This window comes from Phalangium opilio, unplaced genomic scaffold (genome assembly GCF_054372755.1).
Source record: "Phalangium opilio isolate 3A_F unplaced genomic scaffold, DU_Popi_V2 ptg000031l_1, whole genome shotgun sequence".
In the NCBI taxonomy this organism is placed as follows: Eukaryota; Metazoa; Arthropoda; class Arachnida; order Opiliones; family Phalangiidae; genus Phalangium; species Phalangium opilio.
In genome coordinates this window covers 2,140,510-2,204,420 of record NW_028324158.1, presented here as the reverse complement: position 1 = coordinate 2,204,420, position 63,911 = coordinate 2,140,510, and the positions used below count along the sequence as shown (strand labels likewise).

At 36.6% G+C, this 63,911-nt stretch overlaps 2 protein-coding genes and 2 long non-coding RNA genes across 7 annotated transcripts; 2 read left to right on the top strand and 2 right to left on the bottom strand.

The window, feature by feature from the left end:
- Positions 1–23,506: 23,506 nt before the first annotated feature.
- LOC149687479 (uncharacterized) lies at positions 23,507–24,793 on the top strand. Its single transcript, XM_089869564.1, has 3 exons — positions 23,507–23,845; positions 23,913–24,082; positions 24,156–24,793. Exons 1-3 carry the CDS (start codon positions 23,579–23,581, stop codon positions 24,538–24,540), a joined length of 822 nt encoding a protein of 273 aa, XP_089725690.1. The 5' UTR covers positions 23,507–23,578; the 3' UTR covers positions 24,541–24,793.
- LOC149687478 (uncharacterized) lies at positions 24,758–32,897 on the bottom strand. 3 transcript variants are annotated; one of them, XM_089869563.1, is made up of 3 exons: positions 32,507–32,897; positions 32,326–32,451; positions 24,758–32,235 (listed from the first exon to the last, which is right to left on the bottom strand). In XM_089869563.1, the coding sequence occupies exon 3, from the start codon at positions 31,558–31,560 to the stop codon at positions 28,258–28,260; it is 3,303 nt and encodes a 1,100-aa protein (XP_089725689.1). In that variant the 5' UTR covers positions 31,561–32,235; positions 32,326–32,451; positions 32,507–32,897; the 3' UTR covers positions 24,758–28,257. The 3 variants fall into 3 exon arrangements, 2 of the variants coding, with proteins under 2 accessions (XP_089725689.1, XP_089725688.1); XR_016383609.1 differs by having other exon boundaries at positions 24,758–25,282; positions 25,355–32,897; XM_089869562.1 differs by having other exon boundaries at positions 32,326–32,897.
- A 9,174-nt stretch (positions 32,898–42,071) lies between these two features.
- On the top strand, positions 42,072–43,061 carry LOC149687476 (uncharacterized). Of its 2 annotated transcripts, XR_016383851.1 has the most exons (3): positions 42,076–42,197; positions 42,331–42,389; positions 42,719–43,061. It is a non-coding gene; the product is annotated as an uncharacterized LOC149687476 (long non-coding RNA). The 2 variants fall into 2 exon arrangements; XR_016383852.1 differs by lacking the exons at positions 42,331–42,389; positions 42,719–43,061 and adding an exon at positions 42,256–42,318 and having other exon boundaries at positions 42,072–42,197.
- On the bottom strand, positions 42,272–42,835 carry LOC149687477 (uncharacterized). The gene is made up of 3 exons (XR_016383853.1): positions 42,725–42,835; positions 42,500–42,632; positions 42,272–42,406 (listed from the first exon to the last, which is right to left on the bottom strand). It is a non-coding gene; the product is annotated as an uncharacterized LOC149687477 (long non-coding RNA).
- Positions 43,062–63,911: the final 20,850 nt, after the last annotated feature.

The window sequence follows — 63,911 nt, the reverse complement described above, 5'->3', positions numbered from 1 at the left end:
CGTTACACTGTCTTAACGAAATCTTCACAATGTAGTTTGTTAATAGTGGCAAAGTCGAGATTACCATAGACGCTATACTCCACGTACCACTTTGATTTTAAGACGCGACTGAGTCAAGTAGTCTCGCGATGAGAGGCACACTGTGAGTAGCCCTATTTTTCAAAGAAACTGTTCTCTACGGCACCTCGGTTACCATGGTTACCTTACCCTCTCATACTCAGTCTTGAGGAAAAATCCGCTCTTAATACAAGCCGGGATGACCGCTGGCAATTTATATTGTGCTTCAAATCAAGAGGTCCGGTGTTTGAATCTCCGTGGCGTCTTTCGTTAAAAATATATCTTTGAATTAAAACATGCAGCCTCAAAAACGAGTAGCTTGGTATAATGAAATACCAAGGATTATATCAGAGCAATATATTTTCAAGCGCAGCTATGAGCAGTAAAATACCTGTTAAGTGGTATTAGTTGCCTGTTTAGCAAATTACACCTGCTCAATTAAATTTAATTTTCTTAAGTTTTATAGTTAACGAAAAACAAAAATCCGAAGGATTCTAATGAAGTAGAAAAACTATTTATGTTTATTTGATTAAGTTTGTAAAAATATGCAAAACAAACATTAAAATATCTCACCAAAACTTTCTTGATAATTTGTAATCATTTTTCAAAGTTGTGATTTTAGCTCGCTTAGCCTAACTCCATTTGTCCAAACATTTTAAAGATGAAAATGTTACTTTTTTAAAAAAAGAACTTTTCAGGGCTAAGCAAGAGCCATTAAAAATGACACCTACTCATTGATGTTTCTGGTCAAGGATTAACCCGCTTCAACGCTCAGTAAACTGAATTTCGGTGTTATAATTGAAATTTATTTAAAAAATTGGACTAAATCGTGCTTCAAACGTGTTTCTTGTCGATATCCAACACTCTAAAGGTAAAAACATCGTTTATGGCGGTTTTAAAGCTTCTGATGTAACCTTACTCGCTAAGCCTTGGCATTCTCAAATTTCAAACTCTGAATAACAAGAACTGTATATACTTTTAATGGACGAAAAACGTTTGCTGAAATTCCTTATTTTGAGCACGACATTTATAACCTTTAATATATTAAGACCTAACTCTTGCTAAGATAAATTTCACTGATTCTTTTGCAACGCAAGCTTGGTGTTCAAAATACAAACAGCTCGCGCCTTGATTTATTTAGTGCCAATGGAAAAAAAGTGACCACTATAAAAGTCCTCAGTAGTATACTCTCTACGTGGTCTTTTCTCGTGTCAGAGAGCTACAAACAAACACGTCACAAATAACAAACATCTGCTACGTCCTTGTTATTACATAGCAAATCTCGTAGCTAAAAATATCCAAGGAGTGTCCCTTACAATACTAAGTATAATTCAACCACACCACTCATAGAGCCTTTTCTGTGTTGTATTTTTGCTTTCTTACGACAATAAACACCTGGGTTATTAGAACAGAGCAAAAAAGTAAAATTAATATATTTTTCCATTGGGCTGATCCAAGCGCTCCCGGAGTGCTCCGATGTAAAATTCGTCTTTCATTTGGAAGAACAAGCGGCTCTGAGACTGAGAAGCGTCTTCCATTTCACCAGTCGCTCCCTCCCGGTTTGCTCCCGGATTGATCCCAACCGCCCCAAAATTGAGCGTCTGATGACGTCACAGAATCGCTTTGAAAAAACTTTTGTCTTTCATTTGGAGCAATAACATCAGGTCCTCCGAGCTAGAGTGATGACGTATCAACAAAATACGAGCGCTCGAAGGCGACCCCAACAAAAAAGCTATATATTGAAGCAGAAATCTGAAGTAAAATACATTTAAATATATTTAAATACTTTACATCATACTAAACTTTATTCAAATAATTCTGGCAAAGGATACAAATCTTGACATTCCTAACAACCAAACATACGACCAGTTCCATTTCACAAAATATACTTTTAATTGTAGGAGTGATTATCATGTTTTCAAGCTTTTTGCTATAGCTTTAAATACTTTATATGGCGACCCCTGGTGGCAGGCAGGCAGGCTGGCTTGCTTGCTTGTTGGTTGGACGGCGGACTATTTAGTGATTTTTCTCGAAAATGAAAGAAAAACGTTATTTCAAATAGCGTGGCAAGATTTTGGTTTAATGATTTTCAAGAGCAATTGCGACATCTGTGCTAAAACCAACGAATGATTTACACTTCAATGACGAGATGTGAAGTAAGCGACGCTCAAACCGAGGTTGACGGTGCTGTAGGCTGTTTTTATAAGTTCGTCAAAACTGCTTTAGGATGTTTCGTGTATGATATTTTGGGTAGTAGTGCCAGTTCGAGAACTATATTGAGGGTGAAGCGGTAAGAGAAGTAGGGCGATTTTATCTCAATTAAACTTTCTTTAATATGGCATTATTGGTAAAGATAGTGGAGCATAATTTCAATTACTATCGCAAAAAGTCAATAATTAAATAAATAAAATTAACAAATAATGGGGACTCCCTGGATGGTTCCGACAGTTGCCTTACAAAATACAACGCAGTTGAAGTTTAAATTGGTCAGCATCAGTTACAGTGCTGGAGAGGTAATGTCACTACTTCATTCGTGTTGTTGGCAATAGACTTAATGAAGTCCTTTGTTTTACTATATCACACTGCAAAAAAGGTTTATTAAGCCTTGGAGCATCTTGTTTTACTGGTTTAACCACTATTAATACAATTCTACCATTTATATTTCTTTACACAAACATTCCTTCTTAAAATAATAATTTACACGATTAAGGCATTAAAGAGCAAATAAAATGACCAGACAATTTTTTAATGGTTAATATCGATAAACCAAGTTGAAAATCAATTCAAGACTTACGAAAAATACTTACACTAGCAAAACCACGTGAAATTTCAGCAGGAAACATGTGCAAAAGTATGATCTCAATGACATTCAAGATGGCTATTGATACGTTTTCAGGTCTTATGGACAAACTAGCCGTTACCCGCGGCGTCGCTCGCGTGTAATAAGAACTTCCATCTAAAATGATATAAAGAATGTGTAGATTTTACTGATGGCTAATTTTTTTATAGCACCCTAGGAGCGAAGGCACTCGGCGTTGCCCGTCAGCCCGTCGGGACATTTTTATTACTTTTCACGCGGACATTATTCCATAAAAAAGGTTTTTAAGTTTTTGGCCACCATTTAAAAAGATGGGAACAAATCGAACCCAAAATACCATTCAGCCCGTCTAAAGGTTAAAGCAAACCAGTGTACTAAATATTTGTGAAATCGGTTGAAACGCGCGTACTTAATTGCATAGAGAATATTTTTTACATTTCTGGGCGCCATTTTTTAAGATGGCGGCGGATTGGAAAAATCTTTCTTAGTACGCGCCTACTACTTATGAGCAACCTTCCTGCACATTTTCAGCCTTCTAGGGCAAGCGGTTTGGGCTGGGCGTTAATTATCAGTCAGTCTGTCAGTCAGTCAGGACTTTGATTTATATAGATACTAGCTGTTACCCGCGGCGTCGCTCGCGTATAATAAGAACTTCCATCAAAATGATACTAAGAATGGGCAGATTTTACTGATGACCAATTTTTTTGTAGCACCCTAAGAGCGAAGGCACTCGGCGTTGCCCGTCAGCCCGCCGGAACATTTTTTTATTACTTTTCACGCGGATATTATTCCATAAAGAAGGGTTTTTAAATTTCTGGCCGCCATTTTAAAAGATGGCAACAAATCGAGCCCAAAAGAGCATTCAACCCGTCTATAGGTTAAAGGAAAGGAGTGTACTAAATATTTGCGAAATCGGTTGAAACTGGCGGACGTTGTTGCATAGAAAAGATTTTTTACATTTCTGGGCGCCATTTTTTAAGATGGCGGCGGATTGGAAAAACCTTTCTTAGTACGCGCCTACTACTTATGAGTAACGTTCCTGCAAATTTTCAGCCTTCTAGGGCAAGCGGTTTGGGCTGGGCGTTGATTATCAGTCAGTCTGTCAGTCAGTCAGTCAATCAGTCAGTCAGGACTTTGATTTATATAGATATAGATAGATAGATTGTTTTGGTGTATTTTTAATTAAATTCTTATCTCATTGTGAGTATAAATGAATATTTTTCGCTGTTTAGAGGGTTATGTCCTTCCTTTGCCTTCAATCAGTAAACAAAATTTAAATAAGTTAACAATTTAAACTTTAGTGAAATACTGAAATGTTAAATCATTTGTATTAAATAGCCAAATATAATCAAGAAATAGACAGATAATTTTTGGATTGATGAGAGGTTCTGGTGACTGAATTACTCTCGAACAAATCGCAGGTCTAATTACTCACTCGCTCAATCAAATTTAGGGAAAAAGAAGTCTCAAAAATGTTTAAAAATATAAACCAAAAGTGACTTAAAATTACCAAATTAAGCTATTTAAAAGGGAAATGTTTTTCAGTGATAACCGATTTTCAAAATTTTATTTTAAAATTAACATAATTAGATTTCAGGTCAAAGGTTTGATATATCAATTAAAAAAAATTGGCTGTCTGAACAAATGTTATCTAGCTAATTCTGCATTTTAAACGACATTCTCATTGGCCAGATATGGTGTTCTAATATTGGATAGAATCCTATTCGACCGCATTTATCAGAAATATGATTTTGAATCCCTCCTTTTTTGCGGTTTCTGCTTATTAGGATTTCTTTTCTATCAGGAATGTTATTGCTCATAGTACCATATAATAGTTCGTCAAAAGTTAATTTAGCAATACGATCTTTCATGTCATAGTGGAAAAGTATCGGGCTACCGTTCAAAAAACCATGGATCGAATCCCCGAAAGTGAAAGTAATTTGCTTAATATTGGTTTCATGTTATTGATTATTAATGTCATTTGAACTTAATTGCAGCTACGTTGGACAGTGTGGGAAACAAGAAAGTAATCACAATATGCATCTATTTGCAATAAAGACTTTTGAGAGTTTGATACATTTTGACTGCTTTTTTTTTTAAATTATGGTAATATTTTTGTAGGGATAAGGTTAGGTTTCATTATTTTTGTTTTGGTTATGTAAGGTTTGGTTAATTTAGGGTTAGGTTAGGTTTCGTTTCGTTAGGTTAGGTTAGGTTACGTTACAATAAAGACTTTCTTTTAAACTTGTGATTTGAGCATTGTAATATTTGTATTTATATAGGACAGTGATAGACACGAATGTAGGACATAATCCCCCCTGGACATAATCCCCCGGACATAATCCCCCCATTTGAGAAGAAAAGGACATAATCCCCTCAGGTAGGAGACAAAATCCCCCGGACAATTTCCCCCCGAATGAATGCCGAAGACAAATTCCCCCCAGCCCCGGGACAAATTCCCCCCAAACTGTGCTCTTCGGAAGAAAATAAATGTAAAAAATAATATTTTGGAAAAGGCGTACCATTGTTACAATATTTCCAAAATATTACGAACCGAACCCAACCCAACCCAACCCAACCCAACCCAACCCAACCTAACCTAACCTAACCTAACCAAACCAAACCAAACCAAACCAAACCAAACCAAACCAAACCTAACCAAACCTAACCAAACCTAACCTAACCTAACCTAACCTAACCTAACCTAACCTAACCTAACCTAACCGGGGATTATGACCAGGGAATTTTGTCTAGAGCGTAGGGGGATTTTGTCTTGATAGTGGGGGGATTTTGTCTTGATAGTGGGGGGGGGGGTTTGTACTCTTAACTTGGATGGGGGGAAAATGACCGGGGGATTTTGTCTTGAGAGAGGGGGGATTTTGTACGTTTTTAAAAATGGGGGGATTATGACCGGGGGTCTTTTGTCTTGGGGGTATTTAGTCCGTATACCGATAGACACAAGCATTAAAAAAGTTAAAAAAACTACAATAGGCAATTTTTAATTACTTTCGCAAAAAGTGCATTAAAAATATAACAATCGTTTATATTGAAAATTTTATGATAATAAAACCGCACATTTTTGCTACATTCGGTCCAATGGGTGAGCAACAAATATATTAGGTTTTTAGCAATGGTAGAAAATCAGAAACAGTGACAAATAACAACAAATTTTCAGAAAAGTGGCTTTTAGTGACACAATTTATAAAAAATAGGTTAATTTTCCGGTAAATAGATCGCGATAATTTTGCGCATGTCGAAAAAATTAGAAAAAAATTGAATCATTGAATTAAATTTTTTTTATTGACAGAAAACGTTTTTTCGTTATTGATTCAATTCAATAGCTGTACGACCCCTCCTCCTCTCGCGTTTAAGTGATTTTAATTGGGCCTGACCCTAAAGGAAGTAACTAGCGTGAAGACTTCACAAAACACAAAATAAATTTGGAATAAAATTAGTTTAAATTGAAAAAGCGGTAGCGGAAAAATACGGATTTCAAATTTTGCGACTTACAACCCTGGGAAAAAAATAATTATTTCTAATAGAAAACTTAAGTCAGTAGCAGCCCTCAAATTTAATTATGTAATTTAAAATTTGGACCGTGTCGGTAAAATCTGACACTGTTTTTATTTTTCCCCTTAGTAGGAACTAAATAGAGGTGTGCGGTTAACCGTTTCAATCGAATAACTCGATCGAATACCGAACCGAATAATTCGATCCGGTATTCGACAAGCCCATTTTCACTATTCGATTCGAATATCGAATACCGAACCGACTATTCGGTTAAAGTTCGACTTCCATAAATTTAGGTCCTTGGCACTAGAGAGACCTTCCGTATTTAAAAAATATCATCCCAATTTTTTTGTCTCCCATCAAAAACTACCAGCAAGTGCGTAGGAAAATTTAAAGAAATACTTGACCACCAATGAGGAAAGGTATTTGGAAATTTAGGAGCTTCTAAATGTTCTTCTCCTTGCTTTGTAATTTTATTGGCGAATATTAGGGTTAATACCCGATAAACCGCGAATAGTTGGCCTAGTATTCGCGAATATTAGGGTTAAATATTCGCGGTTACTAGGCTTAACTATTCGCGATTAATCGGGAAGGAAAAAAATTACCAAGGCCCAACTATTCGGTATTCGATTCGAAATAAACTATTCGATTCGGTATTTGACAATGAAAATTTTTGGGTATTCGATAACCGGTTCGATATCCAAAAAGTGGTATTCGCACACCCCTAGAACTAAACTTTAAAAATATTATTGGTTTTTTTTTTTTGATGAAATTATAATTCTCCAAGGAATTTTGCTTTTTATTGCAGGAATTAACATTTTTTTGTCAGTAAAATGTTACATAGAATCAAAAACAGTCGAGCATAGTTTATTATAATGGGGAAAGAGCGTGGTCAATGCCACTCAAAGTAATTACAAAAGATATGGGTCCATGACAAATGAAGGCTGTAGAATTAAGGCAATAATGATATATTAGGTTTCATCCTGCAGTAGCACACTATTGATAAATAATCCTCCTTTATCTGTAAGACGATCCTGATACTGCGACCCTACTCTGGAGATCGAGCTCGGCTATAGTCATCGGAATTGTATATAGATAGCTCCATCAGTTCTTTGATAAAAACTAGACACTCCTTCATCATTCCTCTAAAGAAAACCTAGCGATATCTTCCTTAGACTTTTACAATTTTGGAAAGACCAGGCAGTCCGATAAGGAAAACAATTTCTAGAACTAACCAAGAATATTCTCAGTTTAAGGAGTTCCCTTTTAACATCTCAATACTAGCCAGGAAAAAATATCATAAAAGAGCATTGCTTAAATTACTTTTCAAGAGAGTATTTGTCAATTGACTTTTCAAAATAAGTAAATTTTTATAATGATAAATTTAACCAGCACACATGAAATACCTAAAAAATGAAGGCTAATAAGTCAATTATAGTTTCTGAGCATTATAAAACGCATGCAAAGTACTAATGGAATTTAACATTGTCTTTTACAACCAATTCAAGACTGTATTCCAAATATAGTCCTCAAAATGAAATCTCTCTTGTTTCCATTCTTAGACGGCTTCCGAAAAACAATCTAGCTATGAATTTCCCTGGGCTGCTTTCTATATTCTCCCTTGCAGCCTTAGTATGAGTCATAACGTTCTTTGATTTGGGTAGAATTTGTATGGTGAGTTCAAGACAATTGAAGGCTGAATCATAGTATAACTGTTAAGCTTTTTTAGGGCCGTTTCGGGTTCGTGATAAATGTTTTAACTCTGGTTCGAGAATATTGGACTTGTCTGAAAAAAGTAAGCTATATATGGTAGCCTTTGCGAAACTTGGTTAGAATTTAATGCGAGATTCTAAAAGATTTATTTGATATTTCTTCCTACCAACTACTAGAAAGGGCAGGTTATTAGATTTTATGGTTTGTGAAAAAGTAAAGCTTATATTAATTAATTGTCACTAATAGCCTTGTGAAATTCTCGTACGAAAAATGCAGTCCAATTCTGCCGTAGAATCTTTGGGTTACGACACAGTCTTTTCCCTTTGTTTAGTTATCCTAGCAGTAACCAAAGTACGAACAAGAATACTAGTTAACGAACCATATTTTCAAATAACTTTGCTAACCTTGCATGGCTAAATGTATCGTTTCTTTTTACAGAACTATCCAGTATGCCTTTGAACCATTTTAAAATGTAAACCTCGTGCTACGTAGAAGAGATGGATAGCTTCACGTTTTCGAGTGGAAATGTGCACCATATTTTTACGTTAAAACAGGGTTTTTACCACTGGAGAATTAAGAGATATATCCCGCCGAAAGAATAGTACAATAACTTGAAGTATTACATTTTATTCCGTTATTTGAGTTTAAATGTAAAATTAAAAGCCTATGTTTTTAATCAATGAGCTTGTTTAATTCTCCAGCACCCAGGGTTGTGGAATCAAGCATGGCTTCAAAAGAGTACAGAAAATTAAAGTAGATCGAAAACTTTAAGAAGTTCATAAAGTTGTAGTAAATAATACCAAAAGCGGATTATGCTTCACACATAAAGTACGTAAGTCCCACTTTTCCATAGCTTTGACCATGGATTTCATGATACTCCCGAAGTAAAAAAACTAAGCAGACGAACAAGAAAGCTTTTAACCAATCATGAGCCCCCTAACCATAGATAACCTCTTTAATGCCAGACCAATAGGCGACGGCTATTACTATTTTCTTGCATGGGACCTCGACTCGACCTCGCCGTCGACATAACCGGGAGGCCCGGAAGGCGAATTTGCGGTACTGTTCCGTAGTCGTTATAAAATATTCAACGTTTTAAAGCTCAAGTTTCGAAATGTTTTGAGACATTTACTTAGTCTTCAACTAAATAGATAAGATTTTCTTTAAATTTCAACAGAAAAATAGCTCTGCGAATAAAATTAGACACGAAAACTACACTAAGCCTTGGCTAGATATCAGCGGCTGAGGCCGAGCGGCGCATCTCGAGCTGCCGGCGGCCGGGCTTGCCGTAACGGCGAGAACAGAAAAATACCTCGTTAAAAAACAGATGCACGGCGTCTTAAATAGGCCAAGCAAAAGCTACCCAGATTGATAGGATCTTCGTGCCTTACTCCCAAATAATCTTTCGTATTGTGAATAGTTTTAACTAAAGAATATTTCAGACACTCTACTCAATATTTATACCAGTTCCCTAATTTCAACAGAAAAATAGCTCTGCGAATAATAATAGACTCTAAAACTACACTAGGCCTTGTCTAGGTAACAGTGGTATCCCGATTCCCGAGCCGCCGGCGGCTGAGCTCGCCGTAACCGCGAGAACAGAAAACATTCCTCGTAAAAAACAGATGCACGGCGTCTTAAATAGTCCAAGCAAAAGCTACCCAGATTAGAGTCCGACGCCGCCGATAGTACGCCGGCGCGCCGCCACATTTCTAGTTTTTAACCCCGCCGCCGCCGTATGTACTTTTAAACAGCGCGCCGCCGCGCCGCGACGCCGAAATATCACCGGCGTACGCCGGCGTGCCAACCAGTCTTGGAAATAGCACAGGTCCAAAACCAGTTTATTAATTGCTCGGACCAGTTTTTTTATTCTAAATCTGGGGGTTACTGGTCCTTGGGATCAGTTTATTAATTGAGAACTTTTAAGAAAATTGAAGAGGGACCAGTTTAAAAATTCTAGTCATTATAAATTTGTACTCCTAGCCTTGCCTTCCTTGCTACAACCACAGCCCACTCGATCACTCTTAGGCTTTACACGCCAATGTTTTTCCTGTGTAAAAGCGCGTGTTGGTAATTTTGGGCTTTATCGCTCGAAATCGAAGGAGCCATTTTTAGCATAGTCGGCCATGGGAGGAACGCAGTTATTTAGCCAGAATTTTGAAACTACTGGTTCAAATCTCTTGAAATTTTAAAGAGATGTGTAAAACAACGTTTGCTAGTTTTTGGAAATTTTCCAAACATTTCCTTTTATAGTTTTTTTTATAAATATTAGAACGAAAATTAGCCCTAATTAAATCAAATCTCTTGAAATTTTAGTGAGAGGCATATTAAACGGTTTCAAATTATGATGCAATGTTTCAAAGTTTTCAAACGAACAATTTTCTTCACAAAATTCATTAAACTTTTGTTTGTGCATAATCCTACAACCTATTTAGTCGCTTAGGAAAATTTTAGGAAAAGAACTATTCGTTTCAAATTTTTGAAATTTTGTACGATAATTTAAAATCTTTCAATATGCCTCTCACTAAAATTTCAAGAGATTCGAACCAGTGAAACTGAAGGAAACAAATTTAAACTGTTTGAGACAAGGCCATGGTTAATTTTCGTTTTAATGTTCTTACAAAAAGCTAGGAAAGAGAAACATTTTAAACTTCGCACAAAAATACCAAACATTATTTTCCAAATCTCATTAAAATTTCAACAGATTTCAACCAGTATTTTCGAACATGGACTGATCTTGTGCACACCACCACTTCACAACTGAGAACTACATACGACATTAATCACTCGTTGTGAACATACACGCCTCTAACGCCGCCGCCGCCATTAAAATTGTATGTAACGCCGCCGCCGGCTTATAGAACGGCGCGCCGGCGGCGCGCCGTCGCCAATATGCCTAAACTGTGCAAACGCCGCCGCCGACAACTTTTTGGCGGCGTCGGACTCTAACCCAGATTGATAACATTTTAACGCCTTACTCCCAAATAATCTTTGGTATTGTGAACAGTTTTATCTAAAGAATATTTTAGATACCCTACTCCGAGGGGGTAGCCAATAGCGTTTTCAACGTACACCATACTAAATATTACTCGGTACTACGAATATATTACGAAATTCCTGGTACTACAAATAATAAACGGTACTACGAATATACTTCCAGATATTACGCGGTAATTCCTCATACTACGAATATACTTCCAGATATTACGCGGTAATTCCTCATACTACGAATATACTTCTAAATATTACTGGATACTTCGAAATTACACAATATTTGGAATATTTTTTCAACTTCAAACATTACACTATACTACGAATATATTTACTTTTTCAACCAATTATTTCCAATATTACACTTACTTTGAAGGTACTACACATTAAAAAACTTAATTCAATGCGTTATAGTTTTCTAGATAATTCTAAACTATGCGTTATTATAATTTACTTTATAAGTTCAATTAACTGATGTCGTATTCATTACACTTAATAGTTGCAATAGTACTTCCATCTTACGTACGCACTATCTTGGTAAACCTTTTCTATATTATTGTAGAATAATAATTGATAGCTTTGTTTTTGGATGTCTTAGAAAAACTGATGGTTCGTCGATCACGTTTTTATGGAAATTTTGGCTTTTATTCTAAGGTGTTCTAGGACTCATAGTTATAACAATTATAATTAAGAGTTATACGAGGCAAATCATTCATCTGATTAACTTAAAAACCAACCCTTAAGCTACCCTGCTCCATATTTCATAGCTTTGGTTTAGACTGAGTTTCTGATTAGAGTAGAGCTTGCCCAATATCTGATCACAAAATCGGTGCAATGTGAATCTATGCAAACGAGAGTATAGTTTCTCGATGAACTCATGGTTGAGATGCTACAGTTTTTATCATTTATAAACCTGATTAGTCTTATTAACCGATTAAAATGAATAAAGTGATCTAACCTCGTCACAAATGGACAAACAATGAGCAAGAACATCCCCGAAATAATAAATAATTTACCATATTAGCTTTTTCATTTGGTAAATTCAACTTACAAGTAGCGCATTTAAAAGTCAATCGCGGCTCGATAGTTATGATAGTCGTCCGAAAAACTCCCAAGAACTAGTGTCATTGCTTAGAGCGTTGCCTACGTTAATCAAGGCCTGTGCGCGGTAGTTTCGAAGGGGGCGACTTTTAAGAAACGCGACTTCTTATTTTCTCCCAATTTTACCGCGAAATGGCATTGATAGCTGGACCGAAACGGGCGCGAAAATGGGTATTCAAAATTCCAAGCGCGAGAAAATGAGCATTTAAAATTCCAAGCGCAAGAAAATGAACATTTCAAATTCCTCAAGTCCAGCTAATAGTGCTCTCAGGTGAGAGAATTCGGCAACTTAAATTGCCAAACGATAAATTAAAATCGGCGCCGCGCACAGGCCTTGAATAACGTAGGCAAAGTTTAGTCAAACAACAGAGGATCGAAATAAACCGAGACTAAAATTACAAACTTTTAACACGTCTAGATAATAGAAAGATTAAGTAAAGAGCAAAAATACGCCAAGTACAAGTCTATAAGCTCAAGCTCACTTGATGTAATCTCTATTACATCAAGTGATTTTGAGCTTATAGTGATGTTAAATATCACAGGAATAAAAGTATTGTGGAATTAATGATCGCGTGTGCCAGAACATAATTTGCTTAACCTCTCTCTTGCGAATATAAATCATCCCTTCACCAGTATATATGGCGTTCAAAGTGAAAAAGGATTGAAACTCCCCAACTGAACGTCAGGTCACAGCTTAAGCCAATCGGAAGCCTTGCCCTACCACTCTCCTACTCACTGTAAAGCTATGTTGTTTGTATGAACTCGGTATCTACTGTGAGAAAGTTCTGGAATTTGGACTAAAATCCAAGATACTCTGTTTCCCACGGTTATAATATGGGATGGAAACATAAAATACTGCGAGACTTCTTGATTTTATAAAATATTACACTAAAATTCTTAATATTCGTAAGGATTCGCGAAATACTTCGAATATTATCATTATACTCTTCATATTCTCTGTATATTCTTCGTATTACATGTATTACACTTAATACACCATACTTTGCAATATTTCAATATTACGAATATACTTCACATTACTTTTCGGTATTTTTTCATACTTCAAATATTACGAAACCAAATGTACACCTACTTCACGTAGTGGCTACCCCCTCGCCCTACTCAGTCTTTATAGTAGTTCTCGAATTTAGGTACGTGGTAAATCGGTTCTTTAGGCGGAAGGATCCGATGGATCCGAAGGAGCCGCGTTACTGAACTATTTCCCTCCGCGTAAGGGGAGGTTCTTTCCTAGGAGCTTTGAGAATATCGTGTAGCTCCTCAAGGCACATGTTACGTACTTCATGTGTAAAGCCTAATCGGCTTCTGATAATACATATACTTCTTCCGTATTGTCGCTTTATTTGCAACAGCCTCTTGAGGCAGTTGGCGAAAATTTTGGGTTGTGCTTTCTATGAAAAAATGTGGAACGTGAATATGAAATTTCGGCCTTGAGGTTGACAACTCAATAGTGAACTGCTCAAAAGAAGCCAATTTATTAATTAATAGACATCGGTTCAAGCATTATTTAGGGTATTCTAAGATCTTCACTAATAGTTGCGACAGATAAATCTTTGAAACGAATGGCATTTAGATAGTTTTGAAGCCTTTGCAAGAGCCTCGTACATTATTCAATGTTATAACTACCTCACGGATCATTGGGCAAAAAGTATATTTAGCAGTTATCATAATAAAGTTACTATATTACTTTTGTTTTATAACTCCAACATCTATATCTATATAAATCAAAGTCCTGACTGACTGATTGACTGACTGACTGATTGACTGACTGACTGACAGACTGACTGATAATCAACGCCCAGCCCAAACCGCTTCCCCTAGAAATCTGAAAATTTGCAGGAACGTTACTCATAAGTAGTAGGCGCGTACTAAGAAAGATTTTTCCAATCCGCCGCCATCTTAAAAAATGGCGACCAGAAATGTAAAAAATCTTCTCTATGCAGCAAAGTCCGCGCGTTTCAACCGATTTTGCAAATATTTAGTTCACTGGTTTCCTTTAACCTACAGACGGGCTGAATGATCTTTCGGGTTCGATTTGTTGCCATCTTTTTAAATGGTGGCCAGAAATTAAAAAACCCTTGCTTATGGAATAATTTCTGCGTGAAAAGTAATAAAAAATGTCCCGACGGGCTGACGGGCAACGCTGATTGCCTTCGCTCCTAGGGTGCTACAAAAATATTAGTCATCAGTAAAATCTACCCATTCTTTATATCGTTTTGATGGAAGCTCTTATTGCACGCGAGCGACGCCGCGGGTAACAGCTAGTAATAAATATTTGTAAAATGACATGATGCGCTTCTTTTAAGATAAAAGTACTGCTGGGAAATTAAAAGATATCTCGTTTAGGAAGAGACAGATAATAATTTTCAAAGTTATTCTGAAGCGCCCTCGAATAATGGGATTGTTCTTACAGAGTTTTTGGATTGATATGCGTCATAAGAAATATTAAATGTGTTTTTGCCAAATCTCAGTTATTTAAAACTATAATTACAACTGCAATTGGATTTTTATATTTAATATTGCAGTTTAAAGTCTTCTAATTGTTATATGAATCACACAAAAATATTACGTGCGTTTTCTTTTTCTGCTGGCAAAAGACGCCTATAGTTGAATAAAAAGGTTATCCTGCTCAAAAGTCAGAGTTGTAATTTTTAAAATATTGAACTCTGATTTTAGGGTACTTAAACTTGGAAGTTGTTAAAAATTATACTTGATCTCCTTCATAAATGTATATGCATTTATTTAGACGCATATCTTGTAGTTGCATTTAGACGCCTTTCTGAGAAAGCAGCAGAAATCCTGGAACATTTTGTCTTTTCCTTAAATGTTAGAAAGAAGGAGAAAGACAGTTCTCAAAATACCTTTTCTGTGAACAAAATGGGGACAAGCGATGTCTAATATATTCTTGTCAGGAAGTTTTTAGACTGTATTTAACTGCCTTAAGCCATAACAAAAATTTGTTTTCTAAAAAAATTCAACATGGGACCTACGAGTGAAATGTGTTTGCGTTGATAGATACTATAGCATGATTCGGATTTGGAAGTCCTATGGCCTTATAATATTTTTTTCCGTTTCATTAGATCCCATTATGTTAGGCGAGTCGTTTCATACCAAAGCCAAATCTTCGAAAGGAAGAGAAAAGAGAGACGTTCTTCGTGACAACGCTATGGACCCTCATAAATATAGGTAATAAGAGAAGGGCCCTTCCATATCTCTTTTGCTGCTACAGTACTCGTGCCTAAGGTAGAAATCTTTATACGAATATTACTTTATACGAACCTGGCGATTTTCCAAAGTGAAGCCTAAGTCGCTCCTTTATAGATGAGAAACCTTCATACATTTCGCGAATGAAATATGCATTCCCTACACTCTGCCACCGATTTCTTTTCCGAGAAATATTAGACCTGATTGTAGTTCATATTATAATAGTTCCTAATGTATAACCAGGGATAGATTTAATTTTAGAAGTTGGAATGGAGAACAGAGTAATGTGGGCGCGCCTCAAAGTCCCGGACCCCCTTTCACGGGACGGAAGGGTATGATAGAAGAGGCGGGTCAGAGCGACAGAGGTAAATAGGAATAATGCATTTTGACCGTCCCCGTCAGTAACTTCATCAAAACGTAGTTTAAGTGAGCCAATAAGAACATTTAAAATGTTCGTTACGTGTTGGAGAGAGGGGTTCTATACTGGGCTATGAGTTGGACTGAAGTAAATACTAACCGTTCTCCATTCCTACTTCTAAAATTAAATCTAAGCGCTACAACCCCCCCCCCCCAAGCAACCCAGCCAAATATCAGTCGTGATCTTACCAGACCTAGATATAGAAGCCGGCAGTGCGTAGTGGAAATCAGCTTCCTAGTTAGTTTATATGACACGGAAATTGCTCGCCAACAACGGTTGACACACTGGTGAGTAGGCTTATAAAATTAAAGTCTGTGGTCAAACAGGACATCCAGATTTCTAATAACGTGTTTCGCGGAATATTTTAACAATCAATGACGTAATTTGTGATAACCCATCGGAAAATGTGTAATATGTAAGTCACATGGACAGACTTGTCTGGGTCTATATGCAAGTTGTTTGTGGAGCACTAAAGGGTTAATGAATCAAGGTCCTGTTGCAATAGTGCACTATCAGATCTTTATTTTATACTCTTGCATATCCGTTTAGAATGATACATTGAAATTTGCTAACCGTAGATGCAAACATTAAATAAAAGCTGGCCCAAAAATGACCCTTTGAGAAACGTCACACAGAAGAGGAGTTAGTGGACCGTTGAATTTCATCGACCACCCATGATAAAATATTACCATATCTATATCTATATAAATCAAAGTCCTGACTGACTGTCTGACTGACTGACTGACAGACTGACTGATAATCAACGCCCAGCCCAAACCGCTTGCCCTAGAAGGCTGAAAATGTGCAGGAACGTTACTCATAAGTAGTAGGCGCGTACTAAGAAAGATTTTTCCAATCCGCCACCATCTTAAAAAATGGCGCCCAGAAATGTAAAAAATATTCTCTATGCAATTAAGTACGCGCGTTTCAACCGATTTCACAAATATTTAGTACAATGGTTTCCTTTAACCTATAGACGGGCTGAATGGTATTTTGGGTTCGATTTGTTGCCATCTTTTTAAATGGCGGCCAAAAACTTAAAAACCCTTCTTTCTGGAATAATGTCCGCGTGAAAAGTAATAAAAAATATCCCAACGGGCTGACGGACTGTGCCGAATGCCTTCGCTCCTAGGGTGCTACAAAAATATTAGTCATCAGTAAAATCTACACATTCTTTATATCATTTTAGATGGAACTTCTTATTACACGCGAGCGACGCCGCGGGTAACGGCTAGTATTTATATAAATTCAGTAAATACTACATATTATGGATTTCCAACTCGTACCTTCCACAAGGCAATTCTCTCTAGCGCGCGTTGCGGAGAGAAAGCAGACAATTTGACTCCTCTCTCCCCCATCCCGACCCTCTAAACTGGGAAATTTCAGGCTGTTCTTTAATAACTGGGGCAACTAGAAAATTATGAAGCCAATATACTAACGTAGAAAATAGTATGGACTGTGTTCAGATCTATGCAACATTGTACTAACAATAGTATTTGGACATAACGTTAACAAATTTAATTTTGTCCGTTTTTCATCGAATAAAACGAAAATGTGGGGAATATTGTTTGATAATTCGAGGCAGAATGTAATTCTGTAGTTAGTGAAGACAATTTTAACTCAATATTACGATAATTTTGGTTAATTATTGCATTTCAAAATGAATTTGATCCTAACTTAGCTAGACCAAAATGGATATATATACTAAGCCAAATCATCTCCACGGCACCGAGCTCAGTATCCTAAGCTTGGAGCAGGTAAATCCTGCTGCCTCGAAATCGAGGCTTTAACGGTCTGGAGTGGACCGAAAGTTAATTACACACTTAAATTATGCCTACATTTAAGATTAATGCAATAGTCAGATTTCATTACATGGCCTCTTTTATTTCAGAGTTATAAGGGTCATACACATTTTTAACACATTAAAGAAAGTGAAAAAACACGTCATCTCCACATTGTAAAGCTACACGGCTCCACAAATACTCGCATAGGTGCATGTCCAAGTCCTTAGTTTGAACACCTCTTCGACAAATACTTATTTTCAATATAAAGTAATAGTCAATAATGTAGTACTATCGCGGCAATGATCCGAACATAATTGGATTCGGAACCTTCCTCCACGGCGTTCGCTTCCAGTTTGAAGCTCTATCATCCCAACTATCCATTGTCCGTCAACTTTACGGCTTCGATGGTCCTTCATTTTGCCAATTTAGGTTTCGTCTATCTCTTCCACCAAACCCTCAGTCCCAATTAGGTATTCCTGCACCATCATTTTATCTATTGTCCTAATAGTTAGCTGCCACCTTTTCCAAAATACTCTCCTATTAATTAGTTGCCACCTTTTCCAAAATATTCTCCTATTAATTAGTTGCCACCTTTTCCAAAATATTCTCCTATTAATTAGTTGCCACCTTTTCCAAAATATTCTCCTAATAGTTAGCTGCCACCTTTTCCAAAGTATTCTCCTATTAATTAGTTGCCTCCTTTTCCAAAAAATTGTCCTATAATTAGCTGCCACCTTTTCCAAAACAATGGTTCCAGTAATTCGTTGCCACCTTTTCCAAAATATTCTGGTATTAATTAGCTGCCACGTTTTCCAAAACATTCTTAAATGTGTTAAAAATGTGTGAGCCTAATAACCCTGAAATAAAAGAGGCCATGTTATGAAATCGGACTATTCCATTAATCTTAAATGTAGGCATAATTTAAGTGTGCAATTAACTTTCGGTCCACTCCAGACCGTCATAGCCTCGATTTCGAGGCAGCAGGATTTACCTGCTCCAAGCTTACGATACTGAGCTCGGTGCCCTGGAGATGATTTGGCTTAGTATATATATCCATTTTGGTCTAGCTAAGTTAGGATCAAAACACATTTTGAAATGCAAAAATTAACCAAAATTATCGTAATGTTGAGTTAAAATTGTCTTTACTGGCTACAGAATCACACTCTGCCTCGAATTATCAAAAAATATTCCCCACATTTTCATTTTATTCGATGGAAAACAGACAAAATTAACTTTGTCCAAATACTATTGTTAGTACAATGTTGCATAGATCTGAACACAGTCCATACTATTATCTACGTAACCATTTTAGCTTCATAATTTACTAGTTGCCCCAGTTACTAAAGAAACCCCAAATTTCAAACTGGCGGCCACTAAATTGCTTATGGTTTGCTCCACCAAAATAAGATAGATCCATAAAAACAAAAAGTTTATATCGGCAACCTTTGACTCTGACATGTATTTTGTAGAACCCTCTTTTAACTCAGAACATTTTCAACCCCCCCCCTATAGATAGAGCTGGTTTCGCGGACTTACACAAGGGAACATGCGTAAATAAGCCTAAAATATAGTTCGAAAAGACGAACTTCTTGGTAACATTACGCGACTCGTGTTGTATTGGGTTGCCAGAGCTCGAAGCCAGCTAGGATGCTAACGACGATTTCTTGTTAGTTATTAGTCGTGTTTACCACTTGATAAAAGGATTAAAATGCCCCGAAAGAAAAGTAATTCAAATTTTAAAAACCAGCAAACACAATGCAACACCCTAATTAAAAATATACGCGAGATTGGGGTACAAGTTCATATAGACCCGCTGAAAAGCAAACCCCAGTAGCACATGGGCTCCACAGTACAGTCTTTTAACAGTCCGTGTGTTCGCTAGGTGTCCTAAAAACTCGGGACTGATAATATATGTAAAAACAAGCCGAAAAGCAATAATGTAAACAGTCTATTATTATTACTAATTTTATAAGTCGGTTGACAGTCTTCCGAATGCTCTAAATTTAGCCTGTTTTTCTTACCCTAGATTATATTAAATCAGGCGCTACCAAGTTTTAGTCTCGTTTTGAAACATTCCGCCGGCTTGACTATATCATAGAGAATATACCAAGAGGAGCAGAAAGTCTAACCTTTCCCAGGGTTTTTGAAAAGCCCGGCCACGGTTTTGGAGTAACTAGATCCGGTTTTTGTTGATTGGCTTAGCAGCGACGCCTTTTATTGGTTAAATTATGTCGGCTGCTTATTTTTGGTGGTGGTAAAGCCTAGCTTGGTCTCTGAGTCGAACGTTGACGTACAAAAGGTAATTTTTAAGTAGACGTCACGTGAACAACCGGAACTAGTTTCTCCAAATTCAGAGCCAGTCCATATTTACAAAGTTTCTGCTCCTCTTGGTATATTCTCTTTGACTATATTAAGTCTCGGATTTTCAGTGTTAGTCTGGTTATGAGACAGTCCGCTGCGGCTTCTCAATTTTAACTCTGGCAAGATCAAGTTTTAATCTTGATATGGGACAGTCCGCCGGCTTGACTATATTATGTCTCGCATTTTCAGGTTTATTCTAGTTATGAGACAGTCCGCTGGCTTCTCTGTATTAAGAGTTGCATTTTCATTTTTAGTCTGGTTATGAGACAGTCCGCTGGCTTCTCCATTTTAACTCTGGAACGATGAAGTTTTAATCTTGTTATGTGACAGTAAGCCGACTTGACTATATTAAGCCTCGGATTTTCAGTTTTAGTCTTGTTATGAGACAGTCCCCCGGATCTCTAAATTAAGCCTCGCATTTTCAGTTTTAGTCTGTTTATGAGACAGTCCGCTGGTTCTACTATATCAAATCTCGCCTTTTCAGTTTAAGTTTGGTTATGAGACAGTCCGCTGGTTTTACTATGTAAGTCTCGCATTTTCAGTTTTAGTCTGGTTACGAGACAGTCCGCCGGCTTCTCTATATTAAGCCTCGCATTTTCGGTTTCAGTCTGGTTATGAGACAGTTCGCCGGCTTCTCTATATTAAGCCTCGCATTTCCAGTTTCAGTCTGGTTATGAGACAGTCAGCAGGCTTCTCTAAATTAAGCCTCGCATTTTCAGTTTTAGTCTGTTTATGAGACACTCCGCTGGTTTTACTATATCAAATCTCGCATTTTCGGTTTTAGTCTGGTTATGAGACAGTCCGCAGGCTTCTCTGTATTAAGAGTGGCGCAAGTTATACTCATGTTTTGAGACAGTGTGCCAGCTTTTCTATATTAAGTCTCGCTCATTCAAGTATTAGTCTTGTTATGAGACAGTCCGCCGGGTTCTCTAAGTCTCGCATGTTTAACTAAACAAGAGTATAACTTGAACGCAAAGTAGCCGGAGGACTGTCACATAACCAGACTCAAACTGAAAGTTCCAGACTTGATATAGAGAAGCCGGCGGACCGTCTCATAACCAGACTAAAACTTAAAACGCGAGACTTTATATAGAGAAGCCGGCGGACTGTCACATAACCAGACTAAAACTGAAAGTTCGAGACTTGATATAGAGAAGCAGGCGGACTGTCTCATAACCAGACTGAAACTGAAAATGCGAGACTCAATATAGTGAAGCCGGCGGACTCTCTCATGACGATCGTCATGTGACAGTCCGCCGGCTTCTCTACATTTCAGTATCTGATATCCATTATTAGTATTGTTATTAGATGTTTTAGGTGTCATTTGTTTCTATTTTATTCCTTATTTCAGTCTCTAACTTCCTTGGTTTATCTTGTAATGAGACATTCCCCTGGCTCTCCCATAATAAGTCTATGACTTCCTTATTTCAGAACTCTAATCAGACAGTCCAATAGTTACGATATATTAAGCTTCGCGCGTGCTAAATTTAGACTTGTAATGGAACAACTGCCGGCTGCTATATTTTTGAGTTTCCAACGTCGTCGAGCTTGTTGGAATTTATCTGAATTGTATCTATATCATGTCAACGTTTGACTTCTTCAATTTGTTCCGTTTTTCATTCTAATTTATGGAAATGTGTGGTTTCCTTTAATGCCAACGGATAGCGGCATGCTCGTCAAGTGATCACGACTCCCACACTCTTCGTGAACGGCCCAAAGTGTAGGATTTCGGTTGAAATAAAGGTTTAGAAAATCCGAATAATAACGAAACCTATTCTCGACTAAAGTTCCACGATTCTGCTGATGTAAATTTGAACTACAAGCAAAACTTTATTTAAAAATCCATTATATCTCAACAACTAACTTTAACATGTTAATTTACCCAGATTTAAATATAAATTTATCTTTATAAGCATGATTTTACAATAATATCAAAGATAATGTTACGGATTATGGCTAATTTCATCTTTCCCTTATATTTAGATAAACCTTCAAATCGTTTAAAAATATAACTCTTTGCTACTCTATATTATCGGAGATTAAATAGCAATGAACACTTTCGTTAAGTGCATTCATTTGACGCTATTTACCACTTATCGAAAGTCGCCAAAAGTGCGGGAGTTCGGTCGAATGGGGCCTCCGAATTAATTTTTCAATCGAATGGTTTGGAACCGTCCATTTACCAGCCGATATCGTGTCCATTCGCCAGCCGATATCGTGTCCATTTTGCCAGCCGATATCGTGTCCATTTTGCCAGCCGATATCGTATCCATTTCCCCAGCCGATATCGTGTCCATTTTCCCAGCCGATAACGTGTCCATTCGCCAGCCGATATCGTGTCCATTTCACCAGCCGATATCGTGTCCATTTCACCAGCCGATACTGTGTTCATTCCCCAGCCGATATGTTGTCCATCCGCAAGCCGATTTTGAGTCTATTCCGAGGGGCTAGTCACTTGAGTAATCAGGTGTACAAAACCGCCGAAATCGATTACTTGATTTCTAGAATTCTAAGAAAATCATAAGTAATCATAATCAATTTTGTGAGTAATCAGAAATCTCCGATAATCACTGGAAATCACATGGAATATTGAGAGAATCAGAAATAATCACATGATTTCCTAGTAATCTTTTGTAATCATCTCGGTAATCACATATTTCGTCAAATAATCACGCTTAATCAATCGAGGAATTCGAAAATCCAAAATAAAAATCGTAATCAGTTGAAATGGAGTAATCAGTGGAATTCAAATAGTAATCACGAGTAATCAGTGGAATTCAAATAGTAATCACGAGTAATCAGTGGAATTCAAATAGTAATCACGAGTAATCAGTGGAATTCAAATAGTAATCACGAGTAATCAGTGGAATTCAAATAGTAATCACGAGTAATCAGTGGAATTCAAATAGTAATCACGAGTAATCAGTGGAATTCAAAAAGTAATCACGAGTAATCAGTGGAATTCAAAAAGTAATCACGAGTAATCAGTGGGATTCAAATAGTAATCACGAGTAATCAGTGGAATTCAAGTAGTAATCTCGAGTAATCTGCGGCAATAACGGGAAATCATTGTAAAGATTATGGAAATCACCTAAAATAATCGTAATCACGGAAATCAAGAAATTCATTCAGTAATCAACGGAATTCACATAAAAATTCAGAAATCAGAAATCAGGTGTACAAAATTTTGGAGAATGACTAACCCCTCGGTCTATTCACCTTGCGATTTCATAACCGTTTACCAGTTGATTTCGTGTCCATCCGCTTGCCGATTTTCTGACTGTTTGCTTGCAAATTTAGTGTCCTCTTGACTACCAATTTCGTGTCCACTAGACTACCAATTTTGAGTCCATTCGCCAGCTCAAACCAAACCAAACCACAATGTCTGTCAAAATCATTTGATGCTGAGCGTCCTGATTTTACCCTTCCTCTAGCTTTATCAGCTATAAAATGCTTTGTTGAAACTACTTTTAATAACGGTAAGAAACATTCTTCATTATTGTATACATTGACGGAGACCTGACTTCTCTTATATCACACAGTTGAAATTGGTATGAACATGAGTGAATCATATACTAGCTCCCTATATGATTCACTCATGGTATGAAACATGTAAAAAGCCATGATGGCTTAGTAGATTCTATGGAGATTTACCACAAAAGAGGATTGTTGGATGTAGGATCATATTACGATGCTCCAAGACGCTTGTTATTTTCATCCAGAGGGACTTCATTGATATTTACACTTTCCAAGAGTGCGGAAGAACTAAGCTACTACCATTTTGAAAATCAAACGCTAAATACTTCAGTAGTGACGGACGCTATTTCCTCCTTGATTGAAAACTACGTTTTTTGTGCAGGAATAGATAAGGTACGATAAATTAGGTTTTCGATTTAATAGTTTTTCAGTTTTATTAAAACAACTTGTTGTAAAATAGGCGAATTCAGTTGGAATGGAAGGTACTAAAAATCTTGAGAAGTTTGTTTATCCGTTCGAACGATACCAGTCTTCTACTTGTTCAACATGGTTCAAGCCACCATCCAATGCCTCCAAGGAAAACATTGCGAAGAAGGTTTACCAATGTTCTAATTGCCGCAGTCTTAGCAGGTAAAAACTTTCTTACATGCAATAAATCTTTACATTTATAATTGTTAATATGAAATGAACTTCCCAATGTCAGGTATATGTTGGAGTACAGAAAGCAGAAAGAACAGACTACCGCAAAAACCAAACTAAAGCGACAGTCACCTTCATCAAGGTCATGTAGGATTAGTGTTCTTACTCCAAAATCAAAGCGTAAAAGATTGTTGGAAAACAAACTTCAACGCTCAGTTTTAACTCAGAAAGTGAACAATCTTGAAAAAAGTCTACTTGAAACAAGCTTTGAACTGAATAAAGACCAAGATGAACAAATGACCAAAGTTGTTGCTGTTGAGGTATCGAGCCGAGTCTCGAGTACTCGAATCGAGTATCGAGTAGTTAGAAAATTTGTTTCGAGTATTTATCGAGTAATTGGGAATTGGTTTTGCAGTATTTCAGCACTTTCTGTTAATTTATCGCTCTAATAATAGATATTTAGTGTAATTTCGATCATCGACAACTTCTTCAAACATTTACCAGACAGTATTAGTCTTCTTCCCTTTTAATTTAACAAACTAATTCCTCATCAATATCTTCTTCGGAATATCATTCCTCACCTTAGCCACTAGCCTTTATTATCTTTCGCGCAAGTCCCAAACGAAAATTACTAAGCTGAACTTAAAAAAGAAGAAGAAATAAATTAATAAAATAAAAATATAATTATAATAGTCAACGCTATTATTAACTGTATTTTATTACTTTTACTTCCACTATTGAACCAGCTAGGCGCTACTACCCTACTACATTACACTGGCATTATGATCTAAACTACCCAATAAGCACTAACATGCGTCTTTTAACCAATAAACGTGACTTTCTAGTGGATTTTTATAGCTACTACATCAAATTTTCAGAGTTAAAGGCCTTTAAAAAGCAGGTTCGAGTATTTATCGAGCCTTGGTTTGATACTCGAAACGTTTTCGAGTCTCAGAAAATCTCTTATCGAGTATCGAGTCGAGTACTCGAGTCTTATCGAGTACTCGCACAGCACTACCTCTTATTAAATCTGCTATTTTTCCGTGTGTCAATTTCCTCTGAAATACTACTCTAAATTTTCTAACTGGCTTTCTGTAAAATTGTTCTCTACAACTTCTGGAATTTTTGACACAATGGCGTGAAACTCGGTCTTTAGCGTATTATCCTCTTTGACAGCTTTTGTGGTTTCCTCTAAAAATAGCATAATCATTTGGTTATGGGCTAATTATTTACGTAACAACGTGTACATTTAGTTCTACTTACTAATTACTTTACCAGGGTAAGGACTACTTGTCTAATACCTGTATTTGCCAACAACATTTTTAATGAGTCGTGAAACAAATGGTATTATTAATGTGAGGTTCGCAATAAACAAACAGACCACCTTTGTTTATCATTTTTATGACAACAGGAATATCACCAACAGATTGTTCTGAATTTCTAATTGATAATGCAATTTTATATAGCAGATGCGCATTGCCTCTTTGTTTTTGACTAAGTGGTTTCTTGCCCTTTTTAATTTTTTAAGTACTTGCATGCCTTCTTTATTTACTTTTCAAATTTCACCCATAACCCCGCCTGCAAGCCTGTTCATACTGTATAGTCTATCTGTTTTTAGGTGTCGCAATTTGCTTTTTTTAGCCTGATTGACGCTAATCTCTTCTTCGTAAGGCCTCTTTTGTGAAAAGAGTGCATCAACTTTGTTTGAAACATCATTGTCTAAATCATCGATCCGTTTATTTCTACCTTGAAGTTCAATAACGCGCCAACCAATCCACTGAATAACATTCATTAGTTCACATTCGTATTATATAAAACAAGCTGCCCCAGCAGAAAGGACACTCGTGCGGGATATGTAAGATAATAAAAAAGTGAAAAAATAGGGGCTAAAAAACAAGCATCAAAGAGGGTAGAAAGAGGGGGAGTAGAAGCTAGCGGCTTTGCTAAGGCATTTTGGGTGTTCTCGCTTTTCTTTTTTATTTATTTGTTATATTTTCCTCCTAATATCCGGTTCACCGTATTTCAACCAATAAGAGGGCAGAGAAAGATGCGCGCGCACACCGGAAGCTTAGAGGTAAACTTTCAAAGCGAGAACACTCCACCCAAGCCTTCTACTCCCCTTCTTTCTACCCTCTTTGCAAGCATGAGGTGAAAATTTCTTTAATAGACGCCATACCTTCAGTTTTGAGCGAAATAAATATTAACTTAACAGTAGAACACGTAGCAGACAGCATAATTCTTCAGAAGGAAAGTTATTCCCTAGCACCATCCTTAAACTACCGCACCATCGTGCGCCACTATCACTAAACCACCGCACCATCGCCGGCTTGGGAGGAGGCGGAGTCTATTTATCCTTTTTTGTGTCTTCAACTAGAGTTCGTTCTGGTGGAGTCACCAAATAAGTGTTTACTTAAAAAACTCGAAATCGGAATGATTGGGACGAAAAGCCCCAAACACACGGTTTCCCTGTCGCCATGTATTGCCAAAGCTATGCTAGAGAGACCTTGAAAAACCGGGACCAATACCTCGTGCGAGGGGGGGATTCTCCCCCGCACGAGTAAAAAGGACTTGGTTTGCCCAAGCCTAAAAACTTATCTCAGATTTTTCATGAAAAAATTTACGAAAATGGAATTGTTGTTGAAAAATCTGAGATAAGTAATTTTTTATTTCAATTAATTTATAGGAAATAAATCCATTACCAGTAAAATCAGGAGATTGAATTAAATTCTAAAGAGTAGTAAAATACGGATTGTCTTTAAAATTATGTAGAAAATAAAATATCCGCGCTTCAGTCAGGGAGTAAGGAACGTTAGAGGGAGTATTAAAGTGAATAGGCGCGTTCGTTAGATTCATGGCTAAAATCGTCTCTCTCTGGCGCTGACTCCGGGACTCAACGCGGTGTCCGCGCGCATGCGTCAAATTTAAAAACCGTCGTGCATCTGTTTTTTAACGAGGTATTTTTCTGTTCTCGCCGTTACGGCAAGCCCGGCCGCCGGCGGCTCGAGATGCGCCGCTCGGCCTCAGCCGATGATATCTAACCAAGGCTTAGTGTAGTTTTCGTGTCTAATTTTATTCTCAGAGCTATATTTATGTTGAAATTTAAAGAAAATGTTATAATATTTAGTTGAAGACTTGGTAAATGTCTCAAAAAATTTCGAAACTTGAGCTTTAAAACGTTGAATATTTTATAACGCCTACCGAACGATACCGCAAATTCGTCTTCTGGGCTTCCCGGTTACCTCGACGGCGAGTCGAACAGAGTGAGTGGGGCAGCAGTCGATGGAAGCGGAAGCTGGCGCTGGCTGCAGAGATAATTTTTAAATTCTCTCTGCTGGCGGTAGTAAACGACGTCACTCGCGCCTGCGCGTTAGCAAAAATTGAGGAACGGAGATAAAAATTCCTACCCCCCACTTTCTTTACCATTTGCCACTGTATGACGGTTTTTTTAGCATTAGATCAAAACTCCCTCTAACGTTCCTTACTCCCTGCTTCAGTCAACTGGAAAAAACTCTTATCGTTTTGTTTTTTAGGCTTGGGCTGAGCACGAACTTTTATGTAACCGGCTTGGGAGAGCTAATCTATTGGAATTTACGCCTACCGACTGAAAAAATAGGCTTCCGTCCTGTCGGATAGTTGCATTGTAATCTAAATGGGATATAACTTAAGCGAATTTCAGCTTTAAAGGATTTTACATTATAAAAAATACACTGAACATTATTTTAACATGGCCAGAGTGGTTCTCTACCTCTACTTATTTTTTGCTTCTTCCTTGTGGAAGCATCTAGCGAGAACTGACTCTCTATTCTTAAAAACCCCACTCTGGTGGTCTTAGTAAATTTTCCGAACACTCTTACACTGTTAGAGGAGAGGCAAGGGAAATTCTACCTATGACGTAGGTGTTTTGTTGGATGACAACTATGGCCTACGTGACCCCTTCCCTCACCTCTCTCTTTTTTCCAAGCCCTCTATACAAAATATGTGACTATCCTTTTTGACCTTGATAAAAATCTTAAATTATACTGAAACACAAATATTTTGACACTTGACAAAAGAAAAACGTTCATACCGCAATTAATCTATAACTTGAACTGTTTAATTACTCAATTGCTTAATTTAAAATTAACTTCTTCAACATAAACTCCCCACCTTGAACTATTAGTTCAATATCAAAGGCTAAATAACCAGCTTTTGAAAGTTTTCGCGTTATCAGACAGGATATGTCTAACTATACCACGACGCGAAATAAACCGTCTGAAGGCCAATAAAAACTTTTCTGCCGTCAAATCTGATACCAACTCAAGGTGTATGGCTCGGGTGACCGCACACGTAAACAAAGCGATGTAACATTTGTTACCCGATTTTGTGTATAATGGACCCGCGTAGTCCAAACCGCATGTTTCGAAAGGGGGCGACCGCGTAACTCGGGCTTCCGGAAGAGAAGCAATTTTCGCTGAAGAGGATTTTGCAAGAAATCTCTTACACTTAAAACATTGATTTATGACCTTTTTTACTAATTGTCTCGCTTTAAGAACCCAGAACCGTTCGCGTACGTCTCTTAAAGTCTCGTTCCCTCCGCAATGCATGTTTCTCTGATGGGCTTGGTTGACAAGAAGCTCCGAAAGCCTGTGATTAGGGTTCAGGAGCCAAGGGTGTTTCTCCTGGTAAGAAAAACTTGTCCTGTCCAGCCTTCCTCCAATACGTAATAAACCGTTTTTGTCTAGAAACGGGTGCAAAGTGTATATTCTTGAACTTGATCGTATCTGTTTGCCTTTTTCTAACGTATCTATTTCTTCCGGGAAACATTCTCTTTGTGCCTTTCTTATTAACAGTTCTTCCGCTTTTATTATCTCTTCGGCGGTTAATTCGCCCTTCTTCTTATCCTGTGGGTTCTTGCAGTTTCGCGCAAAACGATGGACCCAAGCTATGGTGCGATTCAGTCTTGAAAACTTGCTGAACCTTTCCAGCTCTATAATTTGTTTGTCTGCTTGCTCACAAGCTACTCTAACTGCTATGGGTGTATCAGAACGAGTTCTTCGTTCTTCTAGAGCTTCCGGTGGGTATTCTCCAACTTCCTTTTTTTCCGTTCTGTTTTGATATTCTTGGCGAAGCCATATAGGTCCATTCCACCAGAGGCTACTCTTTACCAGATCTGCCATTTTTATTCCTCTTGATGGTAGATCAGCTGGATTGGTCGTTCCTCTACAATACTGCCACATTTGTGGGTCAGTTAAATTTTGTACCTCCCGTACTCGATTTCCAACAAAGGGCTTCCATTTGGAAGCTGAACCCTTTATCCACTGTAAGGTTACGGTGGAATCCGTCCAGAAATGTACGCTAGTGGGTTTCTTAGATAGGGTGTTAGTCACGTGTTGGACTAAACGGGCTCCTATTACTGCACCCATGAGTTCGAGCCTGGGAAGCGTCAATTTTTTGAGGGGTGCGACTCTGGTTTTCGCTGCTACTAAGGAAGTGGCTACCTTCCCACTAGAATCTTCATATCGGAGGTAGATTGTGGCCGCGTACGCCTTCTCGCTGGCATCGACAAAACCGTGTAACTCTCGAGTAGTTATCTCTGAACTGGTTTCTCCATAATAGTATCTTGGTATCTCTACTCCTTGAAATTCAGTTAATTCTTCACACCAGGAGTCAAATTGTGACTCCAGTTCGGGTGGAAGTTTGTCGTCCCAATCTATCCCCTTCTCCCATAGCGTTTGAAACATCAACTTTCCTCGGATGGTATAAGGAGAGATAAGTCCTAAGGGGTCGTAGAATTTCGCTACCGCCTGTATTAAACCTCTTTTGGTGGGGACCCTCTCTTTAAAGCGCTGAATTAATGGGTCCAGATCATAACTAATCAAATCTTTACTAGCATTCCATACTTGGCCTAGAATTTTCAGAGGTGTTTCGTTGGTTTCAACTTCCGGTTGGATCCCGTTTACATCCCATAGCTTACGTAGTTCACTAGAGTTACTTTTCCATTTCCTTAAATGCAAGCTACCTTTGCTTAAAATCTCAGAAGTATTCTTCGAACGGAGGAACGCTTGTTCTACCGTTTCTTCTCCTGCTGCTAGATCATCAACGTACAGCTGATCGTTGATTAGTTGGTTTACTTCTGGTTTCTCTTCTTTGTGTTGCCAGACATGGTAGCGTACCGTAGCCGCCAAAAGGAAAGGGCTTGAGGTAACACCAAATGGGACTCTGGCCATTTTGTACGTGCAGAATTTAAATGGCATTTCCGGCTTTTCTACATTAACCCACAAGAACCGTACGCTATCTCTGTCTTCTTCCGCTAGGGAAATTTGTAGGAATGCTTTCTGAATGTCCGCGGTAAACGCGATTTTCTTCTCTCTAAATCGAAGTAGGATATCAATTATTTCAGGATTTAAACTGGGGCCAGACTCCAGGCATTCATTCAGCGATGGGTATCTAGCTTCTTTGGACGAAGCATCGTAGACTATTCTTAAAGGCGTAGTAGTACTTGTCTTGCTAATTACTGAACGGTGAGGTATATAATAATACGGTCTACCGTTTTCTCTTAATTCAGGGTCTTTGACCAACTCTATGATCCCTTGTTGGAGCTGATCTTTAAGGATCTCATTGTACTGGTTCAGCAGAACCGGGTCTTTCCCCAACTTGGACAACAAATTACTAGTTCTTTTGTACGCAACTGAATAATTTTCTCCTAACTCTCTTTTATTTTGCTTCCAGGGAAAACCAACAACGTAACGACCTTCTTCAAACTTAATTTTTGATTTAAATTCCTCTAAGACCTCATCACTAGCTAATGAATCCGACTGTTCATTATTTTGTATTCCTATAGCTTCTAACGTCCAAAAATCCCTCAACTGGTTAGAAAGTGGATCGGCTTGTACCACTACGTTTAAAACTGCAACCGAGTTCACCCCTATTGTTGCTACTCTTCTGTCTGTTCGACCGTGCACTACCCATCCTACTCTCGTCTCCATTGCTACTAAAGCCTGACCTAACATCTCTGTCCTACCAGTGAAGATATCCCAAAAATAATCCGCTCCTATCATAATATCTATCGACGAACCCTGTCTGTTTCTTGATCCATTTTTGGGAAAATCTGCCATCCTTAAACCTCTTTTCTCCATTTCCTCTACTATTTCTCTGCTAGGTGTCGCGAATACAGCACCATTAACTTCTGGGGTTTCTAAAGCAATGACAGAAATTCTTGACTCTGGGTCATGTACACTTACTACCTCTAGCCTTATCTTTTTCCTTTTGGAAAATATGGGTGTATCACACTCAAAAGGGAATACTTCAAGTGTTTCCTCACCTATTACCTCTAATTTCAATTTTCTCGCAAGCTCTGAATTAATAAAGGTACGGTGACTAGCTCCGTCAAATAAACACCGATACGTTTCACCACCCCCTCCTTGAATTTTAACTTGGGCTGTCTTCAAAAATATTTCTCCCCCTTCAATATCTCGAGCTACGGTAGACATTGTTACTGTATTGACCGCCGAGGGTGGGGGATTTTGGCTATCCCCTTTCGAACTTCCCTCTTGCGAACCCGACTCCCCACCTTCTTCATTCTGATAGCATAAGGTATAGTGGTGGCGCGCTCTGCATATTTTGCAATTCTTAACCCTAGCTCTACAAAACCTCGCTTGGTGATGTTCCCTTAAACAAATAAAACATCTCTTTTTCTTTTGAATGAATTCTCGTCTTTCGCCCGGTGAAAATTTCTTACACTCAATAGTGCTATGGGAGTTCAGATCACAAAAGAGACATACTTTCTCGCTAGTTGCTGTATTTAAAGGGATAGAATCAAGGATTTCCGACTAGTACAAGATGAGGGCAGTTTTAGGTAAAAAAATGTGCCTAAAATTATGTGTGCCAAAAAAAAATCGAATTAAAACGTTTAAAATTAAGAAAAGTACGTTAGATATTTTGAAATTCAAACTAGCCGCGAATACCGTCCAACTTGTTTTGTTACCCTAGTGACGTTGCTAACGTCCACTCATTCATTGGTTGTTTGGAAATAGGAGTATATAGTGGAACTCAAGTTGAGGATAGTAGGTTTTTTTTTCCGTCGTCTGCTACAGGAGCCAAATAGAAAATGTCATCGTCGACGTCGAGTCGTAGCTCGGAATCCGAAATATCAGACGGGCCTGACTCTGTAGTAGAATCCGATAGTTTAGACTCGGTTGAATCTTTCGAAATTAGTGAGTCAAGTGAGGAAAATTCAAATTCGGATAATTCGTTACTTGGTAGACTATGAAATGACAGAGATTTGTCCGAGTCTGTATTGGTACAGTCAAAAACAACGCACTTTCTACGACATTTTGGCAAAGGCTTAGTTTCCATGATCGATTTTTTTATTCTAAGTGGCCCTAAATTCAAGCTTTTAAGATTTATTTTTCAAATTAAATGTGCTAAACCTCTTACTTAAACGATTTAATTGCTATGAAACTATTTAGCTTCTTTCACGCCTCTCAAAACACGTAAATCGAAATAAAAGTTAAGGCCAAGTTTATTTGTGATCCACAAGTGAAATAGTATGAAAACTACTGTTAGTCGTAAAGCTACCATATCTTCAAATAAGAGGAGCGTATGGAGGGGTGGGTAGATGTTTCAACCGTGTTTTTGCCAAACGACGCAGGAGGGGGTAGTGATCGGAGCAGTCCCAAAAAACAATACTTTTAAAAATTAATTAAAAATAGTTAAGTTATTAAAAGTATCAATATATATATATTTTTGAAAACGTAATTTTAGGTTCTATCTGATTTTAAAATATGAAATCTTTTCATTAGTAGCCAAAACATCGATTCTATCCCTTTAAGGCAGCCGCCGTTGGCGGTGGTTTTTTTTCTTTAATTATTACTGAACGTGAATTATTACTATTCTTCTCTGGGGGTCTTCTATCCGTTCTCACTGCGGGTTTAACCCCGGACAGCGCTCGTTCCCTACTCGCTATTTCTAGGTTTATGAATTTTAACAAATCTCGTACAGTTCATTTTCTTGATGGACCTATTTCTCTGGTAAATAAAATCGCTAATTCTTCTGGTATAAGCTTTATCAAAATGGGGCACAATAACACGCCAAATGAATCTAACGCTATGCCTAAAGCTTCTAGACTACGCATTTCTATTTCGCAAGAATCATGGAATATCTTTAACACCCTTAAATCATTAGCCTTACTAACCGGCTGCAAACTAATTAGATTACTCATGTGCGTGTCTACTATAGTCTCCTTACATCCATAACGTCCGGTTAGGGTTCTTATGGCGCTATCGTAGTTGACAGCTGAACAACTAAGACCTTTTATAGACAGGGCAGCCTCTCCATCTAAATAAGAACGTAAATAACTAAACTTAGCTCGTTTTTCCAAGTCGGGGTTCTTATGGATAGTCGACTCGAAGAGGCTCCAAAAATTTTGCCATTCTTGTATGTCTCCGTTAAATTTCTGGATTTCTAATTTTGGTAATCTAATAGCCGGTGCTAATCGCCTTTGTGGGTTTCTTCTCTCTTCTAATACGACGTCTTGTTCTCCATGATACTGCTCTTCCCTTGTAATTGGACGACAGCTTAGAGCCACTGATTCTATCTCTTTCTCGTAATTGTTCTCGTCGAATTCCAGAATCAGTGGCTCTAAGCTGTCGTCCAACGCTTTTAACTCTTTTCCTTTTGCTATAAGTTGTTTTAAACTTATCTGCATGGTTTCTTCGTCCATTGTATTTTCCTTCAGGCTTTCTTGAATGTTGGTTATTAGCCTTGTTACCGATGACCGGAAAACTCCTCGTTTCTTCTTGAAACCAGCTATATTGGCTTCCATTCTTGTTATTTAAATCGAACTGATAACGGGTTATATCAAACTTTCTCTTAATTACAACACAAGTCCCGGGTTTCGGCACCATAAAATGAGCACGAACTTTTATGTAACCGGCTTGGGAGAGCTAATCTATTGGAATTTACGCCTACCGACTGAAAAAATAGGCTTCCGTCCTGTCGAATAGTTGCATTGTAATCTAAATGGGATATAACTTAAGCGAATTTCAGCTTCAAAGGATCAGACTCGATTTAAATCAAACAACTAATCAAAACTTTTAATTTTACATTATAAAAAATACACTGAACATTATTTTAACATGGCCAGAGTGGTTCTCTACCTCTACTTATTTTTTGCTTCTTCCTTGTGGAAGCATCTAGCGAGAACTGACTCTCTATTCTTAAAAACCCCACTCTGGTGGTCTTAGTAAATTTTCCGAACACCCTTACACTGTTAGAGGAGAGGCAAGGGAAATTCTACCTATGACGTAGGTGTTTCGTTGGATGACAACTATGGCCTACGTGACCCCTTCCCTCACCTCTCTCTTTTTTCCAAGCCCTCTATTCAAAATATGTGACTATCCTTTTTGACCTTGATAAAAATCTTAAATTATACTGAAACACAAATATTTTGACACTTGACAAAAGAAAAACGTTCATACCGCAATTAATCTATAACTTGAACTGTTTAATTACTCAATTGCTTAATTTAAAATTAACTTCTTCAACATGGGCAAACCAAGTCCTTTTTATATAATATCTGTTCCTTCAGTCTTTATTTGTATCAATCTATTATAAAACAATTTTTTAACTGAAATGCGAAATTTTTCGCTTCTAGGACGAGGTTAAAAATGGTTCTACACTTCTACTAATTCTTATAAGATACGGCTCACAATTCGTTTTAGAATCCGAGCTTTATAGTCAACTTCAAAACCAACCTCCTGCCACGATTTTTAAACTATCAAAGCCGTATCTTTTACAGTCCACTTTACGATTGCAATTATCTATGACATTGCGTGCTTGCCCTTGTACGTTTACAGTGAGTGGCACCACGGATGTGTATTGTAGAAGGAGTAGAGACTAGGCCTCTAGGGCCTAGACATAAGGGTACTAGTGCTCCACGCACAATTTTCGCGCATACCGAGCCAATGTAAACAATCTCTGACGTCACGTGTTTTAAAGAAGGCGTCCGTTTTCTTCTTTGCCGGCTTAATTCTTTGAATATTTTCCATATTATAATTAATATAAATTGAAATAATAGTAAAAATAAAAATTTAAATAAGATTTGCAAACCGTTGAGAAACTCCCGTCACTCGGAAATCGATACACAAAAGACCGAGGCTTAACCCTCCTGAACGTTCGTAGCTCGCGGCCATCTTTATTGTTTACATTGGCTCGCTAAGGTTTGGAGGGAGGGTCAAAATTCATACCCCCTTTTTATGGACAAATAAGGTCTAGCTTTTTTTAGTATAGGGGAAGCTACGAGTCTCTACTCCTTCTACAATACAGCTCCGTGGTGGCACCGTGGCCAGTTATTTTAATTAAAATACCTAGGCCACAGGTCCAGTTTTAAAAAAATCCTTATTTCCAACACTGATCCATCTATCCTTCAATCACCCATTGCATAGACTCACTCAATAGTCTGCCTAAGCATGGATTTATAATAGAAGCTTACGCTTCCTGGATATTTCACTCACCTTAAAACGCGCACAACATTAATTCCTCGTCTGGCACGCGCGTTTGTGACGTAGAATTTGAGGCAAATTCAGAGGGGGGTTGAAGTTTTTCACGTGATCGAGTTCTAATTTTGAATAGCGCTAGCGAAATTATTTTTAGAAAAGCGCGCGCGCACGCGCGCCGAAAGAAAAAGGTTTGCCTCAATTTCTACGTCATCAGCCCCCCCAGTCCCCACCCGCACGAATTTTTATGACATAAATGTGTTTAAAATCAAAATGCCTTACTGAAGGCTACAGTGAAATATCCATGAAGCGTAAGCTTTTATTAAAAATCCATGGCCTAAGTAAGGCAACTTAAGCTTTGGTCGAAACTAACATCTAAAATATAAATTAAAAAGGTATCTTAAGTATAGAATTTTAACCGTGACACATAATTAAACGAAAATTAGACCCGCCAGAGAAGTTTTTAATAAATATAGGGTTATATTTATTGAAAAATATCAAGTTAAAGTTTCAAGGCGGTGAAATGGCAAATTAGCGTCGTCTACTGTAGAGTCTAGGAGGAAATAGCGGTGAGGGAGTCTTCGGCTGCCCGTTTTCCCATTGAAACGCGCTTACAGGTTATCGGCCGTGCTTTCCCCCAGTTTTCACTCTTTCTGGGAGATTCTTAGCCGCGCAACTAGTTCCGCGCACATCGTCATCGGGCGTCATCCGTTCGTTTGATTTAATTTTTGGTAAACGCTTAGACCTAATGCATCGCGCTGCAATTTTTTAGTGCTTTAACGGAACATTTATCATTATTTTATTTTTTATTAGTAGTAAAGATGATTCTTATAGCGAATTCCACTTACTGCTCTCGGAGCGCTCCCATGGAGCAATAAATATAGGAGACCTTGATTTAGCAAAAACAGTCTTTAACGAAGCCGAGAATTACTTCTCCCATTTATATGGCTCCATGGGAGCGCTCCGCGAGCAGTCAGTGGAAATCGCTATTTGATAAAACTGAAGTAAAGGGAACGGTTTTTACTCTTTCCCTACACCTAAACCTCTACTAGATAAGTGTTTAAGATGGATTAACGCCTTTGGGGGAGTCGAGTTAACTCCCGATAAAATTAAACAATATCACTACATGTGCAGTGAACACAAAATATAGGGGGCGTTGCTTCCTAAGCTAGCATGAAGAACCCGCTATTTTTTGAATTGGGATTTGCGTGGTCACGTGATGCGCGTAACCAATGTAACTAGGTGTGCGTGCTCGAATCTCCCATCGGAGAGACCGAAACCTGAGCTCTAAGAACAGGCAGTCGAAGACTCCCTCACCCCTATATCCTCCTAGTGTAGAGTAATGAACAATTACCGTCGTCTGCTGTAGAATAATCTTTTGAGGTACTTACATTTTTAATTAAATTAACATACTTAGACTTAATTAATTTTGATGAAACTTGAAAAAGGCACACCTTGAATAGTTACTTGTTAATTTGAAAGTATTCCGAAACGTAACTTTGCTGTAGTTTTTAAATGATTCGATGTGTTGGAGCACCAAAAACCCCATGTTACTCCTATGAGAAAATCGGCGAAAATCTGTGAATTTTCATTTAACATTACAAGAGGGTGTGGGATCTTATCTAGAAGGGCCTACTGGCCCTCTAGAATTCCGTATTATATTTTATAATAGGATCCACTCCATCTTTTGAAAATACTAGTTGGTTCACCCAATTGCACCATGCAAATAAAAATGAAGAATATCCTCCTCTTGATTTATCATGTTTCGAGTATAAAAACTCGTATTGGGTTAGCATTCCCTCAATAACTTTTTTTAAATTGCCCGAATCCCTCATAAGTTTAAACCTTGTTTTAACCTTTTTCCAGACTCGTCAGTTTGGAAAAATTCGTTAGATTGAAAATCTTTTAAAATTAAATCTACATCAACGTTTGGTTCCATTTTGACACTAAGCCTAGGCGTAAACAAATACCCACGTGTTTTTTGAAAGACGCGCAGACGATAAAATTGATAGTCCCACCGTTTGGATCGCCACCAGCGACATGTACTACTTTAGAAGAAATCGATAAACCTATGACGTGAGAAAGCTCAATGCTTATTGGTTAGTACATGTAGGGGGTGAGAGGAGGATCTATCACATCATATTACAGGGATTGTACAGCCAAAGGCTAGCTAGCATTGCCGATATAAACTTTTTGTTTTTATGGATCTCTCTACTTTTGGCTCCACTAAATTGCATACGGTTTGCTCCACTAAATTGCTTACGGTTTGCTCCACTAAATTGCTTACGGTTTGCTCCACTAAATTGCTTACGGTTTGCTCCACTAAATTGCTTACGGTTTGCTCCACTACATTGCTTACGATTTGCTCCACTAAATTGCTTACGGTTTGCTCCACTACATTGCTTACGATTTGCTCCACTAAATTGCTTACGGTTTGCTCCACTAAATTGCTTACGGTTTGCTGAAACCCTTTAGGCATACCGTCAGTAGTCCATAACCGTGACCTTAGGACGGTAGTCGGATGCGTCCGTTCATCTGTGTTTCAGAGTGCACACGAATAGGGCTGTGCGAATAAGAACAAGCAATGTTTTTGGTTGAAATAGTAGGATTGCTATATAAATTACCATAATATAAGAATTTGAAAATTTGGAAGAAATATCCTGAATTTTCACCAATTTATATCGTCAAGTTTCATAATTAGAAAAACGACCCCTGATGAAGGTTTCGCACAAGTTGTGATAGATGGAGGATTAATTATTTACCGGGTAGCCCCATCACCTTTGATAAACTTGCAAATTCCCAAGAGCCTCAATTCAATATCGAACTAATGGAATCGGATTTTGACACCATCATGTTGAGACATTAGTATCAATCTAAAGATCGATCAGTTAAATAAAAAGTTTGAAAAATGTAGATATCTTCCTTCCCATAACTTAGTTCCTCATTGGGAGATAGTCGTTCGGGGGTTAGGATAAGAGGATTACAATGGCTCATAGCCTTACTGGTGGCGCGTTTGTATAAAGTTTATAGAAAATATCTTTAAATTGTTAATAAATGGGATAAACCTCACTGTTTTTACTTTTGCGCTCTTTAGAGCAGCGAAAGTATTGTTCTGACCCTTGCTGGAACGCTGGGCGCCTTTCCCCCCCTTTTCCCCCTTTTTTTCGCGTGCGCGTTCGGATATTTCCAACTAAATAAATATTTTGAATTTCAAATTTCCCCCGAATTTTCGACTCCAAATTTACCCGTAGTTCACATTACACTTCTTAGGTGGCGTAACGCATTTTATTTCAAATGAAATTATTTTCGTAAATCTCCAAATCCCCGAAGAGACTCGAACACACCAACGCACAGAGCTTTCACTCCGCGGATTGACGCCTTAAAGCATGGTTTTCACTTGGCGTAAATCAAGACTTTTCGCCCGACGTCAAGCGATAACCGAAAAAAAACCTAGTTACGCTGGACAGAAATTACGTTGAGTGTGGCGATATTAGCTTTCTATTTTTCGGCCGTGTTCAACGTTAACGCTCTGCGCGAGCCAATCAGCAATAAGCTAGAGTCGTGACGTCATTTTCGACCACGCGTGTTCGGAAAAGGCCGTCTGCGGTCCGCCATGTTTTTATTTATTTCGTTCCTAATCGAGTTAGTAACTAGTACAAATCCCTGAGAATGCCGAAGTTCAATGCTTAAAGGTTTATTGAAGAGGTTAGAAACAATACAAATCTGTATGATGTTAGAATTAAAGATTGCAACGAAGAAAGACAATAGATGGGCCGCAATTAGTGCAGTGTTCAGTTTATCTGTTAAGCCTTGGTTCCATTATTTGCATGAACTACGCTAAGTGAAAACGCTATAACGCTGCGCGACAACGTAAAAAACAAATCTGACGTTTTACGTCCAGCTGCAAAGTAGTTTTTTACGGTCAAGTGAAAACCATGCTTTACGCTCTCGGCCGTCTACTCTTATTAACAAGCTCGATTTATGTTGCTTAAACCTAGCATCTCTCTCACGTCGGCGGCCGGCGCGTTCCTCTCACGTCTTGCTTAGTAGCCCCTTCCAAAAAGTTTTGAAAAAATGTTCTTAGTCTGAGTCAGTTCAGTTCTTCCTACAAACAGGAAGTAGTTTCCCCGCATAAGCCTAGTTCACAACCAAGATATGACGTTTTTAGCTCCAAGTGCGCATGCGCGAAGAACTTAAACAACAAGATGCACAAGGCAGTCAAATTTTTTGGAAAGGGCTGTTGGGGCAGGGAGGAGGGAAATTTTTCGAGGCGGTGAGTCTCGCGTTTCCATGGTAGCGCGCCTATACAACTATACATGCCGAAAATTGAAATCTCTTGGCGAGAAATTCGCGAATGGTAGATAGGCAGTTTTTAAACGGGTAGCGCTACAATTATAAAATACGTCGCGTTTTTAGCATTAGAAGGTTTACAAAATTATTTTAGGAATTGTACTCGTCGGAAAGTCTAAAATATAATAAAAACTAAACACATTTTTAAAGTAAGAGATATTTGATTTGTAAACCAAAAGAAATTAATACCGTAGTCTCTGGAGAGTGTATCAGGGAAACCTCTGTAACTAAGCAAGTTTATGATATTACCATCTCTGTAAGTGTTCTAATTAAATAAATATATATTTATATTGTAAGTTAATTAAATTAACTTGCAAGTGCTTCTAGACAGACACATTTTTGAGGTTAACTATATCTGTACATTTAATTTGGGAATTTAGGTTTTGGGATTAGATAAGCTAATGTCTAAAAACTTATTTTTTCTCTTTAAGCGCGTTACAATTTTGGACAAACAAAAATGATAATTTGATGCTTAATTTTAAGTATTGGCGTTCGCAATAAAATTTTCTAAGGTTCTTTTCACTTTTCAGTATTAAATTTTGACAATGAAAAATTATCATTTCAAGTTTAAATTTGCCTAAAAACGATAATGATAATTTAATTAACTCTTAATTGGGTTCTTTTCAGTTACATATTTTCCAAAGACAAAATATCGTTTCAAGTTTAAATTTACCTATAAACGTTAATAATAATTTATTTAATAAACTCTTAATTTTAACTAATAAGAGTAATCAATTACTAATCATCACTTATGATCACCAACTTTAAGAAAAAAAGTTCAATATTATTTTTATAAACGCAATCAAAATAAGCATTGTTAACATGATAATTAAAAACCTTATACTACAACTTCACATTAAGAAATGAGTTCAGAAATAAATGTACTTGTTTCTCTCACCAGAAGGAAAACAATTATCTAGACATCAAGAAACAATATCAATATCATCATCGCATTCGTAAACGCAACAGTTATGAACCAAATTTCAAAATTTGCACAAACTATCTTCGAACTCACTTCCTTGCAGATTTCAGACGCTTTTCTATGCCTACACCCATGGACGAACCAATGCAGTATTGTTTTGTCCATGCTACACCTACCGGCGTTTCCCTATTGTAGCGTCATCTACGTACACTACTATTTTAGCAACAATTTGGAAGAAATAATTATTCATTGTTAACTATCTATTAAATTTAGTTTTTTAATTGTAAATTTTATGTAAGATCAAAACAGTTTAAAATTACTTTGGCATATGTATTAAAATTAGGCCGACATGATGGCGCTAAAAAGAGCCCAGATCTAACTTAGATCTAGGAGGATGGAACTCGTTCCGGGAGGGGAAAATAGCTTGCCAATAGTACAGAAGTCTTACACCCATGCGTGGCAGTGTGAAAAAGTGGGCATACGCTTTAACTGCTGCCTAGTGGACGAAAATCAAATCATATTTCTTGAGTCCCCTACTCCCCCCGCCCCTTCTCTATGACTCTGAGAAAAAACAATTTGAATTCTAACCGTCCGTCTGCTTCACTCTTCAGTAAGTTCAGTGTTTGGATGTCTTCTGTTCGTTTCATTTCGATTCATTAAGTTTTAATGATTAAGTAGTATTTAGTTTTAATGATTAAGTAGTATTTAGTTTTAATGATAAGTAGTATTTAGTTTTAATGATAAGTAGTATTTAGTTTTAATGATCAAGTAGTATTTAGTTTTAATGATTAAGTAGTATTTAGTTTTAATAATTAAGTAGTATTTAGTTTTAATGATTAAGTAGTATTTAGTTTTAATGATTAAGTAGTATTTAGTTTTAATGATTAATTAGTATATAGTTTCGTGGAAGAATGAAGTATTGTATCTTTAGATAACTTTGAATATCGATGGTCGTGGTTAATTATTTCTAGCAAAAAATTACTCTCCGACCCCGACTGGGCCGACATTGCGAAAATTAAAGATCCGAAGGAAGTCCGAACTAGCAGAAAACGTTTATCCAAAAAAAACAATCCTTGGAAATAACTAACAAAGCGCTCGATAGGTGGTGCCACTATCTTATGCCCACCTTTTTACACTACCAATCATGGCGCACCCGCTCAGCTCTCTTTTCCCCTCCCGGAACGAGTTCCATCCTCCTAGCTTAGATAACTAGTCTTCATTCCGACTCTCAGAGCATTCCACCCCCATTTTTCCTTATAACTACTCCCCCAGTTCAAAGAATTCGATTTACATGTATAAGCGCGACTTTTGAAGAAAATTCGAAGGAACCGAAAATTAACATTAAGTTTTATGGGAGGAGGTAGGTTTTTTCCAGATCCTTCCTTTGTCCTATTGATCCAAATGACCTTAAATTGTAGTGAGACGTGTGTTTCAATGTGTTTTATTATACTAAGAAAGATTAAAGCTTTTTTGTGTAAAAATTATTTTCCAAGGCCAAACTGATGATATCTTCGGATCTACTGATCCAAATGTCCTGAAATTTTACCTTGAGGTGTGTTACAATCTATTCTATTATATTAAATGGGATAAATATTTTAATAAAAATGAATTTCTAATGTGAAAATTGTAAATTCAGTATTTAATCCACAATTCAGTACTTACAACCATTTTCCAAGAAAAAAACCCATCCCCATCCTTGTCCAAAACAGGCCTTTTAGAGAGTAATAGATTATAAAACCTCTTGAACCAATATTCTTAGTTTTGTAAACGTGCAGAGGGGCAGGTCTTGCGAAACCTGATCAGTTGAATAACATATAATGAGAACGGTCTGCGTTCGTTACCAAATGATACTGATAAAAAATTATTGCGTTAAAATGTAAGGTCTACCTCGCAAGAAGCTTCAGAATGTCATCGAAAAAGCAGAGTACCGCTGCGAGGAAGCTTTTTTTCTTCTTGGACCTCCTTGACAACCAAGTATAATTTAAAACTATATCTCAAGTAAATCCTGTTTTTTTTTTACCAACAGTAACTGATATTGTGATACTTCACCCCCTCTCTTACAGTTAGTTTCTTAATCATGATTTTTCTACTCTTCATTGTTTTTCAAAATATGTAATATTTCCAATAAATACAGTTTTGAACTAAAATTGCGTTGCGTTTACATAATAACGTTTACTTGGTAGAAACACAAGGGCTCTTCTGAACTTTCCCATTTAGGTGTGTTGTAAGCTTTATGGCCTGTAATTTGGTTTAATTACAGGATTTTTAGTACCATGTGTAAGCGATATGTTTAATCTTGGAAAGGGCCTGAAAGTACTTAATTTATCATTTTGACAAAGCTAATTAATTTGAAAGTTTTCAACCATTTTTAGATATAATACATTGTAGCACATCTCTCATTAAAGTTTCATTACATTTGGACCATTAGATCTAAATATATTGTGGATTGAATACTGAATTTACAATTTTGGCATTGATATTATTTATCAACAAGTGGAAAAAAATGAAACTTGAACTTCATATGATATTATTTGTGTTTTTGCTTTTGCGCTTCGAGTTCCAAAAGTGTTGGCCTGACCCTTGCTGGCAGGCTGGCTGGGTGCCTTTCCGCCCTTTTTCGCGTGCGGAATTAGATTTAAATTTATTAATAGCATTTAGAACAATACTTAGGTGGCTTTGCAACGTCAAGGTATTTTATTTATTTAAGAAACTATTTAGATTAGTCATGGTAAGTAATTGATTACTCTTATTATAAGTTAAAATCAACAGATAATTATATAAATTATTAAGAACGCTTACGGGCAAATTTAAACTTCAAATAATAATTTTGGTTTGTCAAAAATTGTATGTGAAAAGAACCTTACAAACTGCCTGGTCCAATTTATTATTAAGGGTTATTTGAGTAATCAGACGTTAATAGAACGATTTTGTTGCGAATACTAATGCTTATAATTTAATCTACAAATTATCATGTTTGTTTAAAATCAGACGTTAATGGAACGATTTTGTTGCGAATACTAATGCTTAAAATTTAATCTACAAATTATCATGTTTGTTTATAAAAAATTGTAACTGAAAATAACCGTTGAAAGTGCTTTGTCGAAACTATCACTAAGTTTATCAATCCGCACTAGAAAGATTTTATTGTGAATACTAATACAAAAAAAGTTTGTATAATATAAAAAAACTGTAATTGTTTTTGTTAAAGAATGTATTTTAAGGTCAAAATGATCAGTGATGTTTATATTAAACCAAAGTCATACTAAATTGATTTTGTTCATAATCGAAAGGATATTTGATAAGGAAAAAGAGAATACCGCCAAAAATATTTGCCGGAATCATACCAGTTCTACCCAATAGAGGGCGCGCAAAAGTATAATCTGGCCGGGGCCATCTTGTTTTAATGTGCAGACACAAGTCGGCTTTGTAGGTCCCGATGCGGTACAAGTAATTGTTGCCAATATTTACTGGACTTAATTACTTTTCTGATATTTGCAATAAATTATACTACTATATTGTATCATATAAAGATAACTTTGGCTAAAAATACATACTTAAACCAAATTCAATAACGAAATGAGTGTGAATGTGCTCAAATGATATTTTAAGCAAGAAGTTCAATTGCATATGTTTTTCATTTTATAATTTAATTTTATCATTGCGTTTGTAACCTTGATAGGAAGCACATTTATATCTATTGTCTTGCAGTTTTCCAACTACAAAGGTCCTTTTCGTATTTTGGATTCCATTTATCAGTTTCTTATTGGAAATATTTCAGAGTGATCAGGGCCGGATTAAGCAATTTTGCACCCGGGGGCCGAGATAGTGTGCGCTCCCTTAAGTCGGAAAAAACGGAACAGCAAATGTCCCTAAGGGGGAATAGTTAAACTCAATGCGCCCCCAACAAGCCTTGCGCCCGGGGGCTAGTGCCCCCTTGCCCCCCCTTAATCCGGCCCTGAGAGTGATGTTTGTGTGTTCTTTTATTCCTTTCGCAAAATATTTAAAGATTGAAATTGCAATGACAATGGCAAGTCAAAACACATGATAATTTTATCCAACCTGAAATCAAAGCAATTATTCCGTATGAAAAAAAACCAAAACAGATCCGATCAAATGCTACAGAAAAACATTCAGAGAAGAGCTATTTACGCATTTTTTCGAACAATCTAGTGCGAACTAAGCTTACGTAACGATTTCTCATTCACCGAAAAACTTTTTTTTATATCAGCAAAGCTGTTATTTTCCTCATTTAATACCAGAACTTCGAGGTATATACCAAAGGCAAGTCAGTGGTTAAAAAATCCAAAGAGGTAATGGCAGCTTGCTGACGGTCCATTTCTCTAATAAGTAGAAAAACCCATCGCAGCGCGAAATAAAAAAGTTGGATGTAGCTCTGGCTACCGCTAAAATCTTTTCGTATTATCTAAAGATTATTCCTTCAGACGATTTTTAACTTTTCCCACACTGAGAAAAGTAAGCGAGAAAGACTTTTTATATTTTTCAGGGGTTCGCATTGGCGACGCGATCTGCAATGAGAGAGGACACAGATGGTCGAAACATTTGGAAAAGCCATAGACAGCTGCCGCTTCCATCCATAGTAACGCGCGGTACCCTAGAAGCTCCAGACCATCTAGCTTTTCACCGTTCAAAGAAGCAACTTATAAGAGAACAAGCTGGTCCTATTTAACTTTAAACCCTCAGGGAAATCGAGATGTTCGAGAACAGTAAATGTCTAATACCAGGAATCCATCATAACTAAAGAAAACATTTCCCCATATTCAAGTCTGATGCTTCCGGCAACAAACATCAAAGTAACATACTTTCAAAGCGGCAAAAACGATTCACAGTTCTTAGGAATGGAGTAACGAGTAGAAGTTATACTATAATTCGTAATGTTACACGAGCATATTGAGATATCTGGCTGAATTTTAACGAATGAAACAGCTATATAGACTACCAACTCGAGGTCCATAGCTATTATAATTTAAATGAGTATCCAATTTTGTAATTATTAGCGAGTAAGCCTTGCAACAGGTGTATGGACAGTAATCGGATGGACATAATCCGTTGCAGACAACCCGCGTTACGACCAGGACAAGAAACAGTCATAGTCTCTGAAACACTATGGTAACCACTAAAAACAAATTTGAAAATTCCATTAATTGAAAGCCTTCTTTCTTGCTGAAGTGTATATGCATGATAGTAGCACGGAAGCTACTAGATAATGATTCCAAAATTTTAACCCAATGAAGCTGTGTACCTGAAAATGGATAAACTGAGGGCACAATACTAAAATGTAGTGCATCTCTAGTTTTTTTAACTTTAAATGAAGAGCCTTTGAAACCTCTTTGCAACCCCGGATTTAAACCCCAGAAATAGAAGGATGTTGGAAAAAGTGAAAGTCGGTCACACTTGTGTAATAAACTATCCTTTGGCTACAATATCGAAAAAACCGATGCGTTTCGCTGGAATGTTGGGTTCACGAAAGTGCGGTAAAGCTCAAAAGGTCGATGAGGACAAAAATTTCTCATTTCTTAGAGATTTTTCAATGATTCTTTATAATGAGAAACACTTTCGCATTAGAGCAACGAAAAGACGGAGGAGCGGTCCTTAAACAACCTCAAATGTCTATACTCGTTACCAAGATTATTACGAAGACTTCATTATAAATCCTCTCATTGTTTTATTTTGCATATGATTTAGTTTTTAGAGTACCATCTGATTTGAATGTTGGGTGGCAAAAGTAGTCTATTATCTGAACCAACTCAAGATGATCTGTTTTAACAGACGTATTACAGACGTCATTGTACCAACACATGGGATAAAAAAACTCACCCTGTTATTTCAATCGTAGTTGGATCACAAATGCTTGCCAAAGTATTAAGAATTTCCATGAGCGAATGATTTAATATACGTACCGTATGCACTACTTCACCAAATACTGGTTGCATAAGTGAAATTATCTACAAAGTACAGCGTAAAAGTATAGTGTTAGCCTCATACTTAACCACATCCCATATAACAAGGAAAACATTATAGCATGAATTTATTCATTAACATGAATATATGTGTGTATCATTAGCCTTTCTATCATGTTATTCAGGGATGGGAGGGACCTTTCTATTACAAACGCGTTTAACGTCATTGCGGTAACTAATCAAAATCGAGACACCCGGAAGTTCGAACAGCAGACGACCAGTTTAACAAAATTCCATGAGGGATACAATTTTCGGTTAGGTTTACCAAACTAAGTCAATTGAATATTAACAAGACGGCCCAAGGGCTCGTAATAGTAGCCATATCGTACGAGTGAATAGCCCCTCTATACCCTACCCTAATGAGTGGATAACCCCTCTATACGTTACCCTAATGAGTGAATAGCGCTATCTTTTTCAATGCTTAAATGATTTACCGTGCATAAAATCAGAGTGAATAGCCCCTCGATTCCCTACTCTAAACAGTGATTAAATTATAACCGTATAAATTTACTTATGCTGTAATTCTAATATTCCGGCGAATCGAAGAACAGATAGTTTTTAGTGATAATCCCCTCGATGAGTTTACAACATAGACTTATGCCGATGCACACTTATCGCATCTTATAAATTTCTAACAAGGACTTATGCCCAGAAACTTTTGAAAGAGAAAGTTTAGTTATAGTGATTACGCATTTTAGTGATTATCCCCTCGAATTACCTTTAGCAATGCTAAAATGATCAAACGCATAACGCTCATTTAACACTATGTTAGCTCTATCTAAACCCACATTTGAATTAACCGCCAAAACGTTCCAGTCAAACATAACATAGATGACGATAGCTACCGAACGAGAACGAAAAACGGGGAAAATCGTTATCTATTTAATTAGCACATACATAAAATGAAAATAAATATAAAAACCCCAAACATACAAATTCATAAGTATCCGACTCCACAGATAAAAATTCAAAAGTTTCCGACCCCACAGATCACCCCAACATTTTAGAGATAAGAATAAATAATAAAAAACTCGGAGTTTCTATCAAGTCTCTATGGTTCATTGGTAGAGTGGCTGTTTACTACGCCAGCGACCCGGGTTCGATTCCCGGGTCTGACCTGAAAAAGTTTTAATTAAAATTAAATCTCTAACCGAGCCCAGTAACCCCTATGGGTGGGTTGTGGTAATATAAAGTTCCTTTTAAGCTAAAATCTGACGATAACGAAGCGACAACCCCGGCCACTACTACTACCACTACTACTACGGACGGCTCGGGTCAAACTACGAGCCTATCGTATACTACGATATGGCTAAAAATGATCGCCGATAAGTGAATCAATATCTCAACACGATGTCCGAAGGTGATATTGATCTTTTAAAGTAAATTATAATAAGTGCATACAATGTTTTTCCTAATCTAAAATTGAAAACTGTTGGTAAAGTGCTAAGTCTTGGCCATAAGGAAAATGAAACGGTTGAAAATTAACTACCAACATCTGAAATGGTGAGAATTGATCTTGCTGGTTTTCTTCCCTGCTTTTGGAGGTAAAATTAATGCGGTAGTTGATCAATTTATAAGCATAATTAGCCTTTCGCATGACAAGAGCTTTAGCTTTGAAAACAAACCGCCTGAATTTCTCTGAAGTCACTCAAAGTAAGCCCCTCCCATCCCTGAATATGTAGTTTAACTAGTCAATGCAGATATATATTCATGTTAAATAAATAAATTCATGATTATAGCAATAATTTTTGATTAAATAGTATAGTTAGTGTAAAAGCCAATTATTTTTAGAAGTCTTCATTATAATGCAAAATCATTTCTGTAGTTAAATACTTTATAGCACAATTAACAGTGTCAATCTAAAGTATCAAAGATATGTAAACTATAACGTTAATTCGACCATTAAAAACCCGGATTTCTTATCACGATGAACCAAGTTCTGGGAGGCTCAACATGAAAACCATAAACAAAATTCTTTAAATTGCAATAAACCCCTTAAAGTTCAACATTTATCTTAATACATACAATTTTTTTAAGTATTACACTATTGAAGAAGAACATACACAGGGTTGGCAAAAACCCGGAAAAAACTAGTTTTTGCCGGAACACGTGGAAAAAACCGGTAAAAACCGGCAAAAACTAAATTCATGGTTACAAAGTGGTAAACTAGCGAGCTTTAAGTGCATTTTCGTGATGTTTGTTAATGTTATGTTAGAAAAATAAAAATAGTATTTTTAATTTTTAAATTTGAGGTGGTTATTACTCTATTAAATTTTTAGTATTCAAATTTGCCAGGGTTTTCGCGAATATTTAACGAATAATTAGTGAAATACTTTTCATAGCAACAGGAAAAAACCTTAAAAAGTGGAAAAAACCGCGGAAAAAAATTATTTTGCCACCGGTTTTAACATGGTTTAAACCGCGCGGAAAAATTTGTTTTTGCCACCCGATTTTAACCAGGCTAAAACCGCGGTTTTTTCCACCCCTGGCAAAAACTTGCCAACCCTGAACATACAGGTTGTTAAAAATCGTTTAAGAAATTAAATTGCTAGAATGTGTTGATGAAATTGAACAAGAAGAACGGTCGAAAAATTACAAAATAACAGCGCTGCCTACCGAGAATAGTATATTGAAAATGCGCTTGCCACTCAAATGGCAATTCCTTTGGTGAAAAGCAGAAAGTTAAAAGAAACCTTTGTTTACTCTTTAGTTATAAGAAAGGAAGAAGAAAAAAAAATAGAGTAAAGAAAGGAAGCAATTCCAACTAATTGATTTTATTTCAGCATATAATCGAACCCAACCAAAACCCTTTTTATTTTCGTCTCGGGTTTTTCTGGTGCAAATACCATGTAACTTACCTCATATAGTTTAAAGGAAAGCGCGGCTCCGTTGATGTCCCTTACAGATGGCTTTTCTGCTACACAGTGGCTAATAGAGATGGGCCGATACCGATGCCATATCGGTATCGGTACCGATATTTGGCTTTAACCGATATATCGGTATCGGTTAAAAATGAAACGATATTTCTACCCGATATTTTTTGAAGAAAATAAATACTTATGTTGAGAGTAGATGGCGCCATAAGACCTAAACTCTGAGACAGCACAGTTTTTCATCTATTTTTGGATAACGTAACTAGTGTCTAAAATGGGTTTTTCGTATGATAAGCCAGTTTTATAGTTTCAAGTACCGAAATTGGATCGAGAATCATCTATAGAGATGGGCCGATACCGATACCATATCGGTATCGGGTTGATATCTGTTTAATCGAAGGATCGGGTAAAATATCGGTATCGATACGTATCGGTTTCCCAAGTATCGGATCATATCGGTATCGGTTTAAACTGGTATCGGTCCATCTCTAGTGGCTTAGCTTACTAAAGGCTAGTTAAACCGAAGGCAGGAACCAATGGGCACCAACTAGTGCATTAGGTCTGATTGGTTCCTGCCTTTGGCAAGGTAAAATTCGTGTCTAAAAGATTAGCCAGAATGCTAGGGGTGATCATGGAGCCGCCCTTTCCTTTAACCTCCAGTCTTTTCTGATACACCAGAAAAATTTTAATGTTAAGGCAAATAGTATAGTAAACAAATTTTGAAAATAAGAGTTAAAATACCTAATATAGAGGGCTGCTGAGCAACTTTCGATTCAATTCATTTTGTCTATTTCGCTTAGATTATTACATTTGTAGGAGTGGGGCTAAGTCAGTTCGTGACTCTTATTTTATATATGTGAACTTGATATCCGTAGTTACAAGTGTGATGAGGCAGAATCTTCTATTTGTGTGACTACAGGTAATTCAGGTTTTTCAAATTTAGCATTCACAAATGTAATCAATATTTTTTCATGTATAGCGAAATAATAAAAAAACAATTTAACACCAGAAGTTGTTTATTAACAAACTTTAACAGTTTCACACTCAGCGAAATAAGTGAACAGATAAGCCTCGTCTCGACTAGGGGAGGTTACATTTTGATTTCCCAACTTGTCAAAGGTTTCAATCACCAATAACATTACCTTATAACAAAAGCTGCGGAGTTCAGTTTATTTTGGGATCAAACTTAAACGATGTCTTCATTATCATAGAATTCTGAGAGGGAGTAAATATAAAAATTTACTCCGTAAATCGGTTAAAGCCAGTGCAAAGCAGGACGCACTATTACTATGTAATAGAAAGGAAATGCTTCCTTTCATGCTAGTTAACGAGATTGGAAAACTTGGGAATGAAAGCTTGATGAAAGGTTTCCACTGGGGGTAGAGTTTCTTTTCCATCGTTTTATTTCTGAGGCGTTCTTAACTTTAGAGGAAGAAGAAAATTTGTGTCTTCTATCTAAATAAAAAATTGGTACAAAACTAAATGCTTGTTCTTTTTCTAATAACCATCTAATTAGCAAAGACGTTTCATCTAGTTAAAAATATAAAGTGTTGTCCAATGCTATTTTATAAAAAATTTGAAATTTCTCGATTGGGATGGATTGCCTATACTTACCAAGAGCCAAATTCTTAAATTTTTTACGGTACTGGATGGTAACCATGTAAGCTTTAGATTAACTATTTGATATTTGTTAATTAATTTCAAAAACTGAATTAGAAGTTCAAGAAATAAATCAAATCATAGTGTTGTGCGAGTACTCGATAAGAGATTTTCTGAGACTCGAAAAAGTTACGAGTATCAAACCAAGGCTCGATAAATACTCGAACCTGCTATAAAAATCTACTAGAAAGTAACGCTTATTGGTTAACAGACGCAAGTTTATGCTGATTGGGTAGTTCAGATCATAACGCCAGTGTAATTTAGTAGGGTAGTAGCTCCTGGCTGGTTCAATAGTGGAAGTAAAAGTTATAAAATACAGTCGACTATTATTTTTACTTCTTTTTTTATTTAATTAATATTTTTTTTTTTAGAGTTCTGCTTAGTAATTTTCGTTTGGGACTCTCGCGAAGCATAACAATAACTAAAAGTGACTTCCGTGAGGAATAAGATTCCGAAAAAGATATTGAGGAATTAAGTTTGTTAAATTTAAAGGGAAGAAGACTAATACCGTATGGGAATTGTTTGAACTGGTTTTCGATGTTCAAAATTACAATAAATGTCTATTATGAGACCGATAAATTAATAGAAGGTGTAGAAATACTAGAAAATTAATTCTCAATTACTCGATAAATACTCGAAACAAATTCTCCAACTACTCGATATTCGATTCGAGTACTTGATACACGAAAAGGGAAAATTTGAATACTCGAGACTCGACTCGAAACCAAAAATTCAAGGTTCGCACAGCCCTATCAAATCATCTACCGTTTGTAAGAATCTGTTTTTTGTTAAATATAGACCAATTACATGTCTACTATAGTTAATGTTAGGGATCGTATCTAATTTATTATAGAAATATCCACTTTTCATGTGCCTTTTTTACAACTGAAAAATTACGTTTTTATCATAAAACAATTGTAATTTGAGGAAAATACCTTTTTTTATACATAATTTATTTCTATAACCTTACCCGTATAATTTATTAAGTCATCATTTGCCATTTCGATCATCCGAAAATGATCATAAATGATTAGTCTATAGTGAATTCTAGTCATTTTCTTGAATTCAAAAAAGTCGGCGTACTAACTTTGTTACCAAGTTTGAGGACATTGAGGTCAGCAGGAACCTTTACTCAAGAGGTAGGAAAATCTTAAAGCTCCATTAAATCGGTTAAAGAGTAATCTTGTTAAAAAGGAAAGGCCTTTTCTTGGGAAAACGATAAGAAGAATAGCGAAAAAGTGTTTTGATAGGATTTTCTTTAAAAAACAAAACCCGCTGCTTTTATCGGAAAGAAAGTCATCTTTTTCCGTAAATGAGAATAGAGATTAAGATTTTTAAAGGGTAGCTAACTGTATATAAAAAGAAGTCGCAAAATATGATAAAACCGTTCTTGGAAAAAAATCAAAAAATAATAAATTTTGATCTCATTATCTTGAAAAGAAAAGCAATAACGGGATTTTTACTAATAAATAAGTCGAAATTATAATAAGAAAGATATATTTCAGAAATATTATAAAACAAGAATTCGCTACTTGATTATTGTGATTTTTGATTTAGTGGGATTGTGTTGTAACAGATAATCCGATCAGTAAATTGTAGATAAAATCCTTAAATTCGGCTATAAAACAAAACATCCCCTTTGTTTGTGAACATATACTTTTTTGTGATCGGAAGAAAATTGCATATCTGAAAAATGACTAGTGTTAAATATTATCTTGGTTTGGGTTCTATTTTTCGAAAGCAAGTTTTCGTTAATAACTATAGGAAGCTGTGATCACAAACTTTTAAGGTTGAAGATTCACATGCAAACAATCACCATTTTGAGTTTTAATTCTGGAATGCATGTTACTTTTCGTGCAAAATGCAAGATACATTACAGATTTGTTGATTATGTTTTGAATTTTGTGTTAACTAAACCATATTCCTGAATTATTTGAGAGACTTACAGTTTTTGTAGTCGAGAAATCTCGAACGACTATTATCTTCAGTGAAGGGTTTTTCCCGTCCTGTATTATTGTCAAGCGTTCAATCTGGCTGCGATGAAATTACCTCGAGCTAAGCTCTTACAGTCTCAGTTACAGTTTTTCCGAGTTAATTTTTGTTTTATACTTTTTCTGCCCTAGACTTGCCTTGCCTTGGATAGTTTCGCATTGCTTCAATCATTTAACAAGAAAATAATCAAACACAATCACGATATGTGAAACTGGTATAGCGACCATTTCTAGAAACTGTTATTTGACTCTCTAAAAATATCCCTTTGTTATGTTTTTAAATGGTAAAAGAAAAGATGAGCTGTTTATCGAAATTAAGAGACACCGTTTAGTACGGTGCTTTTCGCTATAAATGATTCACTTTAAACCCAACACGTTCGGCAAATAGGAGCGAAAGGAACCCCTTAGACAATATTAAACACGAGAAAAAACGTTCCATTGTTTGCATAGCCACTATAACACCGTAAAGCTCGGGTCTCTATGTAGTTAGGAGTCTTGGGACAGCCTTGGAATATAAAACAGGTCTACAGGGATTCAGTGCTCTGTACTCTTCAATATCCATCCTGCCTTGGCGTGGGATCCATTTCTACAAACCCTACTCCTTGCTCTTATACCATGATTCTGAAATGTACAGTGATCCTACAAGGGTACGCCATTTTATTTTTAACCACCATTGTTTTTGTTAGATGTGATGGTTGATGATCGACCGGATTTTTCAAGTTGTAGAGACGTTGAAAATGCCTGACGAATTAATTTGCTGTTCAGACTTTTAACAAGGAATAAGAATTTTTATTTCAAATAAAAATTTTCGTCTGCTGTTCAGCAAGAAACTCATATAATAGTTGATAACTTGAAACTATGAAAGGGATATATTAAATGAACTATTAGTGTGGTGACGTAACTTTGGTTGGCTAAAATATTTTCAAACTTTTCGAGTTTATGTTTTGAACTACTTAAGATGTTTTCGGATCAAAAAATGTAACAACAAAGCCAATGAAGGTAAAAACCCCAAATTCCCTAGAATTGGGATTGGATTCCCGAATGTAACTCCCGCGTACCCTAGAAACAACCGCATGCAATACTGATAAAAATATTATGAGCAATCACTCGTCTTTCAGAATTTAAAATATTTACATTTTAGAAAAAAATATATGTTAGCAAAAGAAATCAAATGGAACGTTTTATAGCAATAAATTACTATAAATAAACTGACTCGGTAAGTCTGAAATAATTATTTTTAAAAGTTCTATAAGACAAGTAAATGTGAAAACTTATGCCTTCAAATTTGACAATTTTCTGTTTAAGCCATGGTTAATGAGCGAAATTTGTGCTTTGTGGGTATTTATTCGGAAATGTGCAGATGGTTGTTTGTATGCGATGAGAAGTAAAATGTTTGACGAAAAAATGATAGCGAAAGAACTCTGATATTTAAACATTTCTACAGTCCCAATATTATAAATTCCGGCCCAATTGAAACGACGGAGCTTATTTTTCTTGGTTTTGTGGACGAACATCGTTAGTTCAATTCGTCTTAGATTTATTCATTCTTTGATTTCGTGTTTAATTTATGGTAAATGTTATGTTGCAGCATTGACTTAGATCAATTTTATGTTTCAACATTGACTTTTGATCAACTTTATGTTTCAACATTGACTTTTTACCAATTTTATGTTTAACATTGACTTTTGATCAATTTCATGTTTCAACATTGACTTTTGATCAATTTTAATATGCAACATTGACTTACTTTCAATTCTTAGGTTTATGCTGCAGCATTGATGCAGGAATGCCGTAAGTTTTATTGGTAGAAAGAGAAAATAAGATCTTCAGCCAAAACCCAATGGTTGGAAGCCAGCAAGCGCAATTCATCAACAGATTGTTCAATGTTTCTCAACCATTTTATCTGCGAAGTTCCACAGTGCGCGCCAGAGTCTAAAGCCAAACCTTAACTTTATATATGATCGAGGGACTTAGGAGTTAGGAAGGCGGTTCTTCGATTTTTCTTTTTCGTAGAATATCCGGGAAAACCGGGAGACTTTTTTTCATTTCGGAGAATAGGAGGGAAACTAGCGGTATTTCCCTTTTTATTTTGGACCACTTTTTTTGGGCGGTGGATGTTTATCCCCAAAGGGAAAACGTATTGGATAGTGATACGGACGAGAGATTTAACTCGGCGCCACCAGAAACTCATTCTATTTGGTTGCATGTATATATCGGCTTCCCAAAATATAAGCAAACGTCAGTAATGGAAAGCTTAAACCTAATGTCCGGGGATTTTGCGCTTGTGATACGAAGTCGTGGCATGGTTTCTCCAAATTTCTTTCCTCCTTGTGTTTCGCCTTCACCAGACGGAAACACGAAGTATTCAAAAACTAAAGTCATAGAACTCTAGACATTGAAAATAATTTAATTTCATGAATCTCAGAGCTGTAGATTACAATTTCCGTGATGCCGCGATTGGTCAACTTCAATAGTCTCCGAAATTTACCAATTTTGAAATTAAATAGGTTCTCCATGGTAGTACGACAAAAAATTAACAGCAATTTTACTGAGAAATGCTATAGAATTTAATGGCAGTAATCTTGACAAATTTAATCAGTAGCCACTAAAAACGTGTCCATTAAGCTTAGTAGTATCAGTTTGTTCTGTTTGAAAAACGCAAATGTTGGATAATGGTAGCTTATCGAAAAGGTGTCTCACTTTTATGGAAAAGCTTTGGTCCTTAATGAGAGGTTAAAACTTCAAAGTAAAACTATGTTTATTTTTTTTATAAAAATTAAGTCACCAAGAGGATTTCATTAAGAATCAGTTTTTTTTTCAGAAGAGAGTAAAAATTTACCCTTAGAATTATCACTGAAACTTTACTAGATAATCTCTGGAAGCCGTAACTTAAAATCTACACGTTTGCGTAAAATTGATTTTAAATGAAATAGAATTAAGTGATTAATTGAGAGTGTTTTGAATAATTTTAAAGACATTTGTTTACTGAGATTTTATCATGAATACTATTACACTGTGAAATGTGTGACGTATAAATTTGACTTTTTTGCCACGTTTGGTGTGTCAGAAACCAAAGAAAACAGTACGTCGAGTATATTGGTTCTAAATAAAATGGCCGATAGAGATCGAATTAAGCTTGAATAATGACGTTAAGAAGTCAACAGTTGCACATGAAGCAAGTTTGTTTTTCTGTTTTTAAAACTTCAACTATGAAATCTAGTCACAATTTCCTTCCCTTCTTACCAATAAGAATTTTATGTTTCATTTCGTTAATTTTTTTTAATCAGAATACTTAAACTTTGGTCCAGGGATAAGGCTTATATTTCCTTGCAGTTTCGAACTATAAAAAATTTTAAACCAATTTGAAAGAAATGAAGGTTTTCTACCCTTCGACATTATAGTTTTGGTTTTCTCTTGAGGTGTCTTATTCTACAACATACAATATCGTGAATTCGTTTCCATTGAACAAAACTTTAAACAAAGAGTTTCAATAAAAACAAATACAGATTATTACTGAAAAAGCTATTTGGTTAAGTTTTTATTGGCACTCACTGCAATTGTATTGTTTCAATTATTATGCCAAAATGTATAAATGTAAAAACAAAGAGAAATAAAAAGAGGCTTTAAATTTTTCGTAACCATGACAATGCCATTTGTAACGCATTTATCTATAATTGGTGTCAAAGTTATTTGGTTTACTATTGCTAAAACATACTCAAGCTTTTAATACCCTAAACGAAAATAAAAATATAATTTTTGCAACCCCCAATCGATGAAATTGTGTAGTTTACATAACCGAACCAAAAAATGGTAATGGCAGAGAAAATAGCTTGGGTGATTGGCTCCTTTTACATTACGGCAATAAGAGAACCACGAAAATAATTACTCGACCCTGGAAAAGAGAAGCTGGGATATAGGGAAGATCAGTGAAGCCCATGAACTAAGCCTTAGCTTCTCGGAGCTATAGGCTTTGTTTCCTTAATTAGGCTTCGTAGACCCAAGCTTTAAACTAATGATCCTAGTTAATTAAAGCTTCTTCAAAACCCACAACTATTTCTCCCCTATAGCACACCCCGTGCCTTGCTTCGCATTTTGAAGAGGAATTAGTAATCTTGTGTTTGTTACATCCCGCCCTTGGTTATTTTACACCGATACAAGTTCTGAGTCAACCCTAATTCCTCGAAATTTCTTGTACGCGAATCCAGTTCCCCAAGTATGTGTGGGGTGAAATAGGGCTGAGCTGAGATAAACAAAGAATTAAAAACGGTTATTGCGTCAAGAGAAGTTTATATGCTGCACGGTTTATTTTTCTTCCTACAGTAGGAAATTCACTATTGCAGCTAGTTTCGCTCCGTTGAGAAAGTAGTGTGTGTTGAATGTCATTTTGTAGACGACTATGGTTATTCTCTGATGGGTTAATTGGATAACATCGCTTTACGAACAAAATAAACTATTCAACGTAATTACAGTAAAGTCTCATCTTTTTTACCTAACACATCGCAGCTAAGGATATATATATAAACAAGTTTGGAAAAACCAAAGTATTACCTCTCCGATTCAAGAGGACTACTACTACAAAATTATTAACTTAGATATAGAATTATTTCTCTTTAATGAAGTAAAAATTTGCGAATTATTAAAGCAGTATTCCAAGCATAGCGAATATACAGTAAAGCAGACGACATTTACATCCAATAAAGATATGTCTTGGACACATCGATATCAGTAAATGGGAAAAAACAGGAAATGAAGTGTATAAACTTTGGAGAGATATAAACTTTATGTGTTTGAAAAAGGCCCAATTGTCTAAGCCTCAACTGTTAACCCTATATTCTCATAGCTACACTCACAACTGGTTTGCAGTATAAACACTACTGTCTCGTTTCACCTCAACGATATTCTTAGTTTGCCAACATGAGTGTTAACGTTAAATATCACTAAAGCTGACTTGTGATTAGACGCACTGAAAGTCAATGCGCATCATTATAAGAATGAAAACTTCGAAGCTATAACCCGATAACGATTAGCCCTTTCACTGATCTAATTGCTACCATGATGCTTTCTTCTATTATAAAATCTAAACGTGATTATTTAAACATGTATCTAATTTACGGGTCACTACCTTCATTACAGACACGAAAATAAAAACCCATACCTTACTTCACCTCAGAACTCAATTATTAATACGTGATACCCGACAGAGTCCAGGTCTCAGCTTTCATCTTGCAATCATTGAAGAAAGGATTATTCTATATACAGATGTAGTATAGCTTAAGTAATATTTAAACAGCCATTTCAAATAATAATATTAAAAAATATCCTTGGAATATCAAAATGAAGCAGAGCTTTAAAGCTACAAAAGCACTAAATGCATCGTAATTACGAAAAATATCTCCACATATTCACTTTATATTATGGAAAAAGTGAATATTAAGGTTCTGTAGGATTTCTTTACTCATCAAAACAAAGCGAACTGCTAACGCAGCGCACTAGTGTAACAACTGACGGACACACACAGACAAAAACATAGAGTGCTTTTTAACTCTTTCCGTATTAATTTTCAATTGAGAAACAAGATTATCTTCAATGTTACAATACAATCATTAATATTTAATATTTTCTTCGTTAGTTGATCGCCTTATTGAGCGTTACATCGTTTTAAAAAAGAACAATTAAACATTCTTGAGAGACTTGACTAATATTGACTTTTGAAACGAAGCATACGCCTGTTGCTTCGCCTTACTCAAATAGGTAGTATATAAAGGATTCGAATCGTAATTGTAGATAAGAACATCGCAATTGCGTGAACATTCAGACGAAGACCACGCCATTGGAAGGCAAGATGTTTATGCTAACCCTAGCCTATCGCCGCGTACGTCTCCTCCTAGCCTTATTGAAGATGGAGTAGAAGCCAGTATGTACAGACTTCTGTCCATGTGGGATGAACAAAAGACCAGAAGTCCCTTACATGGCCATGATTCGACTGGTTTCCACTTTTTGTATCAATAATTCAAAATGACTTGTAAATCGAACATTGAAATTTTACAAAAGAGATCTTTAAGAAAGTTGTGGTTTAAGTAGTTTTTTCTTCATCTTGAAAAATTCGACGCCGGCCAGTTGTTTACTTGCTGTTTTGCGTGGAAGACACTAAAGAGTAAGCGTCAATTACGAAGCTTATAAGTGGACACATACAATCGGGGCGCTGTGTATCTATTTCATTGTTGGGCATAATTCCAACTATTTCAAGTCTAATTGAATCGAATAGTAGATGAAACTAACCGCTTTTATCCTTTAAATTTCCATAACCAGCAAAAGAGAGTAAGGATGACGGTATAGAACAGGTTTTACCCCCCTTCCTCCCCCCTTCAGGGGGGGGTAAAACCTGTTCTATACCGTCATCCGGGGGGTTGGGGGGGGAATTGATGACGTCACATGATGGTGTTGGCAGGGGGGAGGAATTGGGGTGGGAATTGATGACGTCACGTGATGGTGTTGGCAGGGGGAGGAATTGGGGGGGGGGAATTGATGACGTCACGTGATGGTTTTGGCCTGAAATTTTAATTGTTGAGCCACCTGGTGGTGGTTTTCTTGATGACGTCACAGCTAATTTTTGATGACGTCAAGTGGCTGATACCTGTAGGGATAGGCTTATGCTAGGTTATTCTAGGCTTATTATTATTAAGAATCGAATTTTAGTCAAAAACTTTTAATGAACACAATCAATTCCAATTAATTCGCGAATGTACGCGTCGTTATTTAAGCAAATGTAGAATAAATTATATAATTGTAGTTTACGCGTCAAGTTTTTGTCACGAACCAAGTTACAAAAATCTTCGAAAATGCTCGAAGGAACTATACACGCTGCTAGGAAATTTTTAACACGGTCGTAATCATTGTGAGACATAGTACCGCGACTTACATAATATTTTTGATATATATCATTCATGCGTTTTGCAATAGCTTCGTACATGCATTTAATAACTTCGGCTTGATCATTTAAAAGCTTGAAGTGAAATCTCATAAAACTAAATTTCTCGTTCAGTTTCCCTGCTTCGGCCTTTGTTAGAGTGAATACGCTACCATCATCGAATACTATACTCCCCTCCATAACGGTTATTTTTATTTTCAAGTTCAAGTAACGATAATTACCCAGGTCGCCAGTTTCCAAAGCTGAATAGATCTCCGTCCACTCCTCCATAAATTCCTTCAAAACGTCTTCCGAGATTATGAGAATAGTCCCGTCCTTCTTTGTGAAAAGTAAGCTTGGCTCGAATCCATTTACACCGAAAACGGCATAGCATTCATTACTTAGTCTAACACGGGCGTTCACGCGGTAAACTCCTACTTTGGCGGACATCCTTACGGCAGGTCTTTACGGTTTAAAAGGTTACAACTGAATGATCTTTATTGCGTGATTTTCTAGAGTGCGGGGTTGATAATTAGCCTGAGGGTATATTGACTGATGCTTTTCTTTTTTATTGCCCTTTATTGGTCAGGTGGTTGAGGACCATAAAAGGGGGCGTGGCTAAACCAGTTGTATTATTATCAATGGAATCTGAGTGATTTATGACTCACACAAACGTGTTAAGACATTCCATCGGCTTTTTATTTATACGTAATATTTATACGTAACATCGTTCAGACTGGTCTATGGCCATAAAAAGAGGCAGAACTTGAACAAAAGAATTTATCCCCATCCGTTTTTATTTTTACTATAAAGACGTGTTTTAATGGGTTTAGGGGTATGGTCGAATCAGTTGTATTGTTATGAATTGAATCTATTTTCGGATTTATTGCTTTGTTAGTCGGTGACTCTTCCTACCACGAAACATTTAATTGTTTCCAGGTGTTTGCCCCTAAGGCATTATCCTGACAAGTCTCAACATGTTATGTCTTTGTTGCGTTACCCGAAATTAAAGTAATATTTTTAAAATACCAAAATGCAAATTCAACTAGGAATATAGTTACGAGGATGAAAGTAACGGCCACTATTTTCCCTGGCTTTGAAAGAGCTTCGCGAATTAACGTCTGCTTAGTAACAGCATCCATTACAATCTAACCTTTCATCCCCTTATTTGGGATATAAATAGCGTCTGATTTGGTCCGGACCTCATTTGATTGTTAGACACCGCCAGGATAAGATGAATCGTGAAATTACCCGTCTAGAAACGTTTGGCGCATTTGCGAGTACGTTTGTAAAACCGTCAGAACTAGCCCGTCATGGGTTTTACTATTTAGGTTCGGGGACGGACGCTGTTAAATGCCATTTTTGTGACTTAACGCTACGAGGATGGGAACCTAACGACAATGTTTTCGAAGAGCATCAGAAATTCAAGGCAGACTGTCCACTACTTCAAGGATTACCAACAAATAACATACCTATATTCATCCAAAACCCATTGACTAAAGACATGCCGCCAAACAGAAAGTACAGAGATGTTCCTCAAGAAGAGTGGGAGAAAGAAAAAGTCATTCCGCCAACCCAACCCATACCAACAACACTTACTACGAATGACGATATTGTACTAAGAATTAAACGCGTTAATCTCGAGAAAGCTATAATTGAAATGTTTATTCAAGAACTTTTGCGACATGAAAGTTAGATCCTATTATTGTAATATATTCCATACCTTATTACGTTTCTAAATTATAAAAGAACCAATCAAAAAACTTGAAATGTAACTCGAAATAAATATAATTTTTTCCTTAATTTGTTCTTTGTAATACTATTATACCTACTACAGTCTTGACAAAACCTTTTCAGTGGTGATAGTGTAGGGTGTTACTTAGCTTTTCTCAACACATTTCGTGTTAAAAGTAAAACGTTTTTGAACATTTACATTGCATTGTACACACACGAAACGCGTCATTTAAATTTTTTAAAATCCCATAGGAATACATGTGAAATTGAATAATCCACCGACACGTAATCATTCATGTACGTGGCAATTGACTGACACGAAAAGCGTCATTTGAAAAAAACATTTCAAATGTTTAAAGCGTTGAAATAAATTCTAACTAAATTTATCAAAATCATTCCTATTTTCAGTCTTGAGAGTTCCTCAAAATTATTTATGGCTTTTAGGGATGGGGGAATGACCTCGGGTCCCTGAAATGCGTGGGAATTTATTTTTCTTTGATTGGGCCACCCCACAGGTTGGTTTATGACCTTGAAAAGGGGGGCTGAACTTGAACAAAAGCATCTATTCCCTTTGTCTTTCTGGATCATTTCAAGACTTCTATGGCCTTTAAAAGGGGCTGAACTTGAACAAAAGAATTTATTTTGTCAATTCTTTAATTGGACCCCACACCAGGTGCTTTAGTACCTTAAAAGGGGGCGTGGTCTAAACAGTTGTATTGTTATCAATGGAATTTATATTTAGAGTGTTTTATGACTAGCCCAAACGTGTTAAGACATGTTTATGACATTGAGGGGGATCTGTTTTTTTTCTAATTGTATCACGAAAGTATAAAAGGGCGGATCAGTCAAGGCTACTTATCAGTTTACTTCTGACCGCTGTTGATGCAAGCCAAGAAATCTTCTGCTCCCAAACAAAACTTGTGAGTTATTCCGTGCCTATATCCTAGTGCTTTAGTATTTTTAACTGTTAGTATTGGTATTTGACTCTTAGTATTTTAACTTAGTTTTCACAAGTGTTTTCAATTTAACTTAAATTTTTTACAAGTATTTTTTATAAGAATTTTCATTTTTTTATATTTTTTACAAGTGTTTTAGTATTTTTTATAAGTATTTTCAATTTTTTATATTTTTTACAAGTGTTTTAGTATTTTCATTTAGTTTTACAAGTATTTTCAATTTTTTACAAGTGTTTTAGTATTTTTAACTTAGTATTTTACAAGTACTTCAATTTTTATAAGTACTTTCAATTTTTTTATAAATACTTTCATTTTAACTTAGTATTTGACTTTTATAAGTACATTACTGTTTTAGTATTTTAGTATATTTTTGTGTTTTAGTATTATTATTTAGGCCTATTCAGATTTATTATTAGTATTTTGTGGTATTTGTATTTTTAAATTATCGCAATGGCCAACTCTATTGTAGAAATTGAACTCCCTGTTGAAGATGATAGTTTTTTAGTCGACTTTCCAGACTCGTTAGAAATAGCCTTTTTAAATGCCGATGACACGTTTATGGCAAACTATTCTACACCCCCGTCTAATAATAGATCTCCGTCTCCCACCCTGTCTATGGCAAACAATAGCGCTCTTCCTCCTTTATCGCCTCTTGAAGAGGCGTTTCAAAACGACGATATTTCTTTCTTAGATGGTTATACTACCCCTCCTATAGCTCCATCTCAGAATGAGTCAATGGATCAAGGGGAAGGACAGGTAGGTGGTGGGGCTCTTACTCCTCCACCTCCTCCCCCATCTCCGCTAGTTGCACCACCAGGTGTAAACGTGATTTCTAGCGGGGTAGTGTCCTTCCCCAATTTTAATCTTGATGGATGGGAAATGGAGGTACAATAAAACAACAACATCGTCGAATCTGTAAGCGACTTCCTAGAATACGTTTTGGACGACTGTTTACCCGATGACATGATTGCAATTT

Excerpts from the sequence above, each read along its gene's own strand:
- LOC149687478 (XM_089869562.1), bottom strand. The coding sequence starts at position 31,560 with ATGTCTACCGTAGCTCGAGATATTGAAGGGGGAGAAATATTTTTGAAG.
- LOC149687479 (XM_089869564.1), top strand. The coding sequence starts at position 23,579 with ATGAAACATGTAAAAAGCCATGATGGCTTAGTAGATTCTATGGAGATT. Across the intron at positions 23,846-23,912 it reads TTTGTGCAGGAATAGATAAG|GCGAATTCAGTTGGAATGGA; the intron begins GTACGATAAATT and ends GTTGTAAAATAG. Across the intron at positions 24,083-24,155 it reads AATTGCCGCAGTCTTAGCAG|GTATATGTTGGAGTACAGAA; the intron begins GTAAAAACTTTC and ends TCCCAATGTCAG.